Source organism: Sinohyriopsis cumingii, chromosome 12, assembly GCF_028554795.1.
Source record: "Sinohyriopsis cumingii isolate HCF-2022 chromosome 12, ASM2855479v2, whole genome shotgun sequence".
NCBI lineage: Eukaryota > Metazoa > Mollusca > Bivalvia > Unionida > Unionidae > Sinohyriopsis > Sinohyriopsis cumingii.
The window spans coordinates 93,085,774-93,157,862 of NC_142972.1; the positions used below are offsets into that span (position 1 = coordinate 93,085,774).

The 72,089-nt window shown below is 36.1% G+C and overlaps 1 protein-coding gene and 1 pseudogene across 6 annotated transcripts in view; one reads left to right on the forward strand and one right to left on the reverse strand.

Moving 5' to 3' along the window:
• LOC149786993 (uncharacterized) overlaps positions 1-2,557 on the reverse strand; it is a 15,387-nt gene extending 12,830 nt beyond the window's left edge. For 4 of the 6 annotated variants that reach the window (XM_089978321.1, XM_089978319.1, XM_089978322.1 and 1 more), the window contains exon 1: positions 2,444-2,557. The gene's annotated coding sequence lies outside the window, so the exon portion shown is untranslated. Of the gene's footprint in view, positions 1-2,250 lie in introns of all 6 variants that reach the window. The other 2 variants (XM_089978320.1, XM_089978317.1) reach the window with 2 other exon arrangements.
• Positions 2,558-48,136: 45,579 nt separating this feature from the next.
• LOC149786994 (uncharacterized) lies at positions 48,137-50,151 on the forward strand (annotated as a pseudogene).
• The last annotated feature ends 21,938 nt before the right edge of the window (positions 50,152-72,089 follow it).

Sequence of the window (72,089 nt, forward strand, 5' to 3'; positions counted from 1 at the left end):
GTCCAGCAATCTCATCGAATGGCCATGCCTCCGTCGTACGTACATAAATAGAATCATGCATTATATTCATCAAACCTGCGTCACCTTTTGTCGTTTATAAGCAACTTTATGGACATTTACAACTTTCTGTATACGATTATATGATTGGATCCTAAATAAGTTGTATCATAAGAGACAGGAGTGTATATGAAATAAACATTTTTTGCATTTTATTGAATGAAGGTACGAACACTATAGATTATTCATTTTCAGGTAGAATTCGGTGAGTTTAGCGGTGAGTTTAAACACATGATGGGGATATACATGGCCGCCGTTGTCTTGTTGTGGAGAAATAACCCCGAAAACACCTGGCAAAAACATCAACCAACAGGAGACTACTGGTATTCTCACATACCCAAGCTGGCCGATCCAATGCTTGAATCAACCCTGTCAGAGCTATGTCAGTGAGTTATAGAGACAATCACTTTTCAGGTTGGTATTCGACACCCAATATTTGTGAACTTGAAGAAGGAGATTCCTATTAGGTTGTGGCACTCTTTGCCAAACGTTTGACTATGATACAAAACAGTTATCGATTCATGCGAGATGTACTAAATTCTTCCCTCTTATATACATATTGTTAGCTCACTTGCTCGAAGGTCATGTCAGTGAATGGATCGTCATTACTCAGGGCAATATACTCAACTGGCTTTTCGTAACATACCAAATCTCCCTCTCCCTCATAGACTCACACATACTGACACACCATAATTCGACCAACCTTAATTAATCATGTTGTCTCTTGCATGTTTGTTAACGTGCCCTTTCGGCATTGCTGACTTAAAATGTAATGATTGTGGTGGTGGTGGTGGCAGTGAATATGGTGATGAGAGTCGCCGTGATTGATTAAGATAAGGATTATGACCACGACAATGACTAAAACGACAATAGTTAGTACTACTCCTCTAGTCTGTAATTCAACCTCTCTCTTTATTTCTCTCTGTCTTTATCTCTTTGCCTGTCTATCTGACTATCTGTCTGACTCTGTCTGTCTCTCTTTATGTATGTATGTATATATATATATATATATATATATATATATATATATATATATATATATATATATACGTATGTATGTATAGTTACGAATCAATGGTCATAAACGAATTGTCGAAAAGAAACAAAGCCATCAAATTTGGTAAAACTTAAAAGAAATCGTAATTATCAGTCATAAATGAAACTGAGAGAAACTGAAGGTATTTTGAGGTGAATCCAGAAGCACCTCTTTTAAAGTTCTTTTGAAAGACCAACAAAAATGAAAGTTGCTTATACATTTTCAAACCAAAAATGTACTGGCCCGCCAAGAATCGAGATATTGTCAAAATGGCGTGGTCCTGAACTCCTTTGAATAATTCACACTAGTACCGGAATAATAATGAAAATAATGAGCACATACATTGCTACTAAACAGTCCAAACATTTTCTTTACCTCTCGAACAATATCTAAATAAAACAAAACACATCTGCAGACTTACAACAGGAACACAATAAATACGAATGACTCCAAAGTTAGGAATGAGAGTGACTGGTCTATTCTAACCTTATATAACCAGTACATTACGACTATATTTCAGAACATACCCGCAAGCGACAGATCATGCTACTCAATTTATTTTGAAATTTCATATTCATGTGACCTACCCCAACCAATGGGAAATTGTTTAATTCTTCAAGAAACTCCCAATCCTCATCAGTTACTGAGAAATTAACACTAAGTCCCAATTGCCACTATTATTAGAAATTGTAAGCAGCTGTTTATAGATTCTCTGTAAATGTACACTCTTAATTTTTCTAAAACAGGCCCTTTGCGAAATCTTACTAAGGATAAAATACAATTTTATGGGGTGAGCTTTTATGCCGAAAGTGATATAATTGATATTTAATGACTATGTGGCAGTCAGCTAATAGGTTAGCATCATCATCATCAACAACATTATCACAGTTGTAAATAATTAATATGCTGCAAAACAATAATTTTGGTCATAATTTACAAAGGGATATGACCACTTTACTTTTCAAAAGAGGTGGTTGGGAAATAGGACATGTACAGGTACCTTAAACAGACCATTCATAAGACTACACGTTGTTGGTCAAAGAAGACCGTGTTTAAGGCTACACGTATATTTTATTCAGAAGTAAACAAAGGCTACTCTCAAATACGACAGCTGTATTCATTACACAACATGGTAATACTGGCGCAGTACCACTTACCTCACACAACTCCGCCTCAAAGTGTTTGCAGTTCAATATATTTCGTGGATTATTTACAAAATCCTATATGACGAAAGGGTTTTGGATTTTTAACCAAAATGTTGATGACAATATTTGAAGTCCTACCTGGAGGTTTACTCAGCAGCGGAATAAATACAGTACTTTGCTGCTAGAAATGGATGAAACTACTTACCTGCAAACACAGGGTAGACGAATGATGATACAATCAGGTATATTGACCTTATAATATGTAGGTGAGCAACATATGATCGGTTAACTAAATAGGTTATCACTAATCAGATGCCTGTCTAGTTTACAGGTCCGGGCACACATTGGGTAAGCTTTATTGAAATTAATGTTGCGGTTTCAAGGCATGGATAGGTCAATATCTGTTATGACAGGCAAACTTGTACTCATCCTAATGGTATTTTCTGCATGGAAATGCGTGCTAAAATCATTTATTTTTTGTACTACAATATATTCATGGCTTTTTTGAGCTGATACAAACTATACAATTTTCGTTAAAACATCACCTTCTGTTATATAGGTCTACATATACATGTTAAATGTTATGTGCTATTTTTAATGTAGCAAATAACTATATATACAACTGATGTAAAATAATTTAGCATTGTACTTTATACTTGCTTTAATGATACTAATATATCATCGCCATGAAAACTCGTTGTTTTTCCTGTCTTTTTGAAGCAAAACTAAACGAAGATAAATTCATCGCATTGAGAAGTTAATGTAACTGTTCAAATGTTATGTATATCTATATTTCTGGTAACTTCAGGTATATGATTTTACGTAAGTTTCATAATTTTCATTCGTCCTTGTAAACTATATTGAATACCTTTTGTTATAAATTGTGCATTTATTTTGGCTCTGTTGAAACACAAATTGCGTAGGGTCCAGAAGTTTATGTAAGTATTGTCATTTAGTAATACTTATTTGAACAATAAGACTTCAAATAACGCCTATCGGATATGGATGTTTCCATATGAAGTATGTGGCTACCCCATTAGTTACGCCCGGTCATGCGAGTATACTAAGTACGTCTTAAATCAATACTGTATTTTGTCATATGATGTCCATTACAATGCAACGTACGATGTGCACATGGAGCAAATTAAGAATTCAGTTACCTTCCGATTTTTGGAGTCATTCGCACGTATTGTGTTCCTAATGTATGTTGCAGACGTGTTTTACATTGTACTTATATAGTGTTAGAGAGGGAAAACATGTTTTGATTGTTCAGTGAAGATGAAAAAAGACCATTTTTGGACTATAATATTAGTATGGAACTGTAATAAATCATTTGAAGGAATTCCGGACAACGGTATCATGACTACGCCACAGTTCTTAGAGGACCAGTACATTTCCGATTTTAAAATTCATACGGGACTTTTCATTCGTTTTAAACTTTCATAAACCTTATAAGGACTAGATTAGATTTCCTTCATCTCATACTATCCTTTATTTTGATAATTAAATTGTTTGTTAAGTTTAACAACGTTGTTCGTTAGGATTATTTTATATTGCGTAAGATTGTAACCATAGAGTAGTAACAGTTGTACTGGATCCTTATTTGTAAGGGTCACTCTTATGAGGAAAGCAGCTAGCACAATATAATAACCCGTGAAAGCAAATCTATACGTGCATGCTTCAGTTAATAGCATGTGCTCCATTTCTTTTTAGTGTAAATATTATCACAAAATACTTCTACTAAGTCATCTTTATTAGTATCGGTACTACTTTAATATTTTCAATTGCGTCAAACGGTGGCGTTAACTACCTTATATTATAATTTCGGTCAATTTTGCGACCTGGGACATTTTCAAAGTCAATTTTGACAATTTAAAATAAGAATGTAATTCAATCTGGCTGTATTCAATTGCATATTTGAACACCAATAATAAATAAACATGTCAGTTTCTTGATAAGATTACTTTTGTATTTAATCATCTGGTGACCACAAAGGTTGTTATATATGCCTATAGCAAATTATCCTCATGAAATTGTCCATTTTAGATCAAACGATGAACCTCATAATGCATGTCAGCTATCATAGAAACAACGTAGGTAAATTCATAAATTTGATACCATCTATAAAAATGTTTCATTTTATGTCACCCGAATTTCTCCTTGACTTGGTTCAGTCAAACGTTGAACCGAACATAGGCTGTAGATACAAGGAGACCTGCTACTGACTACAATGCAATTAACATCGAACGCTCTACAGTTTCATCCAGCTGGATTAATGGGCACGTTTAACGTTCTTTCTTATACCTTGTACACACTTACTATGTTTCCAGGTGCTTTTCTCGCAGTAGATGTACCCTAAGATATCTATGGGTGCATATGACTGAATCTGCGCTCCCATGATTTAATAATGATGATATAATGTGTTCAGGTATATAATTCCAAATACAAATGAAACGGGTTTTCTGCAATACGATTGGCTGTAAACGATCACGTGATATTGATCTGGATTTTTACACACCGATAAATTCTGGGACTACATTCGGTTTTATGTACTGTTTGCAATATAAATAAACATTGCAGACACATCACTGTCAAACAATTCTTTCATCTTTTGGATTTTTTATTCAGCTAATAAGTATGCATTATACTATTTTGATACCTTTTCAAATATTCTTTGATTGAAATGCATAGTTTACAAATTGGCATTCGTCTGCTATATAGTCGCGCAAAATGGCCGATTATGAGAGTGATACATTCCCTCACACAGCACACCATGACCTCAGTCACCTAAGCCATACACAACAACAACAATAATAGCGTGGGAACTAGGTCGGTAAATTCTGAGGTCGCTGAGGGATATAAACCAAGATTCCATAAATTATCTGAGGAGGACTTCAAAGCTATTGAGATAAATCAATTCTCCGAGGCTACTAAACGAAACACAAAATGGGGCATCGGCGTTTTCAATGGTATTTTTTTAATATTAAATTTGTTTGCTTATTTAGAAAACGTGTGTGAGTGTTGATGGTATGGGGAATTGGACCACTTACACAAAAATAAAAACAAATATTTATGAGACCATTATTTAAAGAATGAAAAACGTTTTTGAATGGTAAAAATGCCATCTCCACCAATGTGATTTAACACCGTTGAAAAATGTATTTAATAATCCTTATGGTAATTGTTTTGCTAATCTAAATTACTTTGGATATGTAGTCATTAATTCCTTCCAGCACTCCAGCACTCAACTATGCAAGCAAACAAAACATATGGCCTGTTTTACGAGCAAATCTACATTTAACAACTGCACATTTAATTTCACATTAGATAAATGAAATGGTCTTTTTAAGTATTAACGCTGATGAAAAAGATATAAAATGTTATTCTTGTAAAGGACATATTAAATTTTTAAAAAAAAGAATGTCCTTTTTTATGAAAAGAAATGTGCTGACATCACGGGAGGTCATTGCCTAAGATGTAATAGTATGAAGTTGCCAAATGAACATGACTGACAATAGTTACATCTCATTTGACATTAGATCACTGAACGGGTCTTCATAAGTATTAACGCTGTTGTGAATGATATAAAATGTTAGTCCTGTACACAATTTATTTTATTGTTACCTTTTGTTAGTAAGGGATAGCATCATCTAGTTCATATTTCCATGTTGTCCATTGATAAAACCCATTATGACTTAAGGTTTGTTGGAAATTTAATTTAGCACAGTTGCTCTTTCCGTATCAGCTGTTATTATGTTAAGGTCATTGTCATCTGACGTAGCAGATGGGGCTGACTAAAATTGAACAAGAATGTTGTAAATAAATTAAATGTGTTGAAATCACCGGTAGCCATTGCCTAATATGCAAAGTATGAAGTTTCTGAATAAACGTAAATGTGCTGTACGTGTGATTCTGTACAGGTTATGTATTATGGGGCGATGTAAAGCCGCGAATGGAAGGAACGTACGCGCTACTTAAATTGGAATGCATTGTTGATGGAATAAATGGATTTGACGAAATAAAGAATGAAATTGGAATAATAAGGATTACATGACCATGGATGGGTATTTAGCAATGTGTACATTTTACTTAATCACTCACAAAATTTATTTCTTTTGTCTATCCAGGAGCGCATATTTTAAATATATATGTCTTTGCAGTCAAATTTATGTTTTTGTGTTACTTAACAGTTTAACACATTTTAAAAAAAAATAATCTGTATCACTTACTTAAACGCCATGCTAATGGCTGATAATATAAATACATTGAACTGAGCTTTTAACTGGAATTGAAACATAATATGAATACGCATATCGAATAAATTAACATCGTACTATAGAAAGATAGTTTTTTGACTATTTATAGGATGATCATGGAATCATATACAGCAACTCAAAATCAACCTAGTTATAAATATAATACAAAAAAACAATGTTAATGGTCAAATAAATAAACAAATAAAGAAAGAATAATAAATGAATAAAAATTTAAATATTTTATTAAAAATGTTTAAAAATTTATATTTAAAGTTCAAATATTGTTTCAAACATATTTCAAACACATATGTTTTGAAACATATTTGATGTTGATTTATTAAAATAACGCCATGAAAAACGAAAACTCAGATTAAATAAATATAGAGAGTTTAAATACATATATACATCTTTGAAAACATTTACTTTAAGAATGTTGCAATTAACTATATGCAAAATAGAAAGTCAATGAGGAAAGATTTTATCTGATGGTGGGGAAATATTTTACAGTAATGAAAGTTACCCCTATCTGTTCAATGATACCTTAAGGACATTTCAGACATGAGTCAAAAAAGGATAGCTTGAACATAAGAAAGATCTAACTGGATCATTGCAAAGTTTCACCAATATGAAACCTACTACAAACTGTTGCCTGGTGTTCTACAAAGAGTCGTTTCATGAAAAGCTAAACTGGAATGTATGAAAGATCAAAAGGATTGTTACTGTCACCCAGAGAATTATACTTCACAGTCATGAAGATTGTTTTTCCATTTTGTTGCATGATGCATGCATGTCATGTCATATTTGGAAATTTGATCATTTAAAGACCATTTTAAAGGTAAGAAAGATATTCAAGGGATTTGATGCAGTGACATAATATGTGGAATATATACAAGGTCTAAAGTGTTTTTCAAAATTGCATTATGGGGGTTATTCCAAGATGTTGCATTATACTTTCATTCCATATTGGAATTTAGTGCTAGAAAAAAGACTATTTTAAAGGCAAGAGATGTCGTGAGGGGAGTTCTTGCTTAAAATGAATATTCTGAAGATATTAAACTTCTAAAGATAGTTTTTACCATTGCCCCACATACTTATATTTCCCAGTTATGATGATTATTCTAAAATATTGCACTCCACGTTTGAAACTTTAATATTGTTTAAACCATTTTAAAGGAAGCAAGGCTATTCAAGGGAGTTGTTTCAGAAAAATAATAAGGATCTTGTTACTATTATCCCACATAACTTAGTGGGGTTATTTAAAGTTGTGTGATGCTTGCGTGCAAGATTTTGGAATTTTGTCCTGAAGAGACTGATTTAAAGGTAGGAACGGTCTTAAGGGAAGATGTATCACAAAATGAATATTTGGAGCATACTAAAAATATCAAGGGACTATTACTTTTGCGCTGTAGGGTTATATTTCACAGCCTAGGGTGTTTATTCGAATTTGTTACATTATGCCAGCATACCCTTTGTTAATTTAGTTATAAAAAACATAAACTATTTTCAAGGTAGGAGAGACCTAGAGGGGAGAAGCTGCATTACATGAATAGTAGGAAGAGGTTAAATGTCTAAAGTGAATTTTACTATTAACACATAGACTTGCATTTCACTCTTATGAGGGTTATTCCAGTGGATGTTGTATGATGCATGCCATTTTTGCAAAAAGTAATAATTTTAAATACTATTATAAATACAGGAAAAGTCTTCAAGGTAGTTGTTGCATAAAACGAATATCGTTAAGATATTAAAGATCAATATGTGTTGCAGCTATTACCCTATATAGTTATATTTCTCTATGGAGATTATTCCAAGTTGCTGTATGCCATATTTTGGAATTTAGTCCTCAAAGGCTGACTTAAAGGTAGGAAAGGTCCTAAAGGAAGTGTTTTGCATAAAATGAATTTTTGTAAGATATTAAACATCACAGGGATAATATCACCCAGTAGGGTTATATTTTACACTTATGTGGGTTATTTCAAATTGTTGTATGATGCTTGTATTACAGTTTTGGAAATTTAGCCATATAAAAGACTGATTTAAATGTAGGAAAGGTTTTGATTCGAGTATATGATCTGTAGAGTTTATAAAGTATACATGTACACATATCAAGAATTTGAAATGGAAATCTGTGTTTTCTAGGTATCTTCCTTACATGACTTGAAATAAATGATTATAACATCTTCATGGTAGCAACAGGTATGGCACCTATTCATACAAAAGTGCTACAGTCGAGATATGTCTGAAAATCTTATGCTGGCTTAAAGGTTTTGCCATTTCTTATGAGGTACAAATGATAAAGCAAGAAATATGTGATGATTTTAAGAATTGTATTTGTGTTCTTATTTAAAGTTTTATAAATATCAAACAAACAAGAAATCCACATATTAAGAACTAATTTTGTGCTGACAACTTTCCAGTATGATGACCTCAGCCTCAAGATGGAGATTCTTCCAACACCTGCTATCACATGTATCAATACCTTGAAGCTGATGAAGAAATAAAAGCTGCTTTAAAATATTTTATTAAACATGATAAGATGATCTCATGTGTCCAAGTTCGGCATTCAGTATATATCCACATACATGCCAAGATGTACTGTTAGGACTCTATGGTCTTAAAGTCAGTACCAGAAAAGAGTGAAAATTAACGGTTTTGCAAAATTGAAAAAAAATTTATTTCCCTTTAATACAATGTTAAAATTTAGAAAGAACTTACAATATTGTGAATTAAATCCCAAATAGTCAAATAAGTTATATCACAAGTCTAAATATTTTGATTTTTCCAAAAGAATTTCAGTGTTGTTCCAAATGATTAGCAATCTTGAAAGTGCTGATATACCAGGTGCCTGCAATAGCCTAGCAATATGTTGATGTGCTAACAGTCTCGATGTATCGCAATGATATAATGCAAATAGACTCTTCTTGAATCCACAATATTCCCAAAATAGTGATTTAGTTCGACCGTTTTTTTTTAGCATTTTGTAATAACTGAAAACAACGTAAGCTAAATATAGGAGTTAAGAATTTATGTTAACTTCTCCCTTATACAAAAACATAATGCACAATATGAGGACCAACATGGGGGTCATCTTAGTAAACATGTTCATCAAGCTTTACCAACAAATTTGGACTTGACGAGCTCAGACTCAAGGTTGTGTCTAGAACTCGAAGCCAATTACACATGTTAACACACAAATAATAATAATCTTAATATATAATTTTCAAGGTAGTCTTGCAGATAAAGAAAATATGGAAGATATTACGGTAATTGCCTAAAATGGTTGGTACTATTTCAACACCGATTTGTATTTTACATTTATGAGGGTTATTTCAAGCTGTTGAACTATGCTTTCCTCCCCTATTTTGGAATTTAGTACTATAAGAGTATGTTAAAGGTAAGAAAGGTTTTGGCAGTAGTTCTTGTATGAAATGAATATTAAAGGTCTGAAATAAGTATGTATATTGCCCACATAATTATATTTCACAATTAGGGTGGTTAATTCTAAGTTGTTGCACAATGCATGCAGATGATGTTTGGAAATTTAATCATATCAAGACTATTGAAAAAGTAGGAAACATCTTCAAGGGAAATATTGCAGAAAAGAATATTTGCAAGATAATGCAAGTATAATGGTGTTGTTCATATTGCCCCATAAGTCATATTTCACAGCTACGGGGTTATTTCAATTAGTTCATTATGCTTTTATGCGATGTTTGATAATTTAGTTCTGGCAAGAATGATATAAAAGAAGGAAAGGTCTTGAAGAGAGTTGCTGCATACAATGAATGTTTGCAACATTGTTTAAAAAATCGGCGCACTGTTACCATAGAGTATTATTTCATGGTTATGATGGTTCTTCAAGAGTGCATTATAGTCTTTAGAATTTCGTCTTAGAAAGACTGACTTAAAGGATGGAACAAATCTTGAAGGTATATGTTGCATACAATTGATATTTTGAAGATATTTTAAACGTAAAGGTGCTGTTACTATTCCATGGAAGAGTTATATTTCACAGTTATGGTAGTTAATCTAAGTTGATGTATTGTGCTTGTATTGAACATTTTGGAGTTTAGTCCTAGAAAGAGTAATTAAAGGGAGGAATGGTCATGAAGGAAGTTCTTGCATAATGTGAATATTTGGAAGATATCAAAAATGTAAAAGTAATGATATTGTTGCCACATAGGGTTTTATTACATAGTTATGGCTATTCCAATTTGTTGCATGATGCCTAAATGCCCTATTACGGAAATCTAGTCCTAGAAAAACTGCTTCAAAGGAAAGTAAAGTATATTGAGAGTTGTTGCATAAAATGGGTATTTGGAACATATAAATGTAAAGGCCTGCTGAATGGGACACATCATCTTCTCTGATCAAATAATGCAAGTTTAAAGGGATAAACTTGTTTCCATTCAATGAGTTTGACATGAACATGGAACAAATAACTTTATGAAATCTAATTTACAATGCAATATTATGGGTTGCAGTTCTTATGTGCAAAATTCAATTTCTTTGTGTACAGTTCAGGATCCATGATGTGCACCAATAATCTATGGTGTCCACACTCCACTACGCCTTGAACTATAGTTATAGTGGGAACTATCAGTCAGTCCTAAATTAATCAGAAAGAATATATAACTGATTCGAATGTATACCTGAATGAAATGCCAAACTGGAACTTAGCTACGTAAAAGGAATTAATCATAACCATAACAATATAATGCTTAAACATAAATTCACCATTCTAGAGTCCTATATTGTTACTGTGACCCTTTACAATTCCACATACATTCTATTTATTTAGGGACCAAATTATATAGACTGGAATAACAATGAATTTCAGCTCATTGCTCAAGAAATTTATTTTAAAAGCAATGTTAGAAACCATGACAGCAATCAATGTATATGTCAAGCCTGTGTGAGAGGAAGACACAGATGCTAGAGAGCTGAGCCATCAACATGATAGGTCGGGCCTCTATTGCTGCGATCATCTCTTCCAGTACCTGATTCCCTCTCTCCACCAATCCTTGAATCTGAGGATGATGAGAATGTCTATCAACAATATATCTTGAACCTGGTCATTCATGCAGGAGATTATCAAGAATTCCAAACTCCGTTCCATTATCTTTATGTAGGATGGCTTGTATTCCAATAACAAAAAACATATGGAACAAGGTGAGGTTAACCTCTGCTTGAGTCTTCTGGACCAGTGATGCCAGTAAGTCGAACTTACTGAAGTGATCCATCATGTGGAATATATGCTTATAACCATCTGATGACTTCCTCGTCATGTCTAAAAGGTCGACCTGCAAACATTAATGTAAAAACAATAATGAATTTTATCAAGCCTGTTTTTTTTTCTGTTTTAATAAAATGCCAAAGAGCAAAAGTATATTTCCTTTGGATGAGGAAGAATAATAATCTTTTGACAAACGAGGAGCTTGAACATAATTATTTAGAGTAAATCTGATACAGTGATATACTTGCCATCGGTTGAGATAAAATGTGAAATGCACATTAGGATGGTTACAATTATGCATTTCATTTAATATTACTAAGGAACAGGATATAATAGAACTATCTTTATACATGATATATACAGATAAACGTATTTATCACTAGGTTACAGCCCTGTAACCCATACATACATACAGTCACATGGGATTTAGGTTCTTAATCATTGTTGAACGCACATGACAATGGGAGAATAAGCCTTGGCTGATTATAAATCTGGGTGGGGTTTGTATAACTTGAAGTGTATTCCTCCTGCATGTCATGCTCTTCAAACCGATCAGCAACCTGGATAAAAAAGATATTACATAACTTATCAAGCAAATGTAGTTAAAAAATATGCATAAAAGTATGTATATAAATATTATGAGACAGTTTCAATATGACATCAAATTTAAAGTATATAAACAAACTATTTTAATAATCATAATAATAACAAAAAACAATGATGATAGTATTACTTTTCTGTTTATTACATAGTGTCCCATTCACTGAATCAAGTACATTTATGCCAATTTCCAATATTATTGAAAATATAATGCATGTTATTGCAATGTACCTTGTGTAGCATTACTCATTCCTTCCCATGTAGAGTGGTCTGATGGAGCGCCTTTAATGTTGGATGACATTCTACAATCAGGCAGCCACTTGTCTGAAAATATTAAATGTAAGATTTGATAAGAATTTGGCTTCAGTTGGAATAAATAATCCAGGACTTGTTATAGTTATTACTCACATGATTATTGCAGGCATCATTATATTGGTTACTGGCTTGATTAAACCAGGTCTTGTGACGGTGATTATTGACATGATCATTCAAGGTCTTGTCACAGTGAATACTGACTTGATAACACCTGGCTGAGGCCTTATTACAACGATTACTGACATATGATCATTCAAGGCCGTACTAAACATCACAAAGACGAGAAAAGACGCACAAGGACACGGCAAGGAAGAGCAAATACACGCAGAGAAATGGCAAAGACGGCACATATAAATATTGAATTGAAAATACTGAATGTTAATTGCAGTTTTATAAATAAAATAAAAAATAGAACTATTCATATTGCCCATAAAGTGTATTTTTTTTCGTAATATCTATATTTCCATTCAAGAGTTGCAATAAATTATAGTATATATTTAAAAATGTATTTTGTCAACACAAATTAATTTTCTTTTCCATTTTAATAACATTTGTATTTCACATAATATTGATTTAGTTGATTCCGCGGTGGCATATATTTTTAATATACATATTGTTATGTATTTGGGAAAAGATAAGCGCTAAAAGACACTAAAAACTTCACGTAACTAAAATTTCATGCTACTGGTACGTGTTTCATCTAAAGAGATATAAGATACATATATACAATTTATGTATTGATAGTGTAAATTTTTAGAGTACACATCAAAGACAGGCAAAGACATGAAAAAACGGGCAACAACGCAAAGAGAGCTCAGAAATGATCTTGGATAGTGTTTGACTGGTCTATTTTCTTTAGTTTATATTGCTAGAGTAAGTCTTTGCTACACAACGTGGACCATACTTTATAAGACCAATACTTTTTAATTGTATGTATGCTAACTGCGTATTTGTTAATTTATTTAACCAAAAGTTTCAAATACATAAGAACTTGAAATATTTATTGTTTAAATCAAACACTGACATGTAAATGTACCGAATTAAGCGCATCAACTATCGTTGACAATACGTATCCTTTCCGACTGATTAGTTATTTGGTCGTAAACATCAATTGACTTCTGAAACTTCACATTTTCTTTTGAACTTGATCAAAATGCAAACGGATTGGTTCGTTTTTAAGGTTAGGTGTTCACCTTGGAGTTGTCGTGACCTAGTTCTAGTTCGTGATACATCCCCGTGTATTCTGCTATGGCAATGCCTTTCATCGCTGTCAAACTCCCCGGTAGTGCCTCAAACCAGTTTACTCTTTTTCTGAAGTTGGTGTCCCGCTTAAGACAAGTGTAATTCCAATGCATTGTTACCATCTTGTGTGAGAATGTTTGTGCTTACGTTGTTACGTATATCTGATTTAATATATATATATATATATATATATATATATATATATATATATATATATATATATATATATATATATTAATTTAATTGTTTGTCAGTTTTAATTTTTCATTTTTTACATGCTATTGTAATATAAATTTATTCACTAGAGATGATACTTTTTCAGAAAATGGTTTGACCTTGACTGTTAGTTTATAAACAACAGGTATTGATCTAAATTCTGACTTGGATTCAAAATTAGTAAACACAGTTATATTTTATTTTAAAATGATTGGCTGTTGTCAAGGTCATGATGGGACTACGTGGGTTAAAAAGTAAACACCTTTTTTAAATTTTGATTCTGGGAATAAAATCATTGGTCTAATCAATGACATATTCTGTGTATGTGATATAACCATGATCATGTGACCCTCCTTTTTATTTCACAACTTGGGGGAATTTCGAAACTGCGTGTTGTGATACAATATAATCTTTTGTTTTGAGAGAGATTTGTCAGGTTTGGGGTTTTTCATACTGATGTCAAGTTAATTTGTTTTAGCCAGATTTGAGCTATAATAATTTTTCAGATCAGTTGAATTTCAAAAGGTTTAATTCTGTATTCTCTGGAAATATTTTGAGCCGTGCTCACACATAAATTTTGGAAAGTCATTGCTTACAAATTTAATTTGGATTTCCAACACCGGGGTGCCATTATTTGTATTTCTACAAGAAACTGTAGATAAGCACAGTACTGATTGCAACATACGTCATCGTTATCCATCTTGGATTTTCCATCAGAACTCGAACTTGAAATTATTAGGACATGTATTACTAGCACTTTTCCAATTTAATTCGTGGATTATTCTTAGATTATTTTTTGATTTGATTCTTGAAACCGTAAGTTCTTCTGCATTTTTCACTTTTACAGAATATTCCAGGAAAATAATTTATTTGTTTAATTTTAGAAAGCTTGTTGTTTTTACTCTTTCTTTTTACTGTTTATTCGAGCCTAAACACGTAACAACGTGTAGTTTGGCTTCTGTCTTCCATTCTCTCTTTTCCCACTATAAAGGATTATGTCCTTCTTTACTACATGTGCTATTTTACATAAATTTCATTCAATATTTTCTAACAAAATAAGCGTCTTAACTGTGTTTTCTTCTTCTCCCATACAACACAATCGTATCAATATTTGTTGTTACTTGAAGGTTGTTTGTTTATGTTCTTCTCGTTATTAAACACGATGAAAACGTTTTCACTTATTCCCACTAGGTAATTTGTATTGAAGAGGAAACTTGCCAACTATAATATTTGTAATATGTCCGGTGATATCAACTGCTTACCAAACTTAGCCGACGCTTTGTTTCCGAGATGAATGGCTAGTTCTTCACCGTTTTCCAATTCTGAAATGATTTACACGTTTGACGTGGATCACTAATTGCTTGAAATATTGCACTCCGATCCGTACAGCTAATACAAGTCTGTATTGGTCTTTGAAACAAACGGAGAACTTGTTGTTCGATGTAAACATTGTTCGTAATTCGTTAGTGTACTGATATTTATCTTTTTATCCATGGTTGTTTGTTTCGTTCACTCTAATTTATGGAAGAAAATAGTTTGTTATCCTTGTTGTGACGCAATGTATACCCGTATTTTTCCACATGAGATTCAATGGCGTTTTATCTTTTCGTTGTTTTGTCACGTAAGGCAAGCGAGATCGAGTCAACAGCTGCACTACATGGTCACGCTATCCGTTGTTTTTTTATATAAACTTATCATATACTTTTATTTTTTTACTGTGTACATTACATGCCGATCGCACTGTCCAAGTGCAAACTTATCCAACAGGTTGTGCACAGCTAGGCAAACACAGCATAAAGTCCTTTGAGGATGACTGTTTTGTGTAGTGATCTTTAATCATATTAGAACTATAACAAAAATATATAGCCCATCTATCGTTTTAGAATACGAGCTTGGTTAATTTACCGGCTGCAAAATATTCCTTTGAAAGTATGTAGATGAAGATCTTTTCAATAAAATAAGAGCACGACTTTCAAATAATGACAAAGTTTATTGTGGAATTGTATTTGATCATCTCCTTTGCCGACGTAATAAGCAAATGAGTATCAAATCGATCGTTTAGCCAACATAATTTGACAGCCGCATGCATTTAAACATGCTATTAAAGTATAGCTATCCTGAGGTGTGAATGCAATTATATAATCAACTGGACAATCATCTCTTTCATGTATTTGTATAACAGAGAAGTTTGAATTGGAAATTTCTAGGTATGTAAACATATCAAAACACAACTGAATTGAGAATGCAAAGGAATCAAAGCGGGAAACATCCTAATGACAAATTAACAAACTTAAATATAATCGACATTTGTAAACTGTTCATAATTCATTACAGTGTTGAGTGCAAATATATATTTGAAGAAAGAAATGATCAATCTATTGACAAAGCAAACATTTATAATTCTTTATATATTTATTTTATAAAGTTTGTATCAACTGTGAATATATTCCACTATTGTCAGTTTAATATGTCTGTGTGCAGTCTTAGCCCCGTTTATATTTGCGTCTGTGCGGTGTTTAGTAGAACCGGTTGTTGCTGCTGGGGGTTCAAGAGGGAACAATCATACATGTATTTTTTTAATTCGACAGACAATGTCATGTGCGTTTCTTTTTATATTCCAAAGATGTCTTTCATTCAGGTAGGTATATGCATTGTATTTTCAAAATTGTTTCTTCACTCAGGAAAGACAATGATGGGTGTTTTGAAACATTATAACATTTATAATTATACAGCCCATGGTTTTGTCACCCAAGATGTATCCCATCCATGCCGCGAAAGTTCGATATCCAGAATCCTGTGTATTTGAACTCATTGACGCCATTATTGGTTCAGCACAGCGTATTGTAATTTTATTTTGTATAAATATTACCATGTTTGCGTGTATTTTCTTTGAAGAAGATGCAACTTTAAGTGTGGTTGGAGAGGCAAACAAAAATCACAAGTTCAGTGGAGATTTTAAAATGGAAGAAAAGGTAGAGATGAACTGGGGTAAACAAGGCAAGGGGAGAAAGGAATTGTGCCGCGGAACAATAATCATAGCCGTAAGTTTATGATACTAATTAGCTTTCTTCATTAGCAATAAGTCAGCATTTCACTCTACGTTTGAATTGTTATATATATTTTCAATGCTTCTTCAGACCGAGTTCAATATTATTGTTTACGTCATTAACTACATTCTTTTTATATGCGATCAATGATGTAAACAACATGACAAGATGACGCTATAGCTTAAAATCGTTCTCGTACGTTCTTGTAATAATTTTAAATGCATAAGTGGCTTGCAAAAATGCATATAATATGGATAAATGAGATCTAGGTATATAAAACTGGACGATAAAGATACAGATATCTCTATTGAAAATTAAAGTAGACATTAGGAATAGAGATGATTGTTTTATTACCTTTTTATTATGTATAATTATTATTTATAATTTCTGTTGGATTGATAGTACTGAAGATAATTCATTATCTTTTATGTTCCATGTTTTTTTAATTTTTAATTTATCTGTCAATATCAAATTAATAGATGCCAAATATGTTACATTCTTTAAACTACGTGAATTTAAAGAGCGAATATTGAATTATGTCCCCTTGTGTAAAAGCATATAACAATAATTCAATATTGTTTTAATATATAGAATACTTGAAAAAAGAAAAAAGTGATAAAACCAACAGCATAAGAATATTTTTTTAGCAGCATTGTTAGTAAATATATGGTATGCACTATTTTAAATTTTAACATAATTTAATTTTTTTTCTTTTAAAGAATATTTATATTACTGTCAGTATCATGGAACTAAAAATTAAAATTGTATAATTTGAGTTGAAGTGTAATCAGTTTGTTCAATTCTCATTATAAACAAATATAAAAACAGAAGACAATGCTAAATACATTTTGATTTTATTTATTAATGAATGTCAACAAAATTTTATTTTAATTTAGACCTGGATATATTGCATTAAGACTGAAATTCCAATGTTTCTTGTAACAGATATTACATCTCTGAATAAACTATACAGAATCAATAGGCTGAAATACTAAATCATGTAAAGTATTGAAGCCATTATTAAAGTTGTGGTGACATGAGATGAAAATGATTGATATATATACAAATATGTTGGTTTGTGTTTAGATACATGTACTTGCTGACTGGTTTGTCCAATATATTGTATGCCACATTATTACAGGTTCAACATTGTGCAACATCAAATGTTATCTTTTAGATCATTTGTAATAAATATCTATTCAAAATAAATTATAAATAATACATGACACATAATACAAAATGATGCAACTGTTTATCTCTGCTCACAAAGTTATATATTTACCACATCAAGCGATTTTGTGTTGTAACATATTTCTTAATTTATTGATAAAATGTCTGAGTCGCATGTGATACGATACAGCAAATAAGACCAACAAGTTCATTGCTGCCTTTTATTTTTGACTGACATGACCCCACCAGTCATGTCAGAAGAAGAATGTGAATGTGTTTTTGGTATCAACAGTACAGTACATTTTTAACAATGGAAGGGACCCACTGGTGACAATCAGGTTAGAAATTATAAATTGGTGAACAAATCGATAATTTTCACCTGGGAAGTTTTTTTTGCAATGTAGCTAATATGCAGCAGAGCATTTATTAATCAGGATTTAATAAACTTTGGTTAAACAAAATTAATATTAAATTTTAAAATAATTTATATTTAATTTATGTTGAGTAAATGCACATACATCATCTATATGACATTTACTATAGTCTTGCTAACTCTGTGTGTATGTGTGTGTGTGTGAGTTATAAGAAGCATAAATAAAAACTGAGTGCATTTGCTGTGACACTCACCACGGTTTTCAATAATTTATATTTTAGATGATGAGGAGTATGTCACCAAATGGGCCACTGAGGCCAACCAAAAAATCTTGCAAAAACTGGAAACAAAACCAGACAGTGTGCCCAAAGAACATTTCTCCTTCACACTGGATAACAAATCATCATCTGCCAAACACCATAGAATTCTGACAGTAAAAATTAAGAAAAGCAGATACAAGATGAGGAGTTAGGTCCAAAAAAGAAAAAACAAAAAGCTCCATTTGGAAAGAGCTTTGAAACTATGCAATCCAACCATAAGGAGTCCAAAATTAAGCAAAGTGCAATAGAAAAAGGCACAGTATCGGTCCAAAAGCTGAAATTTGACTCCCCTTCCTCAATGAGTAAACAAAAAATAAAATGTGAAGAAGCCACATCTTGCGAAATTGGTTAATAATTATTCAATTCATGTTTGGTAGATCAGTTTAGTGATCTAGCAGTGCAACACATGGATGTTTCAAGCCCCTTGACATAAACATGGACAATAGTCAATAATTTGGCAGATGAGCAAGCATATCAAGAGATAAAGCAAGTTGTGCCAATTTCTTAGGAAAACTAGGAAAGGAATATGAGTAAGCACTCATCATGTTATGCTTAACAATAAAAACAACTTTTATCCTTTTCAGATTCCAGTGTGGCAAAATGAATTTTGTAATTCAGTTTTAGCATATCATATATATTGCATGCACATGTATATTAAGGCCTGGGGTGGGGTAGGGTGGGGTTGGTTAGAGATATGTTATGTTTGTGGCCAACTGTCATAGCAATGCAATTCAAATAATGTTCCAGAATTCCTAAACCATGGTTTTATTTATTTAATTATGGGTCTTATGATTTTTCTGACAATGTATTTATTATCTCATAATTAGAGGACTTGAAGTCAATAAAACAAGATCTTTCTTGCTTTAACTACTAAATCTGGTTTATATTTTATCTTTGAGTGTTACATTTGTACACACTGACATGAACAAATCAACATAGTTCACAGAGTATAAGGTACAGTTTAGCGTAAGTATCACATTGTGTACACTCCAGTTTTGTTCTGTTTGTCTGATTGGGCAATATTGGAGAATGCCATGTCTTGCGAGTAAACTTGAATTGTAGGAACAAGGTGAATTTCTAAACTGCCCTATTAAATTCCAGATTGTTGGATTGTGGCTTTCTTTATTGAAATTTTATTAACAAGATTAATCCCAAACCACTGAACATTATTGACAAATGAAAATTGGTTGACCTGTTTGTAAACACACACACACACACACAGAGAGATATATATATATATATATATATATATATATATATATATATATATATATATAAGACCATGGTAGAATTTCAAATTCTAATTTTTTTCTTCAAGTATTTATGATTTTTTTAAAATAACTTCTTGACTTGAAATTGGAATTTGTTTGTCTCTAGTCGTAATTGGGGACGTGTATTACCAACGTGAATCTAATAATATTTTTTTAAAAATTTAGTACCAGTACCATCAGCTTAAGTTGTCAGCATACTTAAGCAGTTGTGCTGGCGTGACATACAAGAATTTCTTAAAAAACTGATGGATCATTTTAGTGAAGATGCATGCTCACATCAGGGGAATGAGTGTTTTGAAGCAAATGTATATTCTTAGCATAACAGTTTAATTGTATCCCAAGAGAACTTTTTAACATATTGTTTTAGTAGAGTACCTTTGTCAATTTGTTTTCAAGGTTATTTATCCTTAGCTACAGTTCTGTGTTAAGTATAAGAATTAGTGATGTGATGAAATAGTTGGGTTATAATACAACAAATATAACAATGTCAAGATCATCATGCAATATTTAATGCATTTTATTATGGAAGTGTATGTTGATTGCTACTAGAGGAATGAGTCTTCACTTATCATATTGGATGTGTTATCAATATATTGGATGTTTAGTTTTTGTAAAGCAGTTACGGTATACTGACAAACCATGTACACCGCTCCCTCGATAACTTGCGCCCGGATAACTCGCGATCCCGCTTATTACGCGGTGTCCGTCTTGGCTCCCGATTTTTTTCCAGAGAAAATGTATTTAAAATATCTATAAAATACGCTGAACATGAAAACATTACGATAAGAATTGATAAATTAAACCTTGATACATTGCTCGTTTTATCATCAAAAATGGTGATTAAAGCCCGTAAAAATATAATCCATATTTTGAAATTTGCAAGTTCTAAAGAAGAATTAATTCCAGAGATCTCGAAAACGCTTAATTACACGTATTTGGACGCCAATTGTTGATCTGGGACGCAGAAAATCACTGAGGTGGAAGTCCTCCGTACGCATGTAACAGGTGCGCGGGAAAATTCAAAGATTTGCCGGTCCTGTTTCAGCCACCTGCTTTGTGGGAAAATGTGTTAATCTGTTAACTGTGCTGATATTTACAATGACAGAATTCAGTGACTGAAAGACTCTTTGATGTACTGTTGCCATTTTATAAGAGTACATTAAAAAAAAGAACATGATGCAACAGCTAGGCGGCTAGTTCAAAGGCTTTGACTAGCCGCCGAGTGAGAAAATGTACTGATATTTAGTGATTGAATTTAGAGGCAGAAAGACCCAGTTTTAAAATCCTAGCGAGACCTCTGTTTAAAGATATCATATATTATGTAAGTTTTTATGATAAATAGTTGTCAGTACACTGTAAATAAACAGTCTGGTGAAATAGCGATCAATGAAAATTTCTGGTAAATGCTAACAGGTGGCAACAGAGAATGAAATAAACACCAATTAAACGTCTTCCTGTGTGAAAGTCACGTTCTAATCCTTTAATTCCGTTTCAGTGTAAACATTATAATCACAACATATTCAGTTCATTGAAAACATGAAAAGAGTCAATCGACCGTCACATCGAAACCCGTGAGCACTTCTGTGAGAACCTAATTACATGTACATGCCGGCTTTGTTTTGATCAACAACTTGGGGAAGTGTTTGTTGCATTAAAAAAAAATCGATTACAAAAAACCTCGGGTGCTGGATTAAGGGTCTTGGAGCTGCCTTTGACGTAAAGCAAAACAGTAAGAGAGACAACGACGATGATAGTGACTTCGAATGTTTCAATGAAACTGATGTCATTAATGCCGAGGCTGTTTGGGAGAAATTCATACAGACTCATGGTCCTGAGATGGGCATTTCTCTTGATGATATGGAGGAGTGGATTTGTGCTGACAATGATTGCCCCACAGCCGAATACATGTCAGATGAAACTATAATTATTTCTATAGCGAACAAATTTGCAGCAGAAGACGATTCTAACTGGTGTAACACAAGTGTTGAAAGTGATGCAGACGCAGATGTTGCACCCCCACCCCTCTGCACAGGAAGCAATCAAATATTTTGATATTGCCATAAGGTGATTGGAGACCCAAAATGTTGACTACGTAAAGCTCATGCAGTTGAGAAATCTGAGGGATTTCGCTCGGCGGCAGAGAAACCAAGGAGTAACACACAGTCACACACAAAAAATAACTGATTTTTTCAAAAAGTGAATTGATATTTGTCAAGCGTGGCACAAACGGCAAGTATTAACTTGTTCTAATTTACGTTGTTTTAAATTTGTAGACCAATTAAATATGTCTGTACTGATTAACCCTTGTTTTTTTTTTGTTTTCCATTTTACTTCTATCACATTAAAAAATATTTATCTATCTATCGTTCCATCGACACTGTTTCTCGAAAAGAGTCGATCTTTTGTATATAAAAAACGTCTAATTTGGATCAAACAATAAAACTAGAATGTATCCAATTCAACATAAAAATTAGTGACGTAGTACACAATGTGTGAAGTGGTACACATGTTAAGCGAACGGAAACCACGTGGAATAATGTTTTCGATGATCGCCTCAATATACTGTAATTTATCCTGAAATTAATGTTGTCCTATGAGGAAATAATAAAGTACACCGTTATGAAGAGATATTTATTAACATTTAATCTCAGAGTGATTATAAAATGAGTATCCAACAGTATAATCTGCCTACCCCCCTCCCCTTATTTCTCCGTTATGTCGTCAATCACCTTATTGGTTTTGGGCTTATTTTATAGGTCTCTCGATAACTCGCACCTCACTTATAGTGCGGTCGATGTTTCTGGACCCCGACGTGCGCGAGTTATCGAGGGAGTGGTGTATAATACAGTTCATCATTTGATGAATAATTTCGAACCCAGATTGTGGATTAGAATAAGTATGTCCATCCATCCACCATGTTTGCTGCAAAACCCCAAGATTACACTCTCAGACAGAACTCTGCTATTCTTTAAACGTTATATTTTTATCATATCAAGATGTGCATAATGGATTACCTTAGTGTCTGTCCAATTACAGTGCTAATTGTGACTTCTAGTTAGGTTCATTGAAGTCTATCTGTGCAACTATATTAGGCCCCCAAAAATATGCTTTCTATTGCACTGGTTTTAAAATTTGAGTACGGAGGTGAATTTTCTTTCTCAAAACATATATACTAATATGATTTTTTGTGGGTTTTTTTCTACCTTGGTGGAAAATTCTTAGGGTCAGCAATGAGAAACAGGGATGGTCAGGCAGCAGGAAACATTTTTTGCCTTATTTACCTGTAAGATGGACAGCATTATTTATAAAAAATAAAGTACATTGAACACTTTTAAAATGCAATTTTTTTGCACAGAATGTTCAGCCGACCTATACTCAGCTGTACACAGTGCTTGAAAGTCCCACATGTACTATCTGCTACCAAACATAACATAAATTTCAAATGACTTTGGAGACATAACCCAGGATTCATCCTTCCAGAAAGAAAGAAATATAATTTCAGATTCCATGGAGGAAATTGTTACTAGTATCCCACTTAAGGCCACTTTCAAAGCACCAATTGCAAGGTCTCCTAGGAAAGAATTTACAAGCAGTGGCCAAGAAGATTCACAGTCAAACATGGTAATTTTGCTTGATTTCCTTACACATCCTATTGTGATAGCTGAAGAAGATTAATATTTCTTTGATCTTGCCCATCTTTTCTCTGACCCAAATCCTTTCTAATAGGATATAAAAATGATTGCTTAACTAGTCTTTACATCTTGTTGGATTTATATCAGAGATTTAAATTTTTATAAAAATCAGCTTGTTCAGGGCAAGCTCTTTGGATAATTGAAAACAAATTGGAAATGTTAGCTTGCTCACCCCCCCCCCCCCCCATGGATAGGCAGACATGGATTTGTATTTAGCTAGATTTTTAAGGTGGAAGGGGTATATAGCCTTCCTTGAACTGAAAAATTAAACAATAAAAGAACTGCTTTTATTTAATTTTGATCATGTTTTAATATATAACAGTTTTCGATCTGCTCGCGCGCGCGCGCGCGCGCGCGAGAGAGAGAGAGAGAGAGAGAGAGAGAGAGAGAGAAACAGCATGATTGCACTGCTACACATGCGAAAATATCTGATATGGAACTCTCCAGATAATTTTGCTCTTTTGGTTTCCTTTTGTTCAGCAGGTTAAGTTACTTTAGGCCTATGATTTGACAGTTCACATAGATGGGCTAAGAAAGGCCATTCCAGCTGCAAAGATATCCCAGAAGCTGGGCTACACTCTTTGCTAAAAGTTGTTTTCTGAAGTTTTTAGTCTCAAGACACTAGCCAGTTCAAGAGGACAGGGAGGGCAAGACATCAGCGGAGGAAGGTGACCTTCGACCATGCTTTGTGTGCAATTAAAGGTAATTAAGATAGAAGCCTGTGGTTTGTTTTATGTGGATAGTTCATTAAAAGTTCTTACTTTTTGCTTAATATTACATGCTAGAGTGAAAATTGTAGATAAAAAATAGGCTTGGTGATTCAGTTAAAGATTGTAGAACTTTTATGTAGCGGAGTTGAGGCAGTAAGTAAAATATAATCACAAATGATTTATTAGAAAAACAGTACACAACATATTTTCCAGATTTACAGTATTCTGAAAATATAAATTGGATATGCGCACTAAAATGAATGTCTATACACACACACACACACTCATATCAAGGGTGATAAGTATGGTTAACATATAATAAGTATGATTAAGTAACCAATGTAACATGAACAAGATTGATTCATTGAAATATAATAGAAAAATAAATGTTCCCATTTCTACAATTAAATTGATAGTTTTAATGAAGATGATTTCCTTCTTATGGTGTTTTTTATTTTTCAGATTATATTGTGGCTTGGTGTAAAAAAGAATGGCCCTCCGACACCTCTGGAGTCATCTCTCAGTGATGCTATAACAGAAAAGATCAGCTATGCCAGGAAGCAGATTAAAATGGCACTGAAGAAGCTTAAAAATCATTAAACTACTAATTTGATAATGATGGGGATGGGATTGTTTCAGTTTGCATGTATTTACCAGTAAAATTATTAATTTTAAGAATAAAGAGCAATTGTCTATAAAATTATTACTTTCTTTTTTTATTTCTTTCTTGTTTAATGAGATTCATAAAAATTAAATTAAAATTAAGTCTGGAAAACCTGTGACCATAACATTCTTCAAATGATACTCTTGATGCATGTATTAGGAAGGAGTCGGAAACTGAAATCATTTTTTCAGGCGTGAAGCTAAAATGTATTTCCAGGCGTCACTAGGTGTTAGCAAAAGTGTATTTCCAGGCGTTGCTAATTTACATATTTCGCCTCAACTTCCACCTGACTTACGTCTCAATTCCGCCTGGTTTATGTATCGGATCAAGCTAAAGCATTTCTCCAGGCTTCAGCCTAGAGCATTATTTTCCAAGCATCAGCCTAGTTATTATTTTCCAGGTGTCAGCCTAGGGCATTGTTTTCCAGGCGTCAGCCTAGAGCATTATTTTCCAGGCATCAGCCTAGAGCATTATTTTCCAGGCATCAAGCTAAAGCATTTCTCCAGGCGTCGGCCTACAGCATTATTTTCCAGGCATCAGCCTAGAACATTATTTTCCAGGCATCAAGCTAAAGCATTTCTCCAGGCGTCAGCCTACATCATTATTTTCCAGGCATCAGCCTAGAGTATTATTTTCCAGGCGTCAAGCTAAAGCATTTTTCCAGGCGTCAAAATTAAGTGTATTTCTGGGCGTCGCTAATTTACATATTTTGCCTCAAATTTCACCTGACTTTCATCTCAATTCCGCTTGGTTTGTGTCTCAGATAAGTTAGTCCTTATTAAATCTTACACCTGGAATGCTTACAAATACTAAATTATGGATGAAATATTTCGTACAGGCCTGAGGCTTTGTTACAATGATTACTGACATATGAATATTCAAGGCCTTAGCACAGAGATTACTGACTTGACTATCCCAGGATTTCCTACAATAATTGTTGATTATTACCAGCCTTACCACAGTGAATACTGAGTTGATTACTCCAGATCTTGTCATATTAATTTCCAACTTGATTACTCCGAGTCTCATTATAGCGAATGAAAGTTATAACTTATTCTCCTTAATTTACGTTAGCTGAAGTTTTTCTGAGATTTCCTGGACTCAGATTCTATTTGGTACAGTCAGGACATGAGTTTGGACCCCATCTTCTCCTGGTATAGACATTGATCCATACCCCTTCTGATCAACCGGTTAATGTAAGCAAATGCATGTAATGATTACCAAGTTTTGTCGTCTTCTTATGCTGTTATTGTATTGGTATCAACCTTATTTATCTTCTTTTTTACTTAATATATTCCCTTTGCTTTAACAGATAAGACTACTTAGAGGCTACTTTCGTTTGCTATTATTAAGTACTTGTGAGAAAGGTATATTATTACCATTGTTATATTTTGCCACCTACATTACATTATATATTTACTCTCGTCATATGTGCATACCTTATCAATTATCCAGGTTATTTGAAGTTTCATCCTATCTGTGTTGGTAATTTTAGCAATTGGGTCTTTCAGTTTCCCATAGACTATTCTGTCTCAGAGACTGTGTAGGAATAAAAGGTGGTCATCACTACTTATTCATATTCTTTAATTATATATAACTATTGTTCTTTTCTCCCACTTTCAAACAGTTTCATTTACATTCCAGGATTTAACTTTCTTTTGTAAAAAATATATTGTGACAATTAAAAGATATTGATATAAATGAAAGTTTAAAAAAATTAACTTCACTATTTATCATTACTAATCCCGTGGATACATTAATCATGCATATATATATATATATATATATATATATATATATATATATATATATATATATATATATATATATATATATATATATATATATATATAATACAGTCATCCATATTTTATACATTATTTGAATATTGAATATTTTTAGCTGGCCATATTCCCCATTCCCTCCTTGTTTCTAAATCATAATACAATTCTTTCTACATCATTTATCTTTTCGTTATTTTTACTGCTTTAAATTATGAATTATTTTAGTATAACTATGGCTTTATTTACAGTCAGAATCAAAACAATATGTATGCTTATAGTCTATGTAAAAATCAATCTTTTCAATGATTTGTTTTTATATTATTGTCAGTTTTGATTTTCAATATACACTGTCAATCTATTGTTGGTTTTTTGCACATTTTCTATACCATATCAGGAAATCATAACAGAGTGCGGTTGTCTTGCAATTCACACCATTAGGTGTCTGTGTGGTTTTATATCACACCTTATCCAGGTAACAAGGAACTTTATGTATTATTGTAACATCAGTTCTATCCAAAGTGTGAAACAAATAGATATGGAAGGATATCAGGCCATGACCAAAATTAATCTCCATTGATACAAATATGTTGTAGGTTTTTTCAGGAAAATAATTGTGTCAGTTCAGTGTATACAATTGTGAAACTGCTGATGTGTATTGTAGGATGGACATTTCTCATAACATCTTTCATGAACATAATTTACTCTATGTTCATTAACATGTTGAAGTTGCCAAATTTTTATATTGAATATTTCTTTCATTCTAAAACTCATTACAAAATGGTTCAATCTGTTCTAAATGAAGTTGAAGGGTGTGTTTAATTTCTTCATGAGAGCAGATGGTATATTAGGAAACATATTAAATTATTTAATTAAAAAGAATAAAGATACTAATGGTATTGATATAGATGGAATTTCTAATATCTCAGTGTGCCGATGAGACAACGTTGTTTCTGGTTGGATCTAAAACAACCCTTAACAATACAATACACACATTAAAATGCTATGCAAGTAGTGAAGTGGGGCACTAGAGCGTCAATGGGACTTAGCATTAAAAACACCCCCTGGGCAAATATAGCGTCAAAGGAAATTTAACATGGAGAAAAATCGTGGGCAAATATAGCGTCAAGGGAATTGAACATGGAGAAGAATCGTGGGTAACTCTAGCGTGAAGGGGAATTGAACATGGAGAAAAATCGTGGGCAACTCTAGCGTCAAGGGGAATTGAACATGGGGGAATAAAATGTGGGTCTATCTAGGGACAAGGGGAATTGAACATGGGATTTTTTTGTTTTTTAAATTTTTTTTAAAATTTAAAAAAAGGGGTAGGCAATTGAAAAGTCATTCTCTTTTCGAGAAATATGGGTGGCCCTGAAAAGGGCCTTTGGGTTTATGTTAATGTATCCATTAACATAAAGGGCATCTGCGGCATCTTCTTGTCCTCAAACTGCGTCTTACTCGAGGGCCATAAATCAGTGTCCTCTTGAGGCAACCTTGTCTTTCTACATACACTCTTCGTATCCACAGACTGGTGTCTGACTTGTCGACAACGGTCCACTTGGACCGGACATACATGAGCATGTCCGTCCTAAACATCATGGAAGACACAAGGGTGGATGATTCGACTGTGGTCCACATCTTGAAGTGACGAGAACAGATGAATCAATGCAGTGAACTGCGCTTATTTATAGGTAGAGGAAGGATTGAAACGGATTGAGTTCATTCACCAATCCGAACACGCGTTACAAAATTCAGTCAGCCCGCATCCAATCCGAAGAGAGCAGTCTGTGACGTCACGTGGTCTATATAGATTCGCTAGCGCTTGTGTGCAGTCAATCTATGTGACAGTGATTCAACATGACGGAAACTCAGAAAACAATTCATTGGGGTGCACCAGCAGTGGAGACCGCCCAAGGGAACCAGGACTTACTTTCAGAAGAGGTAAATTGGGATTTTGTGGATTTTCTTACCTCGCAAGAATTTGTTCCTGAACCTTCGTTACCTTCTTCATTACCGCAAGTGGAGAATGTTAGACAGAGACAGAAAGAAGAATTGGAGAAATTTATACAACGACAAAAGGAAGCGGAACAAGCTTTTCTCCTACAGCAGCAAGAAGAAGAGGTAAGAAAAAAACAACAGCAACAACAGCAAGAAGAAGTAGCAGCAAAGAAACAAGAGGGTGAAAATCAAACGGTCACGGTACTGTTGGACATTTTAGCGGAGTTAAGAAGTCTGAAACAAATGTATCAGACTTCTTTATTACGACCGAAGAGAATACGACCTTCCCGAGCTAAACACGTTAACCCTGTGACTAAGCCTACCGTACCACCCTTATTGATTTCAACCCAATCATCATCAACATTACGCAGTCCAGAAGTAGGCCTTGGCCGTGGTAAAGGCTTAAGGCAGTTAAATTTGATTGCTTAAACTCACCCCTACACCAAAATAAAAAGGCCCTTTTCAGGGCCACCCACATTTCTCGAAAAGAAATACAATTTCAATTTGCCAATAACTCAAAAAGAAACCCAACCCATTTTACCCCCTATAGTAAGTGTCTTTGCATGAGTGCGTGAGTGTACGTTCTTATTTTAAAATCAAAACTCAAAGACACTTACCTTATATCATTAATTTATTATTTTATCCATTGTTACAATCCAATTCACAATTCACATCATAACACTTTAAAAAAAGTTCATTGACTTCTTCTTTCTCCTTGTTTAGTCTCTCTGTTTTTTAAATTTTTTCACCGTCACAGGCTTTTCCACTTCTTCCTCCTCACTTTCTTCCCTTCTTCTTTTCTTCTCCTGTTTCTTTTTCTTCACCTGTCTGCTTTCTTCCTCTGCAGAATCCCTCTCTTCTTCTGAAGAATTCCTCTTTTCTTCTGACTCCTCTTGTTTCTTTTTTGGGCAATCTGAAGACAAGTGTCCTTTTTCTTGACAATAATAACAGGTATCTTGACTTTTGTCTTTTATAGCCCCTTTTTTTCTTTTTTGACGGTCTGGACACTCTGAAGACCAATGCCCTTTCTTCTGACAGATATAGCAAGTATCTTGACTTTTATCTCGAAAGGAAGGAGAGTAGTCCGTCGGCTGGTCTGAAGGGAATTTTCTAATGACCCCTCGCAAAGCTCTGACGAAACGTTCGATTTGGCTAGTCTCTCGGCTTGAGAGTGAAATGAATAGTGAAAGGACAAGACACACACCCTTTTATATACGCTGGTGTGCCATGACTATAAATTAGTCTACGGTGTTTAAACTTGAGTCATTTGACGTTTTGAACTCAAGATGAAACGATCCTATTCATTCGAGAAGAAAGAAGAAGAAAGTAAGAGGCAGAAACGTGATCTATCGCCTCGTACCAGAGCTGAAGTCTTGGCACAAATTCATGCCAGTGATTTTGAAGAGGACATGAGTGAACCAGAATTTGAAACCTCTAAACCAAGTTCACCACCCTTAGTCAACCCTGAAAAATATTATTCCATTCGAGAGACGGAAAAGCGCTCCTCTAGAAAATTTAGAACCACGGCTTACAAATACACGGTGAAGTTTAAAGATTTCAAGGCTGAAGTGCCGTTAGAGAAAGCAGAAGTGTTTATCACTGGGGTGTGAGATTCTTTGCTCATCGCACTCAAGCGACATTGTCAACCCAAAGAAGACGATCGCTTGAGACTTTCCATACAACACGACGGTTTGAAATCCCCTGTTTGGATCGAGTTTAGCACCCCTGCAGAATTGACCGCTTCCAAAGTCAGGACAAGATTCAACACGTACAACAATCTAATGATCAGTTTGACATCACCGATGGTAAAGCCACAGTGGACATGACCCACGTCTCTCCTCCTCAAGGGACTGGACGCAAAAAGATGTTATTGGTGAACGAAGTTCGCAGCATTAAGCGTAGCCTTGTCCAAATTCACAACCCTCAAGACCAGATGTGTTTAGCTCGAGCCATCGTGGTGGGACGAAGCTATGCCAACAAGAACGACACGGTAGAATGGAAAAGAGCCTGGAAAACTATTCAACAATCGGACCGAGCCAAACAGCGAAACGAAGCAGAACTCCTGTTGCAGCAAGCTGGCCTATCCAAAGACACACCCTGTGGTATTCGTGAGATGCAAAAATTGCAAGATGCCCTAGGTCCACGATACACCTTGAAAGTGCACCCTCAAGAAGTGCGCGGACCTCTGTTGTTTCGAGGCCAAGATTTTAAGGACGGAAAATACATTCATGTCTATTATCACGATGAACATTTCGATACCATTACCAGTATCACCGGATTCCTGGGATACAGTTATTACTGTGAGAAATGTGACCATGGTTATAATAATCGAGAGCAACACAAGCATTGTGGAATGAAATGCTCAGGATGTTTGGCCTCTTCACCCTGTCTGAGCGAAGGACCAGTGCCTTGTTCAACTTGTCAGCCCTACCTGTTAACAACAACATCTGAAGACGCAAGGTTCACAGAAGAAATGTGCTTGTCAACTGCTGAGATTGTGCCCTACCTGTGGACGAGGCATACTTACCAATAATGCCAAGGCATACGTATGTCGAGGAAAGAAAAAATGTCACATTTGTCACCACATCGTGGACTTGGAACACCAATGCTACGTGCAAAAATACCAACCCCCACCAGAGAAAGAGGACGGTCACAAGAAGGGCAATTTCATCTTTTTCGATTTTGAATGCATGCAAGAGACTGGCATTCACATTCCTAATTTCTGCGTGGCTCATCGAGCGTGCGAGAAGTGCATTCAAGAACCTATTTTCAGTCATTGCCCTCAATGCAGCAAGATTCCTGGAGGGCGTGAAAAAATCTTTCGGGGACCGAACACGTTAGCCGATTTTGCACAATGGGTCTTAGACCTGATCGACAAGACGTGGAGCCAAGAGGACATCGAACGTTACGGAGATTATCATCGTCATGACACGGTGATAGCTCACAATTTCTTCGGATACGATGGACAATTTCTTTTGAGATACTATACGGAACAAGGCACCGAGTGTCCTAAAGTGACTTTGAACGGAGCCAAAATCATTTTCGTGCAAGTGGGACAAGTACAGTTTAAAGATTCGATGAGTTACTTGGCCATGCCTTTGAGTCGAATGCCTAAAACGTTTGGAATGACAGAAATGGCTAAAGGGTACTTTCCACACTTTTTCAATACGGAAGCCAATCAACACGCCGTTCTACCCCATTTACCTGAGGCTCACTATTACGACCCCGACAACATGCGTACCGAACAACGAGAAGCTTTCTACGCTTGGTACCAGGCTCACGCCTCGGACCCTTTCGACTTTCAGGAAGAAATGCTAAAGTATTGTCGTTCCGACGTGGACATTTTACGGCGTTGCTGTGGAAAATTTCGAGAACTGTTCATGGAACACGGAGGGGTCGATCCTTTGAAAGAAGCTTGCACCATTGCCAAAGCGTGTTCCTTAGTGTATGGACAACGATTAATGCCTGAAAACACCGTGGCTGTCATCAGCCCTCAAACGACCAACTTTGTCAAACGTCAATACTCTGTCAAAGCCCTACGTTGGTTACATTACTTGTGCGACAAGGAAGACAAGTGGATTCAGCATGCCCGCAACGGAGGGGGCGAAAAGACCATCGGAACGTATTCGGTCGATGGCTGGGACTTAGAAAACCCCAAGATCGTGTACGAGTTTAACGGTTGCTTATTTCACGGATGTCCCGTCTGTTACCCTGACCGTGGCACTAAAAATCAGTTTTTGCAACGAACCATGGAAGACTTGTACCAGGACACTTGTCAGCGACGCCTAAAGTTAGAACAGCAAGGATACCAAGTGGTGGAAATGTGGGAACACGAGTACGATCACCGTATGAAAACCGATCCCGAGTTTAAACGTCTCGTGGAAAGTTACCAGTTCATGGACCCGCTGAACCCGAGGGATAGTTTGTACGGAGGAAGGACCAATACCACCTGTTTGCTGTACCAAGATGACGAAGAGAAAGGAGAAGAAATCAAATACTTGGACGTGTATTCGCTGTATCCCTACGTGTGCAAATATTGTCGCTTTCCTGTAGGGCACCCGCAATTGTTAACGGAACACATCGACCTGAAAAACATTCGACAATACGAAGGCTTGATCAAGTGCAAAGTTTTGCCTCCCACGAATCTATACCATCCCGTCTTACCTCACCATTGTCAAGGCAAACTGATGTTTCCATTGTGCCGTACTTGTGCCGAAACGTGCAACCAAGACAAACCTTGTCAGCACACCCAGGAAGAACGTGCCTTGACGGGAACCTGGGTCAGCGTAGAATTGTTCAAAGCTCTGGACATGGGATACCAACTGTTAGAAGTGTACGAAATTTGCCACTTTCCCAAGACAGAACAATACCACAAGGGTGATCCCAGTCAGAAAGGCACTTTCGCCGACTACGTGGATGCCTTTTTGAAACTGAAGCAAGAAGCCAGCGGCTATCCGTCCTGGTGTCACACTCCCGAAGACCAAATACAATTCAAAGAGAAATACTATGAACAAGAAGGCATCTCTCTAGACCACATCGAGAAAAACGAAGGCAGGCGATCGTTTGCCAAAGTGATGTTAAATTGCTTGTGGGGTAAAATGGCACAACGCCCGTGTTTACCCAAGACGGAATATTGGACAGAACCTTCCCGCTACTTCCAGATGATTCACGACAAAACCAAATACATGAAACACGTGGACGTCGTTCGAGAGGATTTGATCTTGGTCAATTACGAAGAAGATCTGGACTTTGTACAAGACGACCCTTTTGGAAATGTCATCATTGCGGCTTACGTGACATCTCATGCTCGCTTAAAATTGTACGAAGCTTTAGAACTGTTAGGAGAACGCGTCCTGTACTTTGACACGGACAGTTGCATTTACATCCATCACCCGATTCAACAGCACCCTGACATCGAAGGAGACCGTTTAGGAGCCTGGACAGACGAGCATCCCGACGACAAGATTCTAAGTTTCGTCAGTGGCGGTCCCAAAAATTAAGGCTACGAATACCGGGACAAACAAGGAGAACTGCACACGAAGTGCAAAGTGAAAAGACTGACTTTGAATTATCGTACCAGTCGTGTGGTCAACTTTGGGGTATTGAAAGAAGCCTTGCAATCGCGAGAGGATGGAAACTTTAAAGTGACCACCTATCAACCGAACAAGATTGTACGTTTACCCACTCACAACATCGTCAGTCGGCCCTTGGAAAAAGTCTATCAAATCGTGTACCAGAAGCGAGTTCGACTTCCCAATCATTTAACCTTACCGTATGGACACGTTGGTATAAAACATTGGTTGTAAGAGGATAGTCACCCGCTAGAAGGATGACTTCGCCACAGCAAGAATCGAGTGAGAAACCCGATGAGAACTCCAAGTTCAAACCCTACCATTTTCCAGTCTTCTTTCCTGACTATTGTGATTGTGCCCGTCGATTGGACACGTTTCAGAAATGGCCTACGGATAGGGAAGGATTACCTTCTTCGCATGTTTTAGCTAGAACAGGATTTGTCTACTTGGGACCTGAGTCAGGATTGGGATACGAGGTACAATGTTTCGCTTGCGGACTGAAGTTACGAATGGATCTATGTATCTATAAAGATTCAGCTATTCTGGAACATACTCGATGGTCTCCGCACTGCCCTTACCTTTCTATGGCCTTTCCACCCATCACACTACGGTACAATGTTGACGGTACCTTAGAGACGGTACCTTCCAGTACAAGACATAAAAAACATAAAAAAGGAAAGATGTACAAGCTTGAGACTGCATTGCGACTAGTATAAAAAGGGGCTATGGTCAAGATCTATAGTTCATTGTGACTACCAAGACCGAGCGAACAAAATGAATACTTTCAGAGAAACACAGAACAAGTTGTTTAGAAAGGCACAATTCAAGTGTGAGGCTTCGGAAGTGGAATGCGATTGTGAGCCTTGCGATGGGTACGATGCTGTACGTTGTGACTTTAGCGATGCCGTAAAGCATCATGGGAACTTTAGTGTCCCTACCCCTATCATGGAAAGGGATGCTGTGCGTGTCAAACCTGAGGGATGCGAAAGTGATGCCGCTCGTCCTCTTGGACATTTTACTGGGTTTCGTTTTAAAGGGGAATGTTCACCGTCACGTCTACCCCCCTACGGATGTCATCCAACCCTGAGCAAACTCCTGCCCATGTCACTCAACCCTCATCGAAACGAACCTGTGAAAGACGAATATTCGTTTCCTGTGCGTTTGTCGGAATACTGCGACTTTGAAAATCGTCTTCAATCGTTCAAAGGAAAATGGCCTAAGTATCTGGGAGGACCGACCCCCGAAGAATTAGCCAGAGCCGGATTTTTCTACTTGGGCGAAGGAGACAAAGTCATGTGCTTCAGTTGCGGTGTGTCACTTCACCACTGGGAACCGCAAGATTCGGCCTACGTAGAACATGCTCGATGGTCACCGAATTGTCATTACTTACCCTTAGTGGGACCGAGACATTGAACTAACTTACTATAATCTGTTCATGGATACTTTACAAGAGAACATTCGTGCTTTGCCTGTGGAGTTGAGAGAACGCATTTACCGAGAACTGGTCAAAATACAAGTGAAACTTAAAGAACAATTGCATCCGTTACATCACCGGTGTTTGAACCACTGGTACCTGAAGGCTGTACAAGGACTGATTGAATTGAAAGTGTTCCATTGGACAGACATTGATCAACGATCCCCTAGTTTTAAAAAGGATTGGCTTGTTATGGACGATTCTATCTACTACATCATTGTAAACGTACTGCATCGAATTCCAGAGGAAGAGTTAACGAATTACCAACATCTTGAACACATTGTCAACTTAGTGAAAGAGGAAACTTCTGAACGAATTGTAATGTGTAGATTAGTGACTAAACGATTTAAATTCGACACTGAAGCAAAACCATGTTTGTGCAAAGAGTACATTTCTTGTGTCAGACCAAAGAGGATTTAGTATGACCTATTCATGGATACTTTGCTAGAGAACATTCGTGCCATGCCTGTGGAGTTGAGAGAACGCATTTACCGAGAACTGATCAAAATGCAAGTGAAACGCAAACGCAAAGTTATTGAACCGTTTTTAAATTATGCTCTGTTCCAAAGTATAAGAAGACTGATTATGAGTGGATATTACATCAGGCACAAAGGTAAACGAGGCTATTGGCCACCACCCAAGGATTCCAGAAACAGTGTATATACTTATGGATACTTTACAAGAGAACATTTTGGGCTTGCCTGAGGAGTTGAGAGAAAGGATTTACCGAGAACAGGTCAAAATACAAGTCAAACGTAAAGAAAAATTGCATCCGTTACGTCATCAGATCTTTAACCACTGGTACCTGAATGGTATAAGAGGACTGATTCGTCAGAAATTTTTTCAGCGGTCAGACCTTGTTGAACACTTTCAGTTTGTGAATGATGATGAACTAGACGTTCGTAATTTTGGTTACATCGAGATTCACTTACTGCAACGTATTGAGGAAGACGAGTTAAAGGATTACCAACATTTGTTACATGGAATCTGCTTAGAGAAAGACGAAACATCTAGACAAACTCTGACGTTTCAGTTACAGTATGTAACATTTAAATTTCCTACTGGAGAACGAACATGTCTAGTTAGAAATTACCTTTATTGCTTCCGAAAAAAAGACACTATAAAATCAAGTTGCTATGCCACGGATTATGTCACATATTATTGAACAGATTCCGTGGAAGGATCTCAATGACCATATTCAAACCGTGGATCATTACCATCGATTATTACAAGAACTGTATCCATTCAATTTGGGACGACAAGTGGTGTGTGTCTTAGTGACTTGTTTTCTGGGATTTCGTTTACCAGCCGATTCCTTGTGGACTCTTTACGATCAGTACTTACCACCTCAATGGCCTTAAATGGTCAAGAAAAACTCCTTTTGCTCAAAGCCTTGCGGTTTCATCTGGATACTTCTCGACCTCTACGGGAAAAAAAGATTCGTCAACTTTTAGCTACCCAAGACGTGTATGACGATGTGTGTGTAGCTTGTGACTTACATCCCCATTGGACAGATGTCCGTGCCTGGAAAGAATAGGATTTTGAGGCTTGGACCCAAGAAGTGGACCAGAATGCACGAGAAGTGTTCAAGGAAAAAAGTTACTTTTCAACCTGTGTTAGTGACGGTGCCAGAAGAACCCGTCACCCAGGACGGGACTGTCGTGGACAGGCCTGAAAGACCCTTTCGGGAGGACACTTGTGTGACCTTACCCCCTACTATAGAACTGGTTAGAACATTACCCAAAACATGTTGTACAGACACTTGTGTTTATTCCACGTTAATGGTTATCATGAGCCTTTTATCCTTGTACTTAAGCCTTTGGCTTTTATGTATTTTTGTCTTTCGTATTCATGTTTGAAAACATTCAATAAACGTGTTCTGAAAAAGTATATAAACTCTTGTCTTGTTTGTTTTCGTGTCACAAGTGACATTTCTCACACAATGGCTACCTCTGCTGTCTCTGCTCCCTCTTCCTCTACTGTCAAAGTCATCGACGAACACTTAGATCGTGCCAGTTGGGAGGCTTTGTATCTTCGCCATCCCTTTAACATGCTCATTGCTAGACCTAGCGGTTCAGGCAAAACCGAATTCGTCAAACGTTTGATCGAACATAGACATCATTTGATCGATCGGCCACCTCAGCGGATCGTGTGGTGTTACAAAGAGTGGCAATCGGCGTACAGCCTCTTGCGAGAAAGTCAAGGCGATTCCATCGTGTTTGTGGAAGGCATTCCTAAAGAAAACGACGGCATCGTCTCTGACTCCCGTCAAATTTGGTCATTTTCGACGACATGTAAGGAGAAGACGAAGAAGAAATTAAACTGTGGTTCACGCGCAAAGGGCATCACCGTAATGCCAGTGTCGTTTACATCACCCAAAATTTGTTTCAACAAAGTAAAGCCCATCGCACCATCATTCTCAATGCGCATTACGTGGTCTTGTTTAAAAGCCCTCGAGATAAATCGCAAGTGCAAGTCTTAGCCAAACAGTTAGGAACGCCTTGGCTAACTCAGGCGTACGACGATGCCACTCAAACTCCACGCGCCTATTTACTCGTCGATTTGAAACCTACGACCCCCGAGGATTTGCGTTTTCGTACCCACTTGTTTCACCACTGGTGCCAAGACGGAGGGCATGTCCTGTACACGTCTCCGTCCTCGACTTAATTTCACTCAACAAAAAAATCTAGAAAAACCTCAGACCCTTTTCGTCTGTCTTACACAGTGTGAACATGACGTCCCTTCAGTCGCATCTTCCCGTCAAATTGATTCGTGCCTTGTATGGCATCAGTCGAGAAAAAAATCCACAAATACGAGCTCGTGAAGGTAGTCTCAAAGAAGTCTTACGATGGTTCACGGTGACGGCACGTCAATTACTCCAAGGAATCATTCAGATTCCTCATCAAACCAAACACTTTTTCGATCGAAACAAAGTCGCTTTATTCCAACTGGCCGATCCCCGCATCGACACTCAAACCAAAAAACAAATCATTTTGAAACCTGGAGGGAGCGGTACTCTAGGAGGGGTCATCATTCGCTCTCTCTTAAGATGGGATCCTAATGCCCCCAAAGTTATACCCAAGTAAAACGTCCAACGAAGCCCCAAGAAGAAAAAGAAAAAGACCACGTCCCCAAGAAGAACTTCTCCAGTGGCGGGACCCTCCTCTTACCAGACACCACCCCGGAAAAAGAAAAGAAGCCCCCAGAAAAAGAAACAGAGAAAAAGTCCCCAGAAAAAGAAAAGTCCACAGAAGAAAACTAGTCGCAAGAGATGCACTTCGGCCAGGACGCAACTTTACACTCGCAAACCACGACCTGCCACGGCGGTGACTGCGTCTCCGGCATCCTCACGTTCATCCACTTATCCGTTGATTACACCAAGAACTGAAGAGTACTTGGAGACGTTGATTACACCAAGAACTTCTCTGCTGATGACCCCAAAAAGAACTTCCCCAGTGGCAGGACCCTCCAATTTAGCGGCAGTGGCTGCTGCTCACAAAGTACCTTCTCCCAAAATCAAAGTCCAAGAAAGATCGGGCATGTTACAAAGTTTACTGGATTTGTCCAAGCAAGAACTGGCTCGATTTAGTCCGTTACGTACCCCTGCACGACGTGTCATGCCTGTCCTTAAACTAATACGACGTAAAGACAATCAGTGGCGACGCGTTCCAGTATAAAAAAGGTCTGTGACCAAGTCGGGGGTATCAGTGTTTTTTTGGTGCTCCTGAAGACTCAAAGATGTCACCCTCCAGAAAACCCCAAGGAAAGAAAAGGAAAGGACTACCACCACGTTTAGTCAAACATGGGGACATGTTATCTATCCTGTCCAAAGCTTCTCCACCTCTACGAAAAAAACTCATTCAATCGGCCTCCAAAGAGGTCATCAATACCGTGTGCGAATGTTGTTTGAACGTCTTGAAAGGCACGATCCCTTTGTCCAAACACCAGAAACAATGCTTAAGCAAACATCGTCACGTTCTTCGCCAAATGGTTCAAAAGAAAATTCCCATTCGTCAAAAGAAGAAGATGTTGGTCCAACGTGGAGGCATTTTGCCCCTCTTGTTAGGCCCCATACTGAAAGGAGTCTTGGGAACCATGTTGGGAGGACTGGTGGGAGCAAGACAAAAAGGCCTTCGGAAGTCCCAAGATCTCAGAATCGACCCCTGACAACCCCATGGAAGGACGAAAACTAGCTTTAGTACCTTACAAACGATGGATGGAATACCATCGGTGGCAAGAACAACGCACCCCGCATTTACCTCCCAATCCCAATTTGAGTGAGATGTCCCAGTTACAACACGAATTGCAGTCCTTGATGGATCGCCAAGATTTGTCCGAAACAGAAAAATCGCAAAAGTACAATCAACTTTTGCAACGACTGCAATTCTTTCACCAGAAAGCTTTAGACGAAACAGCTCTACCCACTCTGAAAGATTTTAAGACCTTGATGAAATGTCCAGCACCATCACCAGTACCAGTACCAGTCCCAGCACAACCAGTGACCAAGACAGAAAAAGGAAAAGAAGAAGAAGAAGAAGAAGGGTTTCAAACTCCACCGAAAAAGTACGCAAGTTAACAACACCACCTACCTCCAGAATTGGATGGATTAAAAAGATGAAGGCCACCCCTTCTTCATCACAAGAGAAAAAGAAAGTGAAGACAGAAGTGAAGCAGAAGTGAAACAAGAACCAATATCCCCCGCTCAGACATCCTCCTCTTCAACACCTATTGCCGGTCGCACACGCAAAGCATTGCAATCCAAGAAAATACCCCAAGAGAAAAAGAGTAGCATCCTCCAAGAGTGGGTGTCTTATTAACATACGAACACAAAAAATGGAAAAAGTCCTAGCCAGCATTTACTACGATCCCTAGCATCCTGCAGGTTACGCAGGGGTTCAAAAATTGTATCGTGCTGCCAAAACTCGACTGAAAAGTCTCCGTTTACCTCAGGTGCAACGATGGTTACAAGAACAAGCTACCTACACTTTACACAAACCCATTCGACGCAAGTTTGCCAGAAGTCGCACCCGAGTGGAAGGCATCGATCATCAATGGCAAGCCGATTTAGCCGATGTCTCTCATTTGGCCAGCTACAATCGTGGCTACAAATATTTGTTTTGTGTCATCGACGTCTTTTCCAAATTTGCCTGGGTCGTGCCCTTAACTTCCAAATCGAGCAGCGAGTTAGTGCGAGCCCTGCAACGGGTGTTGAAACAAAGCGGTCGTCACCCTCTTCGATGGCAAACGGACAAAGGCACCGAATTTCTGAACCAAGCTTTCCAAAAAGAATTAAAGAAACGTGACATTCATTTTTTTACCACCGAGAATCCCGAAACCAAAGCCAGCATCGTGGAACGTTTTCAACGCACTTTGAAAGAACGCATGTGGAAATATTTTACGCATCACCACACTCTGAAGTACATCGACATCTTACCGCACCTGGTGCAAGCGTACAACCAATCTTACCATCGAAGCATCGGACGTGCCCCGCAAGACGTGACTCCCGACAACGAAGTGTTGGTGTTTGAGCGTCTGTTTGGTACGTCCCCGACGAGGGCTGTCCCCAAGAAAAGTGGAGAGTTGGCCGTAGGAGATTGGGTACGCATTGGCAAAACCAAACGCACTTTCGACAAAGGTTACTTACCTAACTGGACGACCCGAATTGTTTCGCGTCACTGGTCGAGTGCATGGCCGTCATCCTACCGTCTATAAATTGGAAGACATGAACGGAGAAGTGCTCAAAGGAACGTTTTATTTGCCCGAGTTACAACGTGTGACCAAAAAAGAAGACGACGTGTACGACATCGAAAGCATTCTCGAACGCAGAGCCCGTAAAGTGGGCAAACGACGTGTCAAAGAAGTCAAAGTACGTTGGAAAGGATATCCACCCAGTTTTGATTCTTGTATCGACGCTTCGCAAGTCATCGACTATAAAATGAAGTGACCATAATGCCCTTTCACACAGACGCAGCTACGTCGACCACTCCTTCACCTAGTTCTTCTGTGCAAGATTTACAAAAACAACCTTTGTGGGTGTGGTGTGGAGAACGTGTGCCTAAAACGCAAATCGTCTTTTTCTGCCAAATCTTCGTGGTGTATTGTGTCATCGGGACAGCCATCGCCAATTTGATTTTGCAACAAGGAGACAAACAATTGTGGACCATTTTATTGAGCAGTTGCATCGGTTACCTACTTCCCAATCCCTCCCTGAAATTCTCTTCCAACGGGAACCACGGGAACCTTGTGTCCAGTGCCAGTGCCAGTCACCACTCCAACAACAATCACAACCAGAACCCTATTTTGGGCGGAGACACGCCTCTGACGGCCAGTAACCCATCGGACAGCCACATAACTCTGGAATTATGAGTCACCAAAACCAATTTTACTTAACCTTACCCAGTGACAGTTCCATATAGGTGTTTCCCCACAACACGTTGTGCTGTTACACGGCCAAATTACCTCAGGCCATCCCCTTAGATCACGAAGCCCATTGGGAAGTGGCTTTGGTAGAAATGATTCACCCAACACAAATCAAAAACATCACTGAAACTCAAAACACTTTTGACGTCGAAATTCTTGACCCAACAGTGCATCAAGCCACTTCTCAACATAAATCACTTCCCAAGGCCCCAATACTCAGCAGTGACACTTCTCCTCCTCTTTACGTGTATCACTTTAAAATTAACTCAGGTCATTATTTTAGTGGTCAACATCTGGTGGAGGCCATCGCTGACAAATTCTATGCAGCCTTTGACAAAGTTCTGTCCAAACTAAATAAACGTGTCACCATTGAGTACCACAAACAGTCTCACCGTCTACTCATCAGATTTGAAAGTGAGGATAGAAGTATACGTATTAAATTTTGCCCTGGATTGTATGACATTTTAGGTGGAGACCTCAATTTGGTCACGGATAAGCAGACCAAAAAGATTCACATCACAGAGATTGACAACAACGGGCATTTTGCAAGTTATTTTCGTTTCCCGGTAGAACTGAACCAGGGACTGAATTTGATGTTCGTGTACTCCGATGTCGTGGAGTACAACGTGGTGGGACACACCTCCGTGCCGTTACTGCCTGTCATTCCTTTCAAAGTAAATTCTGCCATGGCCACTGACGAGGAAGGTGGAAACACTTATCACGTCCACCACGAATTTGTACATCCTCATTATTTGCCTGTCAGCAAGTCGTATTTGGACACGGTCAACATTGCTATAAAAGGAGAGACGCGTGGAAGTGTTACCCAAAGTGGGAAACGACATCAGTCAAACGTTGAGCAGAACGACCGCCAAGTATCCCATACGAAGGGTGGAAGTGAAAACGTTCACCATTCCCGCTAGCCATCATTCCATGATCGAAGATCATCAGTTTCAAGGACAGTTACCCAAACGTTTAATCCTTGGTATGGTCGAGAATGAAGCCTTCAACGGAGCCTTCAAAAAAATCCTTTCAACTTTCAACACTTTAAGGTGAAGAAAATCGAAGTCAGTCGCGATGGCAAGACCTTGTGTACCAGACCTTTCGAACCTGACTTTAGTGACACGAAGATGAATTACTTGAGATCGTACTTGTCCTTGTACGAAGCCACCGGCCAGTTAGGAACCAACACCCGTCACGGCATTACGTACGAAGATTACGCAGGAGGCTATGCTTTGTGGGCTTTCGATTTCACTCCAGACCAAGGCAGCGACGAGGGACATTTCCACCCTATAAAATCAGGCCAGATTCGTGTGGAACTTCAATTTGCAGAATCACTGGACAAGACAGTGAACGTCATCCTGTATGCAGAATTCGATAATACGATAGAAATCAACAGTTTGAGAGAAGTCATTCTAGATTATTAGAAGCTATGGAAGACTGTTCTCCCTTTTTACCTAGTGGAGAAACTTTGGAAATGGAATGTGAGGAGACCGTGGAAGGAGAATCCCAAGACAAAGACGAAGAAGTTGTCATGATGAAGTCGAGATGGCCAGAACAAGAAGCCCATTTAGTCTGCTGTTTTGCCAAACACTTGGCCGAAATAATGACGGAATTGATCAAGAAAAATTGCTATGGATGTCAAAACGATCATCCCAGTCAAATTCAACACGATAAATGCCTAATGTTGAGTCAAGAAGAAAAATTGGACGAGTATCTGAACGAAGCTTGGAGTCTCATCTCAGACGAAGTCGTGTGGCATCAGTGGTATAAAGACTTGCGTGAACATTCTTGTCCACCATTAACCACTCAAGAGATCCATCGTATCGAAGCTCTCCTGAATCAAAGTGAGGAGACGAAACGAAGAAACGGTTATTTGTCAGACATTTTCAAGCAAAAAGTCAGGATCGAATTGACAACTTATTATTACCTGTGAAGAAGAAGAAGACGAAAACACACAAATCAATGGATACCTGGGAACTTTATTACCTTTTGAACCACAGTTCGTATACGGCTTCTTGGAATCCCGTCGTCTGTGCTAAAGATGAACTCCCTCATCGCAAACCTCAAGACCATCAAGCTTACGTGATCAACACGGACGAAAGTCATCTCACAGGAACCCACTGGGTAGCCGTTTACTTTCCTCAAGAAGGAAGTGTGGAATATTTCGATTCGTACGGATTGCCCCCTTTGGAAGACGATATCATTGACTTTATGAGAAGAAATGCTCAGACCACCCGATTCAATAATGTGAAATTACAAGGCACAGATTCCTTGGTGTGTGGACAGTACTGTGTGTATTTTCTGCATCATCGCAGCCTGGGCTATTCCTTAGAACATTTAGTGACTCATTTTGATCCTCGTTTTTCTTCTAGAAATGATGTGAAAGTAGATCGATTGTTTTGTGACCAGTATGCTTATCTTTTGTCTCAAGCTAGGAAACGTAGTGTCCATCAATGGCCTAATGACTTCCAACAGTGGAAATCACAATTTCATTCACAACGTTGTCAGCCCTGTTTAAAGTAGAGTATGAATTGAAAAAAATGTTTGTGATTTGAAGAAAAAATGTTTGATGTTATAATGTTCGATTATTATTTAAAATATGTTAGAGTTGTTGTTGGTTAGTGTTAAGAGATTTTTGAATAAAAAATGTTGTGTTTTGAAAAAAATGCCTTTGTCTTTTGTTTGACTATAAGAATGTTGGATTCATGCTCTTAACTTCTTACTATCCCTCTGATGACACTCATTGAACGTTGCGACTCGAAAACCGTGTGGGGGATGTTTTCCTTCACGTCCGCGCTTTGACTTTAAGAACCGGGTTGTTTCCAATCTAACCATCCATTGTCGACTCATCCTCCTACGAAGATGTGCTCCAAACTAGCTAAGCTAAACGAAGCCTACGTGAATTTGCATAGGGTCAGACACGGTCTGATACCGAAGCCAGAAGAGATAGAGAACGTGAGAATGTTAAAAGTCACTGAAGACCTGATAGAAGAGCTCTTCAGAGAAGAAGTGAACAGGGAGAAAGAAGAATGGACAGAGAAGTACAGACTTCAAAGACAGCAGCAGCAACAGCAGCAGCAACAACAACAACAACAGCAGCAGCAGCAGCAACCTGAAGCTGACAGAGGCTTTGTCGATTGTCGTATCGACACCAAAGAGTTTTTCTTCTCTTTCCGAAGAAGCAGACCTATCGCCAGAAAGTCTATCCTCAGAGGACATCGCATTCTTAGAAACTAAAAAAGATTGCCATAGCAAACAAAAAAAAAAACAAAACAAAAAAAAAGCCCTTTTCAGGGCTGCCCAATACTCTAGAAAAGAAATAACCATCAATTTGCCAATGTGTGTGTGTGCGTAGGTAGAGTAGTGTGAATATAAACACTAACTCTTTTTTTTAAATAGTGTGAGGGTATGTGTTTGTGTATAAGATTGTGTGTTTGTAAGTGCTCACGTACGTTGGTGTGGATAGTAGATTAAAATGATGTCTTTTTTTTGGTGTTTGAGGTGTAGATTTGGGGTTAGATTGGATTTCTTTGCGTATTTGAATAGTCTATTGAAGTGATTAATGAAAATTTTTTACAATAGTAATGGGTAGCATAAAAAGTGAGTGAGTGTTTCTTTTAGGTCCGCGCGTTGTTTTTTGGTCATGATCTAGGTAAGATCAATTTTATGTTTTTAGGGGGATGTTTTCCATCACGTCCGCGCTTTCAGTATAAATTGAAACTCGCTCGGCAGTCTAGCTACCCTTGTTGATTGATCAACACCACCAGAAGAATGAACACCAGAATTGTGAAACTGCTAGAACTCCAGATGCACCTGGAATATGCCAGGCGCATACTAAATGAACTGGCCGCGGAGGCCATTGTCGAAGAAGCAAGAATGAAAGGGGAGGAGGAGGAAAGAAGAAGAAAAGAGGAGGAGGAGAGAAGAAACAAAGAAGAGGAGAGAGGAAATTTCAGAATCCCAGAGACAGAAAATTGGGATTCTGAAGCCACATATCCCGCCTCTGCACTCCCAAGAAGAAAGGTGAAAGGAGACTGGGGAAGAAGATGCGTGTGTGGCGCCAGGCCAGGAAGGTGCCATCATTAGATAGGTGCATCTGGAGTTCAAAAAAAAACCAACAGCCCTTTTCAGGGCTACCCAATACTCTAGAAAAGAAATAACCATCAATTTGCCAATGTGTGTAGGTAGAGTAGTGTGAATATAAACACTGACTCTTTTTAGTGTGAGGGTATGTGTTTGTGTGTTAGTGTTTGTAAGAGCTCAGGTATGTTTGTGTGAATAGTAGATTACGGGTTTCTTAGCGTATGTGGAGAGCATAGTTTGGGTTTTATTATATGAAATAAGGAAAGTGGGGATGTTTTCCTTCACGTCCGCGCGTTGTTTTTTGGTCATGATCTAGGTAAGATCAGTTTTATGTTTTTTAGGGGATGTTTTCCTTCACGTCCGCGCTTTTCGTATAAGAACCCACAGTATTCGTCGTTCAAACCATTCTACAAAGAAGACGGCTTCGAACCAACTTGGCAAAATGCAAAAATTACAAGACGTTTTAGACAATTTAGGAATGATGGAGCAGATGTTAGTGAGACTCAATGAAGACCACTATTCCTATAGTCCCCATCGTGTAAAGATGGAAATTAATAACTTAAGAAAAGTAAAGGACGTAATAAGTGGTGTCATGAAAGAGATAAAGGAGGAGAAGGAGGATGAAGAGGAAAGGATAAGAATACGAAAATGGAACGAAAAATTGAAAAAGAAGAAGAAAATGAGAAGAGGAAGAAAGAAGAGGAGGAGAAGAAAGAAGAGGAGGAGAAAAAAAGAAGAGAAAGAGTGTAGGAGAGAAAATAAGAAGTTGGTGGAGAAAAAGAAGAAATTAGAAGCAGAAGTAGAAGAAGAAAAACCAAAGGCCTTTTTCAGGGCCACCCATATTTCTCGAAAAGAGAATGACTTTTCAATTGCCTACCCCTTTTTTAAATTTTAAAAACAATTTAAAAAAAAAAAATCCCATGTTCAATTCCCCTTGACGCTAGAGTTGCCCACGATTTTTCTCCATGTTCAATTCCCCTTGACGCTAGAGTTACCCACGATTCTTCTCCATGTTCAATTCCCTTGACGCTATATTTGCCCACCATTTTTCTCCATGTTAAATTTCCCTTGACGCTATATTTGCCCAGGGGGTGTTTTTAATGCTAAGTCCCATTGACGTTCTAGTGCCCCACTTCACTACATATGCAAAGACGTCAGGCCTTAATGTAAACATAGAGAAAGCAAGAATAATATGGACACCAAGCTTGAAAAACAGCAACAGCCATTTGTATATAGAGTATAATTTATGCTGAGTAGATGATAGTTTCACAATATTAGACATCATCTTCTCTATAGACTTACGTCTCATGATAAATCTTAATCAAGATAGTAAATTTTAATCATGATAGTAAATTAAATGACATCAAAACTCAGTGGTCAAAGCGAGTTCTTACCTCCTATGGAAAAATTATTGCGATAAAATCACTTTCTTTATCAAAATTAAATCAGATATTAATAATTTTACCAAATCCTCCAGAATGGTTCAAAGTTTTAATCATTGCTGTTGTGAATAAGAAATATTCAAAAGTCATATCAATAGTCATAAATACAATTTATGCTAGATGTACTTTGATGAAATTGTTCAAGAATTAATGTCACAAACTATCTTAAATTTCTGTTGAAACTGTTATGAAAGTAAGAAATAAACTACTTACTTTATCCTTTAATTTCGCTTACTTTGCAGACGAATTGTTGCAGAAACCTACATCTTGAAGTCTACCATCCAGCAGATCAAATACATGAAGGACAAAAGGCCTTGTCACGGGTTTATTTGTGATGTTATTATTCACGTATTTTTCCTTGCAGAAAGATTTTTTAAAAAGTATCCCTATCAATATCCTCCATTGTTAACACTAATGATTATATCACTTCGCACTGACACGCAATTTCTCAAGAAAGAGCGCACCAACTCAGGATTCCGAATTGCTGCGTTATTCCAAGTTGTAGCCCAACAGCAACAGCACTGGCGTTTATATTCCCACGTCCTGACAGGTAAGGCGTGTAAGACCAGAATATAAGTTTGTGTGCAAGATCATTTGCTGCTTCACTATTGAAAATGGCAACAGCTAAAAGTGACAAAGCAGACGGACCAAACTGTCCAATTTGTTTAGATGTCTTTAAATTGCCAAGGGAATTACCGTGCGCACACTGCTTTTGCCAGAGCTGTTTGAAGTCCTACATAATCACCGAGTTAACAAAACAACCGGAATTGACAGAAATCGATTGTCCTGTATGCAGGCAACCAGCAAGTTCGTCGAAGTCGTATAAAACTGTTGAAGAATGGGCCTCTCTGTTTCCACTTAACATGGTCTTGCAAACGATTTCTACATCGAAATCGAAACTAGATTGTATCTGTGAAGCTTGCAACTCGGAGGGTGTGTCAGTCACGGCTGAAGGATACTGTGTGGTATGCAAAGAGTCACTGTGTGGAAACTGCATAAAGCTTCACAGAAAGCAGAAGCTGTTAAAGAACCACAATACTCTTGCTATGGAGAAATTGTCAGGTAATCTTCAGAACGTAATCAGATATGCGCAAAGGGTCACATGTCCAGAACATGATGACGAAGAAATAAAATTCTACTGTAGTGATCACAAGGTTGCCTGTTGTGGGTCGTGCTCATTTCTTTGCCATAAAACATGCTCCAAAGTCGTTGATTTGAGGACGGAGCTTCCCCATTTACTGCAAGAAGTTGATTCGAATGGAACTATTGAAAAAATGATGACTGTTGAGAGACACCTAAAACAGTTTATAGACATGAATGAATCAAGTATACGTGAACTTGAATCCGAAGTACGTGGGTTTAGCAATCAAATCAGAGAGGTGCGACGGAAAATTAATGCAGCTTTAGATGATCTAGAAAACAGAGTAAAGATTGAGGGTCACAGAATATACAGTGAAGAGATGACTGTGAAAAAGGAAGAAAACCATCGATGTTTGTCACTTATTCAAGCTGTCAAAAATTCTTGCATTAACTTAGAAACAGTTAACAAATTCGGAACAGATGTACAGAAGTTTCTTACTGCTGAAAGAATGAGGTCACAGTTGGGGACGTACTACAACCAGATCAGATTAAAGTATGAAATGATTGATTCAACCTCTGTACAAATGAAGCTTTCTTCTCATGTGGAGTCAATTTTGTCAGTGCTTTCATCTGATAATGGAAAACTTGTGACAAACAAATGAAGAAAAAAAGTTTTTGTGCCAGAGGCGCATCATCAAAACATAAAAGTTGGTGAGGACGTTGCATGGATTACTGGTGTCGCAAGTCTCCCAGGAGATCGGCTGATACTGGCTGAGCATTTTGCAGGAAAGTGCATCGTACTAAATGCATCTTATAACATCATTACAAGTTACTCAGTGAAAGGTAAATGTTTTGGCATATGTGTGGCAGATGAGGAGGAAGTAGCCGTAACTACCGGGGGCAAGGATATCCAAATACTGTCAGTGAGGAATAATATAGTTAGTCCAGTAAGAACAATATGTACCAGACATATCTGTACTGGTGTGTGTGCTGCTGGGAATGGACATATTGCCATAACAGGGGATTCTGATTTAAAGACCTGTTTCTGGGGATTAATCAGCAGAAAGGGAGAAGAAAAGTTTTTTCACCAGTTTGAATCTGGTCATGGGAACTGTTACATTGCAGTAAATGAGTCGAAGACAAAAGTGTATGTCACTGTGCCAACCAGCGATTCACTTCATGGCTTCGACATAAGTGGTAAAGTCCTATTTGTATACAGATCAGGTGATCTTCAAGGGCCATCAGGAGTTGCTGTATCCAAAGCTGGAAGCATTTTTGTTTTAGGAACGAATTCTGGTAACATTCATATGTTGTCCCCTGAAGGATGTGTACTTGATTTTTTTTCAAGCGTTGACCCATATCCAACGGCAATTTGCTGTGTTACTAACAACGAGTCAATTATAGTAACACATTATTTAGGATTTAAAATCTGTATTTTTTGCACCAAGTAGAATACTGAATTGTATGAAACCAATAATACATTGATGTATGTATCGTAGAAGTGACAGAATATATGGCTTATTATGCCTTTCTGTCCTTTTATGTGACGTTTCAGCAAGCACTCACCAGCAACTAATTAGTGAAATAAGAAACTTACTCTAGTAATAATTGTATCCATATTTCCAAAAAAGCTTTAATTTTTTTCATAATTATACAGTTTGCAGTATACATGTCTTAACTTATAATTGAATATAGTGATCTGTTTTTCTACATATTTGTGGCATGTGTAGCTCTTTCAGTGAATAATCCCCAGCAAGACATTTTTGATATGCAAAACTTAAATATTACTATATTGACTGGGCTATAATCTCATATAAGGTCATGGTCAAGTCTTTATACAATGGCCAAAATATTATCACTATGTGACAGGTCCGTATATACAAATCTCACATACGGTCATAATCCAGTCATTATATGATGGCCAGTAGTTTATTACTGTATTTATTGATGAGATGGTATATAATAATGTCACGAAAGGTCATGGCTAAAATAAACACCATATAAGCCCAGTGGTCAAATGCAATTGCATTTACTGATCACAGATATCTCACTTTTGTTTGTGTGGGCCCGAGTCACCGGCTCTACCAGCATGGGTATACTAGAAAGCATGCCAGCAGCTTCCCATGAGTAGGTGGTTCCTTGCAGGATTTTTCTGGGTTCTTACAGCAGATATACTGGCTGCCATTTGTAGCCTATCATGTGCTGACAAATGTCATTAGAACCCCCCAAAAAAACAAATAAACATAATACTAAATTGAATTAAGATAATAATAATAGTAATAATAATAATAATAATAATAAAGACTTTATTTAGAGTAGGTAACTCAGTTAGTTACAGAATTAGTCAACCTTGAGGCCTTCTATATGTTATATACAATATATACAGTATATACATGATATGAAGAGTCTGGCTTGACACTAAATAATTAAGTTATTTTAAATTTCAAAGTATCAAGCCTGGAACACATGCACATACATCAGTGAAACCATAAACATTTGTAAAACAAAACATATAATCCTGCATTGAAAAATTCAGCTATGAAAATGATGTAAAATTACAGAAAAGCAGTCAGTATTTTTTGTACTAGAACTGTTGAGTTTTCTAAAGATTTCATCCATTTAAGACATTGATGTGAAAAGATGAAATGCTAGGATGGATATCAGTATTGAAATGTGTTAATGTAACACTGACTTGAATTGAAATGGATAGAACTACTGAAATGCAAAGATATAACATTGAAAACGTATAATACGGAACTGAATTTATGAAGACAAGGATGTGGACATACAAGTAAACTATCAACTAGTATTATGTTACTAAAGTTTTGAACTAATCACTTGTAACATTTAATAATGAAATATTATTTTAAATTGAATTTAATCATTTAATTGGTGTTACTAAAGTTTTGAACTAATCACTTGTAACATTTAATAATGTTGATATAATTTTAAATTGAATTTAATCATTTAATTGGTGATGATAATGTACACAATTACTAGGATAATATTGTGCCTTATAACATATAATACATTATGCTGGCTAATGAAATTATTTAGTTAATATATTCAGTTGACCATGTCAAGTTTGTGATAATGCTCAGAGACAAGGGAAATTAAGCATCTTGCGTAAGTTACGGAGTTTGTGTAATTAATAAAATGTAAACCATTTAAAATTTATAACTTCACAAAAAAGTATTGATTTACCACATCAAAAGAAAGTGGTAAAGATTTGAGATATGCAAATTGGTTGATTTATACAAATAAGGAAGTAACTGTTGTGTATGTGATTTGGATTTTGAACATAGCTTCAACAAGGGGCCCCGAGTGGCTGAGTGTTCGAAAGTGCTCACCATTACATATCACTGCCGTCTCACCTTTGTCTGTGTGGGTTCGAGTCTTGGGCTCGGCAATGTTGGTATGTGAGAAAGCTTGCCAGTAGGTTCTCGAGGGTCAGTGGTTCCTTCCGGGGTTGTCCTGGGTTCTTCCTCTGCCATTTATACTGTCTCCCATGTATTGCTTATCTTGTGCTGAAAAATGGCATTAAACCGTACAACAATCATTAATTCAAATCATTGTGGTGGAATGACCAATGCAAAAATGCACATAAGGATTAAAAAAACTCAACAATTGTTGTGTGTGTCATTAGGATTTTTAACGCAGCTTTAACAATTTTTCAGTCATACATATCAATACAATGTCTGCAGCGGGGCAGTTTATAGTGATGCATAGCACTGGGGCATCATGCCGCAGATGTATAACATAATGTTCAACCCAGTCACATTAGCCTGATGCCAGGCCAACCAGTCCTAACACCAACCTTTTAATGCTGAGCGCCTAGTAAGGCAACTGTTACCATATATACTCGTGTATAAGCCGAATAATTTGGGAAAAAATAAAGGCCTGGAAGAAAGGGGTCGGCTTATCCGTGGGCCAATGTCTAAACTTGACAGTTTTAGGTCTTTTTGTTGACTAATTTAATTGCTGTAAATCTTGAGACACGAAACGATAATTTTTCCGTGTCTTAAGACATAGACATGTAAGAAAGCGATCCGACAATTATTAAACTATTATAAAGTACTATGACTGATTTTGTTGTTAATTTGCATGTGAATATTTTCTGATTTCTACAACACGAAATTAAATAAAGGTAAATATAGACTTCATAATTTGCGGGCCATTTGAGTTTACCGGGGAGACCATGTTGAACTATCATGTACAGTACTTACACAGTGTAAAGCGTGCATAGCGTCACTTAAATCCTTACTTATTCCCAAACATGTTAGATGCAGATTTTATTTTATTCATTGTTTCGACCAAATTACATTCTTCCAGATAACATTTCAGCTAGTTCTTAACGGGTGTTTCATTTACGTTGAATCATGCGCTCACGAGTTACTCATGTTCAATGATATAAGCGATCCTACAAATTGAGGTAATATTTCTAAAAAGGTAAGCACATTTAATTGGCACATAACCATCATAATTTACATGTTCATGAAGAGTGGCAATAATAAAGGCTACATTTCTCATATAGATCAACAAAGATGAACATAAATCAATTTTAGCTTCTTGTTTTAGCTGAACAAACATCACAACTTTCCACAAAATGGAAAACTTGATGTTTCGGTATCTCCTATGTTGATAGTCGGTAAATTTGTCTTTCATTTTGCGACAGCAGTACCGGGCAGTTAATCATTAATATCCTGAAATTGGCGTGTTATAAAAGGGAATTTTGACTGGTAACTATACTAGTACATTGCCTTTTATTCCATAATATTAGCACGATTACCGTACTTTTGTAAAACGGTTGTGTAATGCATACTATGAACGTTTCAGAAGCCAAGTAGGGAGACTGAATAAAAAAATAGAGATTGGGTACCTGAAATCGGGAGGTTTTTCATTAAAACATTGTTTTCACAAAATATTGATTGATCTTCCTGATCTAATATGCGTGCAATTTGCAAAAATGCTCTCCCGTTCTCCCTGTGACATACCCTATTTTCATATTCTGGTCAGCTGTGTTCACTCTGCACAATAGGTAAAGATTAGTCTTAAATAAACAAGCAAGAAAACCAGCATGACTAATTAAAATTTAATCCTTATCCATACAACTGTTTTTGCGAAAATGACTGACCCTTCATAGTAATTTAAGGAAAACACGTTCTACACTATTGTGTGCTACGAAAGCACCAGCACTTGATTGGCAAATAAAGAATTCCCAATTTCGTTGAACTTAAGGTACCAAAATAGCCAACCTCATGGTACCATACATGTGGCAACTAATTTCCCCTTGTTGCATATCCAACCTTATTCGTTTATTGTCAAATCATAAAGCATTTAGTATTGTTTGTTATAAAATATGTATTCTGAATTGATATTTTGAGGACACATTTGCTGCTTGATATGTATTTTCAATCCTCCTCTTAATTTTGCAATGGTAATTAACATTGGTATATATGTTATCAAAACGCCACGTGCTTCACGGGATTGAAATTAATTGTGGATCATTTTATTTGATGTGATTTATTTTTTGTTCTGGATTTTAAAAAATATGTATTATAGTAGAGGTAACAAATTCAATAATTTATGTGAATAATGTTTTAACTTAACATTCTATTTAATGAAGAAGCGAATTCTTTATAGCAAAGTAAGTATTTTGTCACATCAATAATTCATAGGTGATACAACAGAACATGTAGGACTTTACTTGTTTAGAAGAAATGAAAATCAAAGACATAATGTAATAATCAGGAGTTCTCTTGCAAAAATTGGAAGATACTATGAAATCGAAAGGTAGTGTGGAGCGACCCCAAAAGTTGAGAGGTTTTTTCCTTCCCGGCGTGAAAGCTGATGGGTGTGGTATAAGGTTGCTTACATCAAAGCAAACTGCAACTCAGCTTTTACGGTATGAGCATACTTTTCGAAGCATTATTTCTAAAACTGTATTATTGTATTTTGGAGATATCATTAAAGTTTAGCGCAGTGGTGCCCATGATTCGACTCCAAGGGATGTACTTAATTCAGCGTGTAATTGAACGTACAATGTACACGTGGTGGTGCCATAATGTAAATACGTTCAGTAGCCTAATTGGGGGCATTGAATAAAACCGTATTGTTTGTTCATTGTGTTGTCATGCTGAGATTACCTTTTAATGAGTAAGGTATTTACAATTTCAGAGCAAAGTAAAAACCTAATTACCAGTGCAGTGATATAAATTGTCCAATGGATAAACATACAATAGCCAAGTCAAAAGGGAGAGGTAGTATTACATCAACTCGCGATTGCTAAATTCCTGTCATCGTTCGATCAAATTATGCACAAATCTAAATTAGGCAGAAACAATAAGTAAACATAAAATTAAATAAATTACTTTTCAAACAAGTTTATGCTATTTTTAATAATTATGTACACCAACCTCTAGATAAGTATACATGTAACTTTTTTAAATATAAGTTTGCCTAAATAAATGCATTTAGAACTTACAGCGTGCATCTTGAGATGTCTCAGAATTATAGCTAGGCTTATTTGCGGGTCATGCACGCTTTAGTGTTTATGCCCGTTCAGTTTGGGGGTCGTCTTATACACGAATGGGTTTATAAGCGAATATATATGGTAGTATACGTTTTTATAATTCTTTGGTATCACTTAGCTGAGGGATCAAGCCTGTAGCCTCCCTCGTTTGAGATGGATGATCTAGCCAAAGGAGAAACTCATAAATAAATAAATTACTTGTTAGTGAGGTTAACACTTACTCTGAGAAGCAGAGGATGCGAACATACCTTTTGCTAAACGTCATTTTTGAAAAATAAAACCTCATACAAAACATATTAACAAATAAGGTCACTAACGCTAAAACAAAGTCTCTAACATTGCCGAGAATTTCTCTCCTAGAGTCTTGGGGTGGGGTGGGATAATTTTTGGTTTACTTTATTTTTGCCGTTAGTGTTTTTCTAAATGTGTATCTTTGTTTTTGCTTACCCACCGGTTGTTTAAATGCGGTCGCGCCTCTGCTGCTATAATTTTCAGTCTCATCCAAATATTTTGTCAAGACCAACACGATATCTTGATCAGGGATCATGTAAATTTATTGTTATAAATCCATGTGGGGTCGACTGTGCTCGCGTAAAGAAGTTTCTAAATTTAAATATATCCATGTCTATGCTACATCAAGTCTGGTGAATATTTCGTAGCGTATGTGTATCAGCTTCATTCAGCACAACTAAAATATTACGGTTATCTTTGATCACTTCTGGTATTTGTGTATATTGGTGAGTAACATAAATCACATCTGTATTTGTATGCCTGACTAGAAAATATTCTTGCTGGATTTGTTTGTTTGTCAATCATAACATCATCATACACAAATAAATTAATAATAAAGCCATCTAATTCATCTATGGGGGGTGCTTCATCAGTATCAGTTATACAATTAATAATGTCATCGCCATCTTCATTTAATTAGTTTGCATTTTCATTAAAAAATTTAAAGACATTGTAACATCTCTAATCTTCATCCCAAAACAATAATCCTTGGAATATATTTCTCTTCCATTTGTTTAGGGGTCCATTTATATCCCTTCCATCGAAAGTTTTTGTTATGATAAGTGCATGATTTAGTATTTCTTTCTCTCATTTCTCTTGCGAGTCTGTGTGTAGGGGTTAAAATGACCATATCAAAATTTCGAAATAATTCGATCATGCGATTTGTTTTGCCACAATCTCCAAGCCCATTGAGGTAAACTGTTTTATGTCTGGCTACAGGATCATAGACTGACGGCACTGATGACAATTTCAATATTTGATTATTTTTGTAATAAATATCTTTAATCGAAACATCAGCGGATTCAGAATAATTAGGTATATTTTTATTCTACATTCACCCCATGATGCATAAGTGCCGATATGTAGTTGTTCTAGCAATCCTGAATATATAAAAATAATATAAATTGAATCCGTAGTAACTCAAACCGCTGTGTCATGAAATCTATTTAACATCTATAATACATTAATTGAAATATACACAAGCATTGAAGATCTTAAATGAGTATATTGCAGTTACTCACCATCCATATAACTTTCAATTGTACCTAAATTAGTTCCATTTGGCAAGAAAGCTATTTCTCGACTTAAAAACGTATTTTTATTCGTTGTATCGTCAGTTATAAAATCTAACTCAGCATCATCTATAATTAATCTTGTACAATGTTGTTTATGACATATGATCCTCCTTGTTTAAATTTACCGATTATTTTGCTGCTAAGATGTTTTGCGATTGTATTTTCTTAGTGATATCAGGATTTTCATCATCATACTATTTCTTTTGTTGTGGTAACAAACGTCTTTATGTGCACGATATGATTTAAATGCTTCACTTACTGTTAACAATAATTGCATTTTTACATCGAGTATATACCGTAATAGTCTGCTGGTGTCGAGCTTTGTTCTGAAAAATACCTACCTAACCAAACATAACAGATCGGATGGAGACCTTTAGGAAACTTAAATGACTCGATACAAGCGAATCCAGTCAAGTAAAAATCTAGTAATGGTCCGTTTAGCAATACTCTGGTCATTTCATGTGTGGGATAACCAAATCGCTCAAAATACTTAGAACACTTTCCCATACCAAGAAATTTCCCTGATAGCATGCAACCATATCAACTGAAATAACATCTCTATAATCTTATTCAGTATTCCATAATCTACCGTGAGAAAATTAAACCGAGTTGGTTTCCTCAAATTTTTCCTCTCTTGCAAAATGAGCTGCGACTGACGGAACTGTAAAACGATTACTCAGTAATTGTTCCACATCATTTCATTATATTTCAACACAAGATTTTTCATTTCTTCGTGGAGAGATTCTGTGCGATAAATAACACCATTAGGTCATACGAACTGACCATAATTTCCATCATCAGAACTCTGAAATAACCATACAGATGCAGGATCGGTATTACTTATTTCGTTAATAAAATCAAATATATATCCTTTATATAATTTGACCAATCGATTTTATGGAGATATTATTACTGCATTTGTTCATGCATGCGCATTATGTTCAATAATTTCAATCGAAGCTCCTTTTGATTTATATTTGGATTCGTACAAAATCTCTGCGGTTCTTGTTCTTAATGTTATTGGCAAGTTTAGTTCCTTTCTTAATTCAGCGACGTCTCTGACAGATGCTCCAGTACCTTTAACGATTTCTCCCCACTCATTTATTATTTTACATCATTTATCCGTTAAAACATTTCCATATATCGCGTTTGTAAAATGTTCCGTTGCTCATTTGGCTACACAATTTATTTTTGAAAATTTCATTGGCTTCAGATTTTAAATGCTGGGTTTATCATTTATCGGATAAATTCCATAAACAAACGCTGTCACAGGATACGTTCTTTCATAATACGTTTTGTCAATACCAGTCGGCATTTCTTATTTGCAATTTTTACTTAATATAGCATATCGTTTTCATTATGATGGACAGGGTCACGTTTGTCATTGATAATCCAAATATTTATGTTTCTTCTGCTAATACAGTAAATTTTACAATGGAAAAATATCTTCGCATGGCATGATAATTAATAATTGTTGCTGCTCGTTTGTCGTTCATCGTAGCATCGACACCATTGGTGTTGCATATAATTTTAAATGTTGACCACACATAAGATGTGCCATCTTTGCGAAATTCTTCCTTGGCGTCAATAATATTATTATTATTCGTCAGATCGACTAGAGTTCACATCGATAAGTCAGGGGATATTCCGTCTAGATTAAATTTATCTTTAGATGGCTTAATTTTAATCTCTGTCAATTCGTTCATATTATAATTAAAACAAGTATATATATATATACATATATGTATATATATATATATATATATATATATATATATGTATATATATATATATATATATATATATATATATATATATATATATATATATATATATATATATTCAAACAAATATCAAATGCAGGTGGTTAATGATAGGCTATAGAACTCACTGCAACAAAGCTTGTGTTATCGAAGTATGTGGAAACCATTCACAAAGCGTTCGTAATGGAAGTCTAGGACGAACCAGTGTCTGCAGTGTGGTATTGGAATTAGTGGGAACACGCAGTTATTGGTGCAATATGGAGGTAAAAAATACAGAGCTCAAAAGATATTAAAAGGAAAAATAACACTGATAATAAAGACTATCAGGAAACATTTTCAAAGTAATGATTTAGACAAATTATTATTTAGATAAACGATATCATATATAAATGGATCAATACAAATTTTTCAAACATCCTATCATCGAAAATTACGAAGCATCTTGTAATGGTGTAACCAGACACTGTCGGCCATAAAAATCAGTTGGAAATGTCACTAATACTGGTTGTCTCCAAATTAATACTAAGGAGAATAAACATTATTCCAGTCATAGTTTCGTCTACAAATGTGTCCGAGGGATAATGGAAGACGGTCTTGTGATCGATCATATCAAATCGATAATAATTTGAGCAATTTAAGAATTGTTCCACAGAGCCAGAACAGCCGATTTGGAAGTACTGGCAAACATTCAAAAATTGCAAGAGATATTAAGTTTGTAAATACAGAAAGTAGTGAGGAAATGATATTTCCCTCAAAGAACGCAGCTGACAAATAGTTTGATATTTTAGTGCATTTGGTAAAACATGTCGCAGATAATATTACCCGATCAGCATTTTCAAAAAAAACTAAACTTTCCATTATTGTTCAGAGATAACTGTTAAGCTAAGCTATTTATGGCAGAGTAATTCAGTAATTATCACGATCATATTATCAATTTGTTATTTAATTGTTTTGTCATTATATTCATTGTTTGATTAAGCTGAAGCTTATATCGTCGGTAGGGAAAGTTCCACTGTCGCGTGTAATTGTATATAATTAAGGATGTTTCCCCAGTCACATTGTATGTAATACATCTTTATATCGAGTAAAGTATCATGACACATTAGTCAATTTATTAATCTGGGACTTGTATCATTGGTATAACACTACAACTTTACAGTATTGTCGAAAGGGGATAACTCTGTCAAGCTAAGTTCACTCCGGCAGAGTAATTCAGTAGTTATTTCGTTTGTTACGAATTATTTATTGTTGTGTGTTATCATAAATTAATTATACAACTATGCAAAAATTTAACTATCTGCGTAACAATCAGCACAAATAATTTAAGAAAATATTTCACTTACCTTTTGTCCACTTCATAATGCAAACATACATACTGATTGAAAGAGAGAGAGAGAGAGAGAGAGAGAGATTCACTGCCTTTTATTGTCCATTCTAGAGTGACGTGGGTATTTCAAAAATTACTTTTTGCTAAATGTTCTGGGCATTTCCAAAATAACTTGTCGCTATATGTTCTGGGGAGTTCCAAAATAACTTGCTGCTATATGTTCTAGGTAATTCCAAAATAATGTGTGACTACAAGTTATATGTACTGTATATAAAAACTATGGCATGAACAGCTAGTTTGACTTCACATAGAATGTAATAACTAGGGATGAAGAAAATATTTATATATGCTCAGCATCTTTTAGTTTTGAAAGACACATTATAATTGTTAAGGTTTAGTGTTATTAATTGCATGAATAAAGTCCAGCACTTACATATGTGCATAGTCCAGAATTATCGTTAGGATTTTAAAACTAGGAGTCCAATATTCATATTTTGTTAAAAATAAGAGTCCCACCAGCAAAAGATGCAGTCTCATCAGCATACCTGAAGTGACTAAATGTCCAGATGAGAAGAACCAGTTGTCGTCATTGAGTTTAGTTTTCCAAATTATTTGCATCACTGATATTTTGCTTTTATCTGTTCATTAGAGTGAAACTGAGTTTTGTCAATCCAAGGAAAGGACTTATTTAAAAAACTAAGCCAGGCATCACAAACTTTCTTATACTTGGCTAATGTTCCATTCAAACTATCAGTTCTAGTAACTTTAGCACTCTTCTAAATCTCATAAAATCTTCGTAAACTTGCTGTCTAACCCAAGAATACGTATCCAAATCTGCAAACGGCATTTTGTCTAAGTCCCAGTGTGTCTTGATGTCAAAGTCATACACACTACTTATATTGCTACACTAAGTAATGAACACAATGAAAGCTAAATTTGTTCATTTGATGTTCTTTAATAATGACCACGTGTACACCTCCTGGTCTTTCTGCCTTTGAACTCAGTCGCTGTAAATATCAGCACATTGTCCCACCACTCAGCAGCTAGTCGAAGTCCTTTGAACTTGCCGCCCAGCTATCGCATCGTGTCCTTTTTTATCCACTCTTAAAATGACAACATTTATATGTGTGGAAGAGGGGCTTTCAACCAATTGGCACCTTAAAATGAATCCATAGTCAGAATCCGGGCTTGGCTTGCTTTGTAATAAAATAAATGTTGTATTTGATGTCCTGTCAGTAAGTTTAAGCAACGAGTTAATTGCTCGCTGCCAGTTGTGTTGATTAATCACCCGGGCTTGTATTTGCTTGTCATATGTAATCATAAATAATGCAAACAGGCATTGATATGTACAGGGTAAATAGTGTACATAACAATAACTTGCTTTACTACGTTTGTAACCCATGCTAGCGAAAAGATTATCATTTGCACTCACAGTGAATGTATTTTCAAATAATTACTTTTATTTGCGAGAAACATCGTATAGTCAACCTGGATACCATTTCAAGCTTGGGCATTTTGAACCTGATAACGTATCATGCGTGAATGGCAGTTGCTTCAAGCAATTCTGTTATCTGACATCAGTGATAGTAAGGATGCATACGCCAGCAGGCATTGTACTGATGCTCTTATGGCTGAAAATAAAATATAATACACAGTACTAAATATCATTTCTTTTTAAATTATTAATATTAGCACCATCTCAGATTCCAATGTCACTGGTCTTGCTGTAGATTTTTAGCTGTTTTGGCTTGTAACCATGGCAACACAAATAAGTATTGACATATTGATATAATTTAACCCAGTTTACGGACATATATAGGAATGCCTTGAAAGATATCACTAATATTATGTTGTTTGTCCCAAACGATGGTACGTATATGTTTAAGCAAACTTAGAATGTGGTTATATACTGAAATTGTGTTAATAAAGTTCATTTATCTTATACCCGTCATGTCAGGCTTAAAGTCAAACGCCATGATAAAGAATTTAGCTCTGCGCTCAAGGTATATTGTGAAACATTGAACTTAAAGAAAAACAGCTCTATTTCTACATTTGTTATCTTTTCATATTGCATGTATAGTGCTGAATATTAATTTGTTTGTTGGAATGCAGTACCAATCTAGTCCCATTGTGCTCTAATAAAAAGTACACGTTATTGCCAGGATTCCTGCTAAGAGTATAGTGATTACAAGAATTGTGAAATATTTATTAAAATTAGCTATGTATTCCTATAGCGTTTTAGGAAATGCTGTTGTTTTAGGCTTCATGCCATTTCTTAGCTCAAGATTGACTATACATTGCAGCAATCATAATTGGTGGATGATGAACCCCCCAAAAAAACCCGGTAAGAAAAACTAACCCAAGTCAAGCTTAATACTATACCATAGGCATAAGTAGATGCACTGATTAGATTTGCAAACTATTGTACTAATATGTAAGAAGTTGTTATTACATATTTTCTGACTTTCTGATGAAAACCTTGTTAGCACAATTAAACAAAGACCATTAGGACAGAGAATGTTGAAAGGCATGAAACAATGTTAAACACCTGAGCTAAAGCAGTTTGAGGCAGATGGATGTAATAGTTATTTCATATATACATTTTACATGAACGCATTATTTCACAGCTCTTGAAGACAACATTTTCTCTACATTATCAGGTCATCCAACTGAGCCCCTCATAGCACTGCAATACAAATAAATCGACTAAACCAACAAAAGCCAATAATACAGAATCGTACATTCCTGTGATAACGAATCATATCTTAAGTTCGTTTTCCCTGCACATTATTATCCCACTCCCAAGTTACAGGTTTGTGTTAAAATGAATCAGTCGCTGAATGACTAATTTAATCTGCAAAGTGCTCAAATCTGAGCTAAGAACAACCAACTGTTTCGTATGGGCCGGTATCAGACTAGTATCAGAACCAATTAACCATTCTGGAAGAGACTGAATCTGCAATGCAGTGGCTGCAATCTGACCTACAACTTAACTGCAGTAAACTTTAAAGTGACATTAAAGCAACACACTATAGTCAACCGACTTGTCAGCATTTTAGCACTAGCATAGCAAAACTGACTCCGTGTCTTTATAATGTGAGTCTTACAGAAGCTTTAATTGTTACGTTTAATGTTTGCATTTTGACAGAACACATTCAAGGAGATAAACGTACATACATTTGTAGGCATCTTCATTTTCCCAGATTATAAATTAATACAGTAAAACATGTTTTGAGAGACCACTGCTATGAGAGACCACCTGTCTTAAGAGACCATTATTCGTTGTCAGAAGGGGTGGTCGTTCAATACAAATTCTACTGTAACAAGAGTCATACTACACATTATACACTGCCAGGCAAATTACTTCATTTTGTCACATATTTAGAATCAAACATCATCATCGGATTTGATTGGCAATATGGATATCCATTGGAAAGATGAAGTGGAAACGAGATTTTCAAGATGGCCAATGTGTGATGGGTGGTCGGGTGATTTTGATTTTTAACGTTGCTTTTAAGTTTTGTAAGTCATATCCTAACAAGGTATGCATTGCGGCAGTTTATAGTGATATCTAACACTTAGGCATTATGCCTCAGGCATTTAACATCATATCCTACTCCGGGGCAGCTGTTAGTACCATTTGTATTAGTCTTTGTTATAACCCGGCCAGGGATAAAACCCCACGACCTCCCACATCCATGGCTGATGCTCTAACTACTTAGACCACCAGAGCGGTTGATGGCCGATGTAACAGCCACATTGGATGTAAAACTGGTGCTATTTTAAGTACGAATGAACTAAACATCATAAGAAGTCATTTGGTGAAAATCCCATGTTAGATTGGAAACATTTTTATTTAGGGCCAACGAGGCATCATATCAAAGTATTTTAATGAAAACCCTATATTGATATGATCATTCATTTAGCTGATGTAGACATATTGAAAGCATGGGTGTCCGAAAAATACATTTTGATAAATGCATGTCTAAAGCTTTGTCTAGTAGTATAAGATGAGTATTACTGTGTTAATGGTCAGACCTCTCTCATACGCTCGCTCGGACGATGACTGGTAGTGATTGTTGGTATTATGGGTTTAATGCCATATTTCAGCACATACTAGTATACACATGGTTGGTAGAATATTTGATGGAGGAAAAACCCAAGAGAACCCCAAGAACATATACTGACCCATGATAAACTACTAACATGTTTTTTTTTCTTCACATTGTGCATCTTAAATCTTTATATTATTTATTGTTTCTCTTAAAGCTAATTTCTGCACTTTAATTTTTCAGCATCACATTTCTTGTTTGCTAAATAAAATGCCATGGATTGATCCCCATCTTTCAAAAGACAGAAGAAACATCCATCGTCGTAACACGTTCAGTTATTTGATAAAAAAGTTTAAAGGAATGATTCAAGCTGCACAGAATCTTATAATCATTTAACAATTTTTTTCCCACAAAACGAAACAATAACTTTTGCAGTAATTTAGAATGCAACATACTCATAAAAGTGATTCATTTCTCTGCCAGCCATTTTCACCATGAAGTTTTAATCTAAATACTGTCTCCTACTCAAAATGGCACTATGAAAATGACCTGTTTATTTTTCAGGAAAGAGGCAGGGGGAAATGTATTGTTGTCATTTTATTCAGAAATAATGTTAGGCTCCCAGAATGCTTTAATAAGAAAATCTGCAAAGTTCTAACCATACAACACCCGTTAAATGGCTGACCCACAAACTGGCATACGGAAACTGAAAAGTAACACAGATCTGCTGATTTCAGAAATGATATATTTTCTTAGTGTTATAAGAATAACAATTAGTGTAAAAAATTGAAACCATGTTAAAGGTTTAAACACACGATGAAAAAGTGGACAAGATATAACTTGTCTGATTGTGCAACTTAACTGTTTACTACTTCACAAAGCTGGGATATATATAACGCTATTATGTTTATCATCAGTACACGACCTAAAAAACCGCTAATAACCAATTTACTCCCTATTTCCCAGAAAGTACAACTAAGTATTAGTAATTTTACATATAAAATAAAATTAATGCAATTCATTGCCAACCATTTTCTATATTGTGTTTTAATCTAAATACAATTTCATATTCAAACTGCCACTAAGCAACATACGTTTTCCTCATCGGAGATGGGGAAGGGACTGTGTTTAAAAAATAATGCAGGCTTATGAAAGAAAACCACAAAACTGCCATCTACCTGTATAAATGGTTGGTCCCTAAATCTGCATTGCTTGTTAAAATTGAAATGGAAAAATTAGCTAGATGTTAGGATATCAGAAAAAGTCAAATCAGACACTAGTCCCACAGTGTAGTAACTGGTTAACCCAATCAGATATAAAATAACTACAACAATCTGAGTGGACTTTGCTTTTATTGAATGCAAGATCTTGGTGATATGGGTTTATATTCGTACTCTTATCAAAACGGGATCAGAAATATGCTTTCAAGAACGGCAACAGTCAGCTGTTGATGGATGGATGTCTTATGAAGAGCAATGGAATACTTTCACACGGAGTTTGGTTTGGTTAATGCAAAATTATTCTGCTTCATATCAAACTCTTATCCATTCCTGAACTTATGTTCTTGCAGACTTAAATAAATTATCAATCCAAGTTGGAACACATCATTCATTTTTTCATCAGCCACGTATACACTAAATATCAGACGATTTGTTGTCAAATATAGTATATGGACGCACTTTAACCACTAACAACTGAGAATGGATGAGCATAACCAAGATGATTAGTAACATTAAAACTCTGAATACATCCACTTATTTATAAAATATTACTCCTTTTATTTGGGCAAAATGCTACCTTTGGTCGACATACGAGAATGCTTTATGCGACCCTGGTCGCCTATAGGATATAACTAGTGTCGCCCAAACGTCTGACATGATTTTCTACTTTTTCTGTGAAAAAATAAAATTGTATTATCCAATATATATATATATATATATATATATATATATATATGTGTGTGTGTGTGTGTGTGTGTGTGTGTGTGTGTGTATAATTGAGATAGTAATAAGGTTAAAACTTATTTATAAATAAACTTTATGTAAAAGAAATTATAGATGTTTACATTGCAATTATATATATATATATATTCACGGTGCAACCTTTCGGCGATATCATATATACTACTTATATCTTTGTTGGTAACGTGTATGTTTATATCACTAAAATAGATTCGAAGTATATGTGTGATCATCATCTCTTTTACGTATTGAACCGTTAGCATAAATAATGAAATACCATATCCCCACTTATTAGCCAGATATTTTGCCCACTTCTAGGTTTAATCTCCTATGCGATACCTTCGATGGTGATGCTCATTCTTATGTATTGGCCTAGTCATCTTACAAAAAATCCGTTTCAAAAATATTCGCGGGTTTGCAGTTGCCTTTCAGATAGCGCATTGTCATTACTGCAAATGTAATGCAAAGATTCATAGACGTAACGTGGATCTAGCAGTGTAGTAAGTAGGAAGAATATTCAAGTATTCAAGAGGTTGGTTGATCATACCGTTTGACTGACTGTGACTGTTGCTTTATTCCGTCAATAACTCCTGTTGCAAACTGGGTCAAAATTGCTCATAGTGACTTGCATCATTCTTTGATAAAGTGCATACTGAAGATTAAAGATTGGCGTTTGATTTGATCTACATGTTTTTTTAGGTGCTGGAGATGTGCAAAATGCCACACCGTTACAGGGGTGGGGTGTGTCTCGTATCGTTGCTAGGGTAGTTTACTTATAAATAATATCGGGTACAGATAAAATACCCCCAGGACAACACCCACCTTTCACCCCATAAAAATAAAAGACAGGACATAAATCCCTCCGCCAGTATAAGTTTTTCCCGTTTGAAACTTTTTTTTAACCAACGCAAATACACACCTTTTTGTGTCGTCAACGATCATTTGATTCTGAAGCTTAGTGTGGGCCTACATTGAGTAGATACATTAAATATTGTGTGCGTGTTATATGTTAGATAGTAAATATAACAGATAAGGAGATTAAGATGTCTAATGATATAAGGACTTATTGCACGCAAGTGTATTTTTCACCTCACTTTTATAAGCATCATTACACACACTTTTAATTCATTGCATTAAATCCTTCAGCTGTTCTTTAACATTTGCATTTTTTAAATATACCATATCCATTGAAAATAGAGCATTCCTAGCATATAAATAGACTATGAATTGAGTGTACTGTATCTGACAATTATTTTGTGAAGTACATACATTCTGAGCCTCCGTATTATTGTACTAACATGAAGTCCCATAATTAAATTAAATATTGATATTTCCGGTTTCTTATTTTTCCCTATCCCATCATAAAATAGGCTAGAATATTTCTGACGGTTTAAAACGTTAAAACACTTGTTCTGGCAGTGGGGATTATATCATATTCTTCATTTCTTTGTGGGGATTTTATCCTACACCTAAATATCATGGGTTGAAATGTATAATTTTTCAGTAAATTGTAATCAATGAATGTTTCATTGCTGCCAGGAGTTGTAGGGTTTCTCATATGTCAGAAAAATGGCAGTACAGTTTTAGTTGTAAGTAGTGGGACTTTTTCACACTTAATCACAATAATACAATGTAAGGTGTACACCCTGATATTGATGTATTATGGTTCTTTCTTACAAAATAAACAGTGTTGAGTAGCATGTTCCCTGATTGGCTGACAGGGTAACTAGATGCGAAGTTTTCAGGAATATCTTTCACATTCGGCTTCCCGTATTGTCACTTCTCCATAGTTTAAAGTATACTTGCTAGTCTGACTATGCATACTCTCAATTATGTTTTATGATGGAGATTGCTCAAGTGGCCTAAATGGTTAGATTATCTGCCTCGGATGCTGGAGGTAGTGGGTTTGAACCCAAGCAGTACTAAAGACTTATATAAATGGTAATTACAGCTGCCTCGCTTTTCGTTCAGCGTTAAGAGGTTAGTGTTTGGACTGGTCGGCCTGGTGTCAGGAGAATATGAGTGGGTGGGACATGATCCTATTGTCTGTGGCATGATGGCCCATTGCTATACATCACTATAAACTGCCACACTGCATACGTCATAGCGATATTACAAAAATGTTAAAGCTACATTGAAAATGTGAATCACACACACACACACACACACACACACACACACACACACATTTGCAAGTTCCGTTTGCATATACTTCAGTTGGTTGAAATGTGATGGCTGTCTAGAGATGCCAAATTCAGTTGTATTAGGGGTATCAGTGCCCATAGAAACATTTTTCAGTCACTTACCCAGGGCTGGTGACCTTTTGTATACAAAAAAATCACAAGATCTGACTCCAGTTTCCATGTGCTCAACATTGCCCTTTTTAAAACTATTATTTGTCGCACATCGTTATAACTGCTGTACTTCAAATATGAAAAGAAATCAATGAAATCTTATTAAATTGTATTTTTCCAGATCTCAACCTATTTCAGGTAAAGCAATGTTTTCGTCCAAGTCCTCATGTCAGCCTTTGTCCAGTGGTAGATAGTAGGAAGTTACTACCTAGGTGGCACCACCGCTACTGGTCCATTAATTACCTTTGTAGTTACCTTCGATCATAAACAAAGAAAACACTTCATAGATTGAATTATGAAGTTAACATTTCTTTATTATGTAGAATATGTGTTTCTGTGTGCCTGAATAGTATTAAATGACATGCAAATAAGTAGTAAAAGTATTTTAAAGAATGGTATGTCTAGTCCAAACATAATTGTTAACAAATCCCTTGACTAGTACGGAGTCGAAATTGCCATCAGAAATAACTTTCGTTTGTTTTATGTGCTGTAATTTTAGAACTGGTTTTGTTTCAAAACATGCATTAAATGTTATTTATCCAATATATCTGTATATTATATTATTTGCTTGCTGTCATGGTTTTGAAAAGGATATGCTGGAAATAAAAAGGATTATATTGGCTATAGATGCAATGATAATCGTTCATTTCAAATACGTCTTATACAAATGTTTTTCAAGGAGCTCCAATTTTAAATGGGATTTTTAAACAAATTAAGCTCTTTCACCATTTCAGCTTCATTCCTATAAAAGTCAGTGTACTTGATGCCCATTACTTGAAGGTTATAGACTACACACACAAAACATTTCTTTGCACCAGTGCAAAATGGTTATCCTTGAATTTGAAAAAACTACAGTCATGGTTTTCATCATGAAGCGACTCTTCCTCTGGGGACACAAATGTCTATGTTTAAGCTTCGAATATGGCACAGAGAGTGGTGGCATTATTTAATCCTGTGACTAATATGGACATACCTTCCACATTGTGAGTTATATTTACAAAACCATCTGGTGACGCAACCAGAATCGGAAGATCTTTGGAGTCCACAATTCCGTAGGGATGTTCTCAATTCACAAATTCCTCCATGTACCTCTATACAGTGACCACTTTATGTTTGCGCCAATGTTCAATAGGTGCGGTACACAAAAAATGCATTTTTGTGCACCAGTGCAAGAAAGTTAAAATTGAATTAGAAGAAGATATTCATGGTTTTCATCAAGGAGTGACTCTCCCTCTGGGGAAATATATGTCTACTTTAAAGCTTCGAATATGGCACAGAGAGCAGTGACATTATTTAATCCCTTGAATAAAACGGCAGACCTTCCACAGTGTGATTTATATTTACAAAATCATATGGTGACGCAACCAGAAATGGAAAATCTTTGGAGACCCCAAGTCCGTAGGGTTATACTGAATTCACAAAGTTCTCCATGTACCTGTGTACAGTGACCACCTCATTTTTGCACCCACGTTCAATAGTTGGGGACTTTACATTTGTGACAACATTAAATGATTAGGATGACTTGGTTGTGTTTGTTTTGTCCATTGACTTTCATGTTTGCCAAAACGCTTACTAGACTGAATTATCAGGTTAACATTTCTTGAATTATGCCGAATATGTGTACAGTGTGCCTGGGTAGTTTTAAAAGATATAACAATAAATAATTAAAGAGTACATTTTGAGAGAACAATAGGTCTAGCCAAACATGTAAAATTTAAACAAAACTCAGTAAATATTTGATATCAATATAATGTGTTATATATGATTGCAAGACTAATCTGTACATCAATATAAAAATTGAAAAGTAAAAAGGAGCATAGTGGGAAAATACATTCACTTTTATGTAAACTGTTCAGCCGGTGTAACTTTGAAGTCCTTCTGAAGTAAACATGACACAACTGCATGTTCGAAGAGTACAAATGTGTCTAAAATCTTTAATATTTCATTTTACGGAGACAGAATTACACTTTCTTTACAAATTAGTCTCTTGGCCGTGGTATAATGGTAATTGTTCTCGACCACATAACCACATTTGGATTGTAAAATAACTTAATAAGTGACCCTTTTCTGAAAAAATGTCTGCTTTAGCTTTCATTAATAGCATCGTTTAACATGTCTTAAAAGATGCATTTTAACATGCAAACCTTTCAAAGCGGCTCATTCTTTCATCCCGAAATCACCGCGTTTATTTTCTTTAGTTCTCCTCTCAACTGACAAATTGTTAATAAACCAAGTTTTAATTCCATGATCAATACCAAAACATACTAGACCAGTAGTGGTAGCGCTGCCTATATATTTTCATTGTCAGATAACTGACCACTAGTTCTCATTGCTTAATCAATATACGCCGTGTTGATGTTCATTACCATCTGTGTCTTGCTTTATACAGTTTCTCTTAACATTCTTGATGTTGATCGTAGGTGCCACTTAATATGTTTAGCCAGTGTTACTAGTGTAAACGTAAGCAAGGGACAGACCAATTATGATGCATCAAACAGGAACTTGAAATGCATTGAACAACAACGTAGCAATTAAAAAAAAATCAAAATACTTACTCAAGTGATAGTGAGTAAGTAGTTATTTGGTCAGGTTTTATTTTCTATCTCACCTTCGCCAAAGGAGTGCCACTTTGTAATCAAAGACTATAAAGGCTCCATGGACAACATTAGATCCTTTTATTACTCATCATACAAGTACCTAAACAAAATCCCACATCTGAGTTTAGGTCCAGATTACAACAGCAAGTAATACATTAACATCTTGTTGTGTTGTTATTGTTGCTGTTGTTAGCTTTAATCCCATTAATCTGCCATTGCACTGGTTGCAGTAACTGCAGGAACAGTTCCAGTATCAAGCAGACTGGTTCTGGCTGGTTTCTGCAATGCATGGGTGTACAAATACCTTTTTATCAAAACATTAATATGAACAGCTCAAATCAAACAGGAAATAATAACCTTTCAAGCCAAAACCTCTTTCACCTCCATTTGGGAGTAGTTATGGAAGTTTTACCAAGGATATTTCTTTAAAGCAAGTAACAAAATATGAAGCCATGTAATAACAGACATGCGTGTAGCAGCATATTTATTTTTAGCCCAGGCAACCTCATGACTTAGCAATTAGGGGCACAATAAAAGGCATATATGTAACGTTATCAGCTTATGCGTAATACAGTACAGACTGAACAAAGCAGGCAAAATAGTATGAACAAGAAGCAATTTGATTTAGATGAAGCCAGAACCAAACTGACATACAATACTGTAGGCTAGCTATTATATAGTAAATACAATCGTATCTACCTCATATATCCATTTCACAATTAAGCATGCATAATACTAGGAACTTCAGTTGATCGCATAATTGATGATATCACATATGATGAATGTCCAGGAGGAATTACAAGTACCTTCAATTACCATATGAAATTGTATTTAAAAGATGTCTCCTATATGCACATACTGACTGGCCCCCGCTATTTTTTATATGTTGTTTACATACACATCTTCGTCCGTTTAACATTTGATTATTACTGTTTTTAACTGAACTTTTACTTTGCAAAGTAATGATCGCATTAGTAATAAAAATGTTTATGCACAATTTCATGAAAGATGGTATGGTTTGGCTGTTGGGTATTTGTGACCATCTTTGAACTTTACAGCAAGGAACCAGCCAGTAGTGGGGGGAGAGTACTTTCAATTAGATGTTTTATTTTATTTTAAGATAAATGTGTTTGTAAAATAATTAAATCTATTCTTAAACTAATAGGTTCGTGTATTATGTAGTTGATTTCTTAGCTTTACTGGTCATATACTAGAAG